The following is a 71245-nucleotide window of genomic DNA, read 5'->3' as shown; positions in this document are numbered from 1 at the left end:
TGTCTGCCTTTTAGTTTAAATATTAGAGGGTACTGTCAGGAATATCATGGGGGAGGTTTATACTTAATTAGCTAAGTGGAAACTGAAAAGGGACAGTACATGGGAGGGGACCTGATTGATTAACAGGCTGTTCAAATAGCCTGATTTGGAGCTATAAAAGGGGAGGGGATAAGATAAGAGAGAGGGAGGAAGATAGGGATACACCTTGAGAGAGATACACACAAAAGGGAAGCTGAAACCAAACAGAATCAGTTTCTAAGGGAGAAAGAGAGTTTGTTTTTTTTGGAAATCAGGAGGGGATTTAGAAAAGAAATTCTTGCTCGACTGGAAAACACTACTTTTTCTCATCCTTTCGTGTCTGAAGTCCAGTATCCAGTTTGTTTTGTTTCTATCAGATTTTAGGATTTTTCCTCTGAGTTTTGAAAAGATCAAATATTGATTATTGTACCATTGGTTTACTGCTTTGGTCTGTTGGTCTGGGATTGTCATTGTTGATGTATTGCTTTGTTTGTTACTACCATTCTTGTGCTGCTGCTGCTGACTCTTCTGCTTCCACTTCTTCTTTGCATTTCAGTATCCAGGTACACATTTCAAGTCCCATATTGGTGTAACCATAACAGTTTGAAAGCATGAAATGAAAGTTGGAGAAGTTTAAATGTCTGTTGTAATACTCATGGCATGTTGATTTCTTTCTATATATATGATTAGTTTGTAAATTTCAATAGCAGGAAAAGATCAGTTTGGTGCTTAGCTGAGTCCTAGTCTCTTGCGTCTTAGTTTATAGTTGCTTGTTAGTACGAGATGTAATGGTACAATACGTAGAATGCATGGATAATTGACATAGAATTTTTGACCGGATTCCTGTTTAACTATAATGACATGCATAGGATAGAATATTTCCACCTTACACAATGATGTTCTGTTTTACTTTAGTTCTTTTATCAGGACCCGCTAGGTAGTATATAGGAGCACGTTCGAATCCCCATTAGCAATAAAGCCTAGTGTTCAATTCCCTTAATCTAGCCTAAAATAAGTCTAGTTAAGTTCAATTCAAGAAATGTTTGGATACAAGTATAGCATTTGGTCAATTTCGCATGCCTCACAAGGTATGACGCCTCTTCACTTTGTAAATAATTAAGCAGAAATTGATAAGAATCCAGGTTAGGCCAAAGCATATAATTAAATTAGCATGTACCTTTCCTTCTAGTTTTAGAGACAAATGCATTAGAAATGTAGCCACTTTAGGATACCCTTTCTAAAATAGAGACGAGCCTCGCCAAATAAAAAATGCGAAATTGCGGGGCCCTCAACAAATAACCATAACAAATATTTAGAATTCAGGATAGGCCGTTTAGTGAATTTCATGGCCTTCTACAAAAATAATAACGCGCTAGGCTTCTTTAGGTGCGGCTTAATTAAGTTACATTCTTAAACTCGGGTGCACATTGATGTGACCCGAATCCAAATCTCAACGGAGTCGAAATGGTCAACAACTACGGGTGCATTGATTGCGACGTGGTTCAAGATACATTTTCGCGACGTTGCAATTCTATAAAACTAAATGATAATAATAAAAGCGGTTTAAACTTAATAAAGCACATAAGTCACAACATGTATTTAAATCAGATATTTAGCCATTATAACAATTTAAGCGACCGTGCTAGAACCACGGGATTCGAGGGTGCCTAACACCTTCCCTCGGGTCAACAGAATTCCTTACTTAGAATTTCTGGTTCGCAGACTTCATTTGGAAGTCGAAAATTTCCTCGATTTGGGATTCAAGATAAACCGGTGACTTGGGACACCAAAAGCCAAACCTTTCCCAAGTGGCGACTCTGAATTAAATAAATAATCCCATTTCGAATATTGTCACTTAAATTGGAAAAACTCCCTCGCGCATTTTTACCCTTCGGGGCGGGGCGCGTAAAAAGGAGGTGTGACAGCTCTGGCGACTCTGCTGGGGATGATTAACCCAGAACCACTGGTTCAGGGTTCAAGAATTCGAGCTTAGAATAATCTTTATATTTGGCTTTATTATCTGATATTTATTACATGTTTTGACATAACGTGCTAAATGTTGTTGTTTACCGCTTAGATATTATCTGAACTATATATAAATTGTGCCGAACCATTCTCTCTTCACCTCCGGGGAGAAGCTCGCTGGCCGAGCCTCCTTATTCTGTTAGTGTCGATACCTGAAATAAGAAAGAGGACGGATAAGTTACGAAGCCGGACGACCTTTTGGTTCCCGGTAAGTTGCCCCTTCTCGACCCGAGTTGTCCGCTCGGGTACACAGTCTAGAACATCTACCCAGGTTATAAACTTAGTATAACGAAACCTCATGCCGGATCCCTAGTAGGAACGCTTATCTGCATCATGTTGCATTTGACATAGGGGACTCAACACAGGGGTTGGGTCCGTCTAGGACAGGCAACCTGGAACGAAAAGACCATCCTGCTGCATCCCGTTTGTTTTGCGCATCTATTTGCTTCAGATCTGCGTGTTGACTGGTTTCCGAAAAATTTTCAAAAAATAGCAGGGTAGGAAAATAGCAGGGTAGGGAGATAATTACTTAGTCTTTTGAAAAAAAAAACCATGTCCGAGTAATGTCAAACCTAACCGGAATTTTCTGAAATAAAAAAATGAAAAAAAAAGCTTGCCTTTCAGTTTCGACTATTCCTTTTAATCACTTTCAAAATCCAAAAAAATATATAAATAAAAAACCAAAAAAAAAAATTTGTTTCATTTGTAGCACCTCTTTAAAAGATTTTCAAAATTTCAAAAAAAAGAGGAAGTTTAAAATGTGTAAATATTTCCTTGGTCTCTTTTCAAAAATAAATAATAAAATGAAAAACAAAACATATAACAAAATTTCAAAAAAAGAAGGGTTATTCTTCTTTTCTTTAAAGGATTTTATTTTCTTTCCCTATTTTGATCCGACCGAACTACGCCGGTTTGATTCTCGCACGGGGTGAGATACGTAGGCAACCCTCGGCGGGTCCAACCTCCCGTTTTTGCAAAAAAAAGAAAATCTAGATAATTTTAATTTTTGAGTCTAATAAAGCTTATCACCCTAAATAAATGTGCAGGATGAGCACGATACAAAATGAACCGTTTTCAATAATGACCAAGATCCCTTTTGAGTTGCGATTATGGTGGAATGACTTAGGCAAGGAGGGGCAAGGAAAAGTGAGGAAATATCTGAAAAATCTCCCGGATTTACTAGACATTCAACCTCGGGGCGATATTATCAGATCATTGGTCACTTACTGGGATTCGGCGCACAATGTATTTCATTTTTCAGACTTCGAACTCACCCCGACGTTGGAGGAAATAGCGGGATACATTGGGGGTGATGAAGCTCCATTAAGGTTCAAATACTTGATTGCACCTAGGGCCGTCACGGTACACCGGTTTCTGGATTTTCTGAAAATACCCCGAACATTTCACCACCCAGATCTTGCCAAAGGTTTTTGCAGTCTCCATCTCATGTATGCTAGATATGGTCATGAGGGCGGGTTCAATAAGCCGGATTTCAAACTGTGTAGTAAAGGCAACCGACAAAAGTGGGACGAACACAGGCAGTTAGCTTTTATGACAGCCTTCTTAGGTCTTATAGTGTTCCCAAGGAAGGACGGCAACATCAATCTAAAAGTAGTTGGGGTCGTCAGTACTTTGCTCACCCAAGATAAGAGTACTTTAGCGCCTATGATTATGGCTGACATTTTCCGGGCTCTCACTGCTTGTCGAGCCAGGGGCGACTTTTTCGAAGGATGTAACCTACTGTTGCAAATATGGATGACCGATCACTTATGCCGCCGCTCTCCGCTCTTGGGTTACGGTTCGCCTGAGAAGACTTGCATTGGAGAATTCTACACTAGAGTCAAAGGTTTCAATCTACCTGAGGGCGTCACATCATGGACCTCATTTTTCCGAACTCTCACTGCTAGCCAAATCCAGTGGACGCTCGGATGGTCGCCTGTTGAGGAAATCATATACATGCCAGCAACCAGGCCCCACTTTCTGTTGATGGGACTTAAAAGCATCCAACCCTACGCACCATATCGGGTTTTGAGGCAACTTGGGAGGTATCAAGTGGTGCTGAAAGATGAAGATCTGAGTACCCAAGTGATTGAGATCAGTCCAGATGGTCGTTTCCCCGAAGAAGAAGTTCGCCAAATCTGGAGTGAGTGCCAACATCTGACGGCAAGCACTTGTGTAATGGATATAGCAAAAGGGGAAGTTGCCCTAGGATATCACGCTTGGTTCAGGGGCGACCTGTCTTGTGAAAGACCGGCTAAGAGACCGCATCTCAAAGATTTTGTGGAATTATCCCAAGGGCAATGGAACTTGTTAGCAAAAGAAAAGGGGCATCGGGCCGAGATCGGTGATTTGAAGCTACAAATTGACAGTCTGAAATTCAGTAACAGCATGCAAATCGCGGCGGATCGAAGCGAAAAGAATAAATTGGTCCGAGAGAATGAAGAACTTAAGGCCCAAATCCAAAAATTGAGATTGACTCTTGATGAACAGCCCAGAAGTCGATCAGACCAACAGTTGATTAAGGGTTTGAGAAGAGAAGTCGCGGAATGGCGAGATGGTTTAGAAGAGTCGGGAAAGATTATGGCGAAGCTCAAGGCACAGTGGGGAGTAAAAGTAGAGAAGCATCGCCGATACTTGAACCAATCGAAACGCGACCACGAGAAAACTGTTGCCAAAATGAAGAGAGAGATGGCTATACTTGAGACCAAAGCAGTTAATCAGGCTAAGGATTTCCAAATTGAGAGCAGATACTGGTACGACTTATTGGCCCAGATGAAGTTAGAAGTACGACAACTGAAGAATCAACATACATAGGATGCTCAGGTATTCAAGACGTGTAGTGATCAGATAAAACGTCTACTCATAGAGAAAAAGCAAACCAGAGATAAGATCAGGGCCATTGCTCATGCCATCACCAGACGGTGTCTACGATGTGAGAACATGACCAGCGTTACCGTCCTCTCGGCAGTGATGAGTTATGTCAAATAGACCATGCATGAGCTGGAGCAACTTGAGAGGGATCTCACACCTAGGACCGCAGCGAGGCCGAACGATGCCCCGCGGACACCAATTTTCAAAACCATAATGCACTCATAAGTCAAGTCTGTATCTTAGCATCTTCTGCCTGTTTTCCCATCAGGGTGATTTTTAGTCTGGGTTTATTTTCAAAATTTGATCTTTCTTTTGCAAAATGTAGTTTTTAATAGACTATTTCAATAATAAAAGGTGTGTTTCTTTCATTTGTGTTTCGAACTACGTAATGATCTGATTCACGTAGGCAATCCTCATCGGATCCGGTCGCATTTCTTTTACTGCAAAATAAAAAAAAACATAAAAGAAAAACAAAAAAAAAGAAGAAGAAAAAGAAAAAAAAGAGGGAAAAATAATAATAAGAGGAAAAATGCCGGAACGACGCATGCTCTCGTAGCAAACATGTAGGAATCCACTTAACTGTATAGGTGCATCATGCCCAACGTGAGATTTCCTATTTGTTGTTTGCTACAAATTAACCCTGCGTTTGTCGTTGAGTACCTCCAGGGTTTTTGGAAAAGACGGTTGGTTTGGTGAAAGTCTGGCCTCGCACTCATACTTCACGAGGTCAAAGAGAAGTGTTCAACTACCTGTTGTTAGGACCAGAAGCAGTACTCACACTTACTTCACCAGGTCAAAAGGAAGTGTGGAAATGTCTTCAGAAATTCCGTTGCAAACAATCCCTGTTTCCGAGGAGAGCTCGATCTCAGCCGTCCTCACACCTGAATCCGCAACTGCGGAGGAAAATAGAATCCTACGGCTCCACATGTTGGAAATGCTGGACGACTGGAATAATGGGAAAGAGTCGCCAAGTGTCGTTCCCGGATTCCCTGAATTATTCTCCAGGTCAAGTGGGACTTCTAATGTCCCCATAAATTATCCTGCTACCCCATTCGGGTACCCAGCCACCTCAGCCTTCTCTGCTGGATCGCCTTCTGAGCCTCATCCCCGAATGTCAGCCACCGATGCAAGCATGAACATTTTTACTGCCCCGCCTTGCCCGATTACGGCACAGCCTGCCACTTACAAGCCGAGCTTTGACTCATCCTCTTTTACATTTCAAGCACCATCGTTCTCAATGGAACCAACTAGGTTCGCTACCAGCACTAATCCTCCACCGCCTCAGTGCGAGCTTGCACCCGAGCAGGATCAGAACCCCAGAATTGCAGAACAAAATGAGATTGCCAAGAGAATGAGAAGCCTTGAACAAAGTTTGAAGAATATGCAAGGATTGAGCGGGCAGAAGAGCGTCTCTTACGCAGACCTATGCATGTTCCCTCACGTGCACCTGCCAGCGGGTTTCAAGACCCCAAAGTTCGAGAAATACGATGGGCACGGTGACCCCATTGCACATCTTAAGAAATACTGCAACCAATTGCGGGGAGCCGGCGGAAAAGAAGAACTGCTAATGGCATATTTTGGGGAAAGTCTAGTAGGGATAGCCTCGGAATGGTATATGGACCAGGAAATGTCCCGATGGCATATATGGGATGATCTCGCCAGAGATTTTGTGAAACAATTCCAGTATAACATCGACATTGCGCCAGACCGAAATTCTCTGTCGAATTTGAAGAAGAAAGCTTCAGAGAATATGCTATTAAGTGGCGTGAGCAGGCGTCAAGGGTGAAGCCTCCCATGGATGAAGTGGAAATGGTCACTACCTTTCTCCAGGCTCAAGAGTCTGACTATTTCCAAAACATGATGTCAGCCATGGGAAAGCCATTTGCAGAAGCAATTAAGATTGGAGAGATGGTGGAGAATGGTCTGAAGACAGGTAGGATTCTGAGTCAAGCAGCCATAAGGGCAACCTCCCAAGCCGTCCAAAGCGGGTCCGGAGGAATGGCCAGAGGGAAGAAGAAGGAAGAAACGACCATGGCAGCCTCGGAAGCAAGGGAGTATCGTCATCCCAGGCCCCGTTTTCCGGAAAGGACCCCACAACACTACTACCCCCACTCAAATCTGGCATATGCTCATCAACCCTATATGGTCATGAACGCCCAGCCTTATGTCCATCCGCCGCAACAAGCCAACCGAGGCCCAGCTCCGCCTCCCAGAAATCAGCCTCCTTACCGCAACCACTATAATCCACAACCCCTGCAGAATAACTTCCGCCCTCAGGAGCCACCTCGAAGGCGGACTTTCACGCCCATCGGTGAACCATACTCTACTTTGTTCCCGAAGCTAGTCCAGTTGGGTTTCTTGCAACCAATCCCTCAAACAAGGCAAAACCCGACGTCACCTTCTTACAAAGTTGGAGTCATATACGCCTATCATTCAGGGGCCGAGGGACATGATACAAATGACTGCTGGTCATTGAAAAGAGTGGTCGAGAATTTGATAGAGCAAGGGAAAATAGTGCTAAGGGACGAGGAGATCCCGAATGTAACTAACAATCCATTGCCTGCTCACAATAATGGGCCGCTGATCGGAATTATTTGCGAAGACAAAGAATTCGACCCTGCTCTGAAAGCTATAATTGCCATTGTCGACACGGGGAAGAGGCCTGAGACAGACCAGAAACCAGAAAAGGGGGAGGAGGCCAAGGCTATAAAGAGCGAGCCTGAAGAGAAGGTGGAGAAGAAAGTGGTACCGGTAAAGGATGGAGTTCTTTACATACCACGAGGTCGAGCTGAGAAGACGCAGAACTTCGGGATCAAAAAGAAAAAACCTATGTACGTGCCAAAAGGGGCCTATGTGGCCCGGGGGACGATTCAACCACCTCGGCTGAATGAGCCAGTGGTTATCGGACGCGTGCCACAAAAGCCGATGACCAACTCATCCACAGTACCATGGAATTATCAGAAGACTTTGGTAATGTACAAAGGTAAAGAGGTCATGGGAGAACTTCCAGAAAATACTTTCATTGGAAGGTATTCAAATACCCAAGAGCTGAACAACGCCACACAAAGGCGCTTCCCACCAAAGAAGCCTGTAAGCGTTGAAGAAGCGGAAGTGTTCCTCCAACAAATGAAAATGCCGGATTACGAAGTGATAGATCAACTGCGCAAGTACCCCGAGCAAGTGTCCATGCTATCATTGTTGATGAGGTCGGCCGAGCATCAAAAGATCTTAGTGAAGACCCTGAATGAAGCACATGTGCCAGTTGAAACCTCGGTTGAATAACTAGAGCGGATGACGGAAAGATTCTTCGCCGTCAACCAAATCTCTTTCAGCAAAAACGATTTACCCCCAGAAGGAGCGGCACACAACAAGGCCTTGCATCTAACAGTTAAATGTGAGGACTACTATGTCAAGCGGGTAATGTTGGATGGGGGATCAGGTGTTGACATTTGCCCGCTCTCCACGCTACAAAGAATGGAAATTGGGACCGGAAGAATCCGACCCAACAATGTCTGCGTAAGGGCTTTCGACGGCATCAAGAGAGATACCATGGGGGCAATAGACCTGTTGTTGGTCATAGGACCAGTCGAGTTTGAAGTAACCTTTCAGGTGCTCGACATGGATACGTCCTACAATTTCCTCCTCGGCAGACCTTGGATCCATGCGGCAGGAGTTGTGCCTTCCACTCTTCACCAGATGGTGAAGTTCGAGTACGAAGACCGAGAGATCGTGGTCCATGGGGAAGACGAGCATGCTATCTATCGGGACTCATCCATCCCATATCTTGAACTGAGAGAAGGGAGCGAACATACGGTCTATCAAGCTTTCGAGATTGTACTGGCAGAGCAGCACGAAGAGGGAATACCCTACCCCCAGCCTTTCTTGTCTAACGCCTCGGTTATGGTGGCCAAAGAGATGATCCGGCACGGATTTAGGCCAGGGAAAGGGCTTGGACGAACCCTTCAGGGAATAACAGAACCCATTACCTTGCCAGTCACCAAGACACCTTTTGGACTAGGCTTCAAACCTACTCCAGCAGACAAAGAGTGGGCAAAGAAAAGGAGAAATGAGGGTTGGAAGTTACCTCAACCATTGCCGGATTTGTATGAAACCTTCATCAGGCCAAGATACACCGAAGAAGAGGACGACGAGGTCTTCACGGCTGAGGAAATCGAGGAGATATGTGGGGCAATGAGGGAAATGCTCTACGAGACTCACATGGTTCAACCAGGTGAAGGCACAAGCACTGCTGAGATGCTGTACGTGGGACCGAACGCCAAACTTCAAAACTGGGAGGCCACGCCATTCCCGACTAGACGGAAGTCCGGGTAGACCTGTCCTGCCACCTTTCCTGTGTCGCAAGTTATCTCCAGGACAAAACTTGAACGTTTTCTTCCTTTCAATTGTTGTTTTGAATTCCTAAGTTGTAAACATTGTTGTCTTCCAACTTTCCAAAGAAAATGAAAAAAAAAATCATCATTGCTTTCCCATTCTTTCTTTTGTTCTGATTTTTGTTATTTTTCCTTTTATCTTTCCTTTCAGTTATAATAATGCGGCTTTAAATATGACATGCTTGCGGACTTCACGCCCAGATCACAACGAGCTATTTAACTGCGAATTAATGAACCCAGAACCAGAATATGATGAGGAAGAAGCTTTTAGGGAAATAAACCGAGAGTTGGAACATTTTGAGAATAAACCTAAGCCAAATCTGAATGACACCGAACCGGTTAATTTAGGAACTCCTGAAGAAATTCGGGAGACCAAAATAAGCATTCACACGGACAAGAAAACGCGAGAGGCGATAATTCAACTTCTTTTTGAATTTAAAGACGTGTTTGCTTGGTCATATGATGACATGCCGGGTCTAGGTATTGATCTAGTGGTTCATAAATTGCCGATTCATCCTGATTGTCCTCCAGTTCAACAAAAGCAACGAAAGTTCAAAACTGAGGTCAGTGACAAGATTAAAGAGGAGATCACCAAACAATTGAAAACGGGAGTGATTCGGGTAGTCCAGTATACAACTTGGTTGGCAAATGTGGTTCTAGTACCGAAAAAGGACGGGAAAACTCGGGTATGTGTAGATTACCGAGATATGAATAGAGCAAGTCCTAAAGATAATTTCCCACTGCCCAACATCCACATCCTCGTTGATAATTGCGCCAAACACGAAATACAGTCTTTCGTAGATTGTTACGCTGGGTATCATCAGGTATTGATGGATGAAGAGGACGCCGAGAAAACTGCCTTCACCATGCCTTGGGGCACCTACTGTTATCGGGTCATGCCGTTTGGTCTGAAGAATGCCGGGGCTACTTACATGAGAGCCATGACTGCCATTTTTCATGACATGATGCATCAGGAAATAGAGGTGTACGTGGACGACGTGATAGTCAAGTCCAGGATGCAGGATAAACACATCCAAGACTTGAGGAAGTTTTTCGAGAGAGTAAGGAAATATGACTTGAAGCTGAACCCAGCCAAATGTGCTTTCGGAGTTCCGTCGGGCAAACTTTTAGGCTTCATCGTAAGCAGGAGAGGTATCGAACTAGATCCAACTAAGATAAAATCTATCAGAGATCTACCTCCCTCGAGAACGAAGAAAGACGTGATGAGTTTGTTGGGCAGGTTGAACTACATCAGTCGATTTATTGCCCAGCTGACAAGCACGTGTGAACCCATAGTCAAGCTGTTAAGGAAAGACGCGGCGAACAAATGGACAACTGAGTGTCAAGAAGCCTTTGATAAAGTCAAAGAATACCTTTCGAATCCCCCAGTTTTGGTCCCTCCAAAGCCAGGGAGACCCCTTTTCTTGTATCTGACAGTCTTGGAGAACTCTTTCGGTTGCGTCCTCGGGCAGCACGACATAACCGGAAAGAAGGAGCAAGCAATCTACTACTTGAGCAAGAAATTCACCGGCTACGAGGCCAAATACACTCTGCTGGAAAGGACATGTTGCGCTCTGACGTGGGTTGCTCAAAAGCTGAGACATTATCTCCAAGCCCACACTACTTTCCTCATAAGTAGGCTGGATCCTTTGAAGTATATATTTCAGAAACCGATGCCTACTGGGAGACTGGCCAAGTGGCAAATCTTGCTTACTGAATTCGACATAGTCTATGTCACTCGCACAGCAATGAAAGCCCAGGCGCTAGCAGATCATTTGGCCAAAAATCCGGTCGATGAGGAATACCAACCATTGAGTACCTACTTTCCAGACGAAGAAGTAAACACCGTAGAAGTGGTCTCGGAGGACGCTCATGTTTGGAAGATGTTCTTTGATGGAGCCGTGAATGCCAAAGGTGTAGGGATCGGGGCAATTTTGATCTCGCCTTCCGGTCAGCATTATCCCGCCACAGCTAGACTGCGTTTCTTTTGCACAAACAATACAGCTGAGTATGAAGCCTGTATCATGGGCATGCATATGGCGATCGATCAGGATGTCGAAGACTTACTAATTATGGGAGATTCTGACTTGATTATCCGGCAAGTCCAAGGTGAATGGGAAACTCGAGATGTCAAACTTATCCCTTACTAACAGCATGTGGAGGACCTCGGCAAGCGCTTTACATCAATAGAGTTCAGGTATATCCCGAGGTGTCACAATGAACTGGCAGATGCACTTGCTACTCTGGCTTCAATGCTACCCTACCCGGGCAACGCCCACGTCGATCCTTTGGAAATCCAAATCAAGGAAAGACACGGTTACTGCAATGTAATCGAGGCGGGACCAAATATGCAGCCTTGGTACCATGACATCAAGAGGTTCTTGAAGACGCAAGAATACCCCGAGCATGCTACTGGAGATCAAAAGAGAACCATTAGGCGACATGCAAGTGGTTTCTTTCTGAGCGGTGAATTGTTGTACAAGAGAACCCCGGACCTCAACCTATTAAGATGTGTCGACGCCGAGGAGGCGAGGAAGATCATGCACGAAGTACACGCAGGTGTGTGCGGACCTCATATGAACGGGTATGTCTTAGCGAAGAAAATCCTTCGAGCAGGTTATTACTGGATAACCATGGAAAAGGATTGCTTTAGCTTCGTTCGGAAGTGTCATCAGTGTCAGGTGCACGGTGATCTGATTCATGCACCTCCCACAGAACTGCATCCCATGTCTGCGCCTTGGCCATTTGTCGCCTGGGGCATGGAAGTCATTGGACCAATCGAACCAAAGGCTTCGAATGGACACAGGTTTATACTGGTTGCCATAGACTACTTCACAAAATGGGTAGAGGCTGTCACTCTCAAGTCTGTCACTAAAAAGCTGTAGTGGATTTTGTACACTCAAATCTTATCTGTCGTTTCGGTATTCCTGCGACTATCATTACAGATAACGCAGCCAACTTGAACAGTCACTTGATGGGAGATGTATGCGAGCAATTCAAAATAACGCATAGGAATTCTACTCCTTATCGGCCAAAGGCCAATGGCGCTGTAGAAGTGGCAAACAAAAACATCAAGAAGATTTTGAGGAAAACCATCCAAAGTTCCCGACAATGGCATGAGCAGTTACCATTTGCATTGTTGGGGTATCGCACTACGGTACGCACATCAGTAGGAGCGACTCCTTATCTTCTGGTTTATGGGACCGAGGCTGTAATACCGGTAGAGGTAGAAATTCCTTCGCTTCGAACCATTGTCGAAGCAGAAATCGAAGACAGCGAGTGGGTCAAGACTCGATTAGAGCAATTGACTTTGATTGATGAAAAGCGAATGGCCGCGGTTTGTCACGGACAGCTGTACCAACGAAGAATGGCCCGTGCTTACAACAAGAAAGTCCGACCCAGGAATTTCGAAGTAGGTCAGCTGGTACTGAGGCGTATTCTGCCGCATCATGAGGAAGCAAAAGGGAAGTTTGCTCCAAATTGGAAAGGCCCATACATCATAAGGAAGATATTGCCGAGAGGAGCATTGTATTTAGGTGATATCGAAGGAAATGACCCCGACACAGCAGTAAATGCGGATGCAGTCAAGAGATACTACGTCTGAATTATACTCCAGTAGTCTTGACACATTTGAAATTATGAAGGTTTTATTCTCCACTACTCCCCAAACACTGCCCAATTCTCTCTACAAACCTTTGAGCCGCTTACAAAAAAAAAAACATTGATTGAGGCCTGAACTACGTTTGACTTGATTCCGAAAGGATACATAGGCAGCCTCTCCCTGAAGTTCAGTCACACCAACAATAAAATCCCATTCACCCTGAAATTGAAACCGGGGCACGTCGAGCAGTTTAGAAGTTAGTATCATCTACCTCTCTTTACCAAGCACAAGCCTTCAAATCAATTACCAAAGAGAGTGGGAAACCAATAAGCGTCACAAATGGAGACCGGCACACTCTGAATTGAGAGAGATAAAATGAGAGAGTCTCGTCGGTGAAAACCTTCGGGCACCGCGAGGCGACGGGAGTAGAGAGACCAAAATGAGAGAGCTTGTTTAGCAAAAACTCACAAAGAGTGCTATCAAGCGATGACATGAAGAGAAATGAGAGAGGTCAGCCAGCGAAAACCCGCAAAGGGCGCTGTTGGCCGAAAGAATGACTCCACCCAAGGAGGTTTCGGCAAAGTTCCGCCAGGTTTGGAATCACAGATCCGTTCTGGTTCAGGGAAACGCAAGCTCATGGAAAGTCAGGCGTCCAGTCCAAAGAGCATGTCATGTCATTTAAAGCCAGCATTATCTTCCTCAGATAAGTTTTTCTCGTCCCGAAAGGGGCACTCCTTTTCTGAAATTCGTTTTATCTTTTCTTTGTTTTTCATCGAATCTCTTTCATGTTTAAGCCCAAGTTCTAGATGTACCGGAAAGGATAATTGGCAGGTTCGTTTTCACGGAGTTCCGTTTCATGAAGGAAAATACCCCGTTTCGTTGGTACGTCTGTCCAAACTTGATGAATCACGATGTTTGATGGCGTTCGAAGTAAAAAGGAAAAAGAGAAATTTTCCCCAGCAAGTCCGCCTTCGGACGAATCCCCACAGAGTCTCCCCTTGTACAATCCCCCACAGAGTCTCCCCGATATAAAAAATAAAAAATAAAAAAAAAATAATCCCCGTTGGAATTTCCCCAGGACATCCCCAGCGAGTCTCTTTGTAAAAATTCCCCAACAAGCTTACCCCAACAAATCCTAGAAAGACCGCTTCAAAACAAATCCCCAGCATGCCCCATTGTACAAAAATCCACACAAAGAATCCACTTTGTAAATATCCCCCACAGGGTTTCCTTTTGTACAAATCCCCACAGAATACCCCCAATAAAATCCCCGTTGAGAACCTCCAAGCAAAACGGGACAAAATGAGAGAAAAGAAAAAGAGCCTTACGAGGCAAATCATCACGGAATCTGGAAATACAAGCCTAAGTAGTCTAAAGGGTTTCGACATTTGAATCAAATCAATGGTGGGACTTCGCAACAGAAATGAAGACGCAACAAAGCAACCGGGAACGATCAAGGTCACCGAACCGACCGTCATTTCCGAACTAACAATTGTTCTTTGTCTGAAAAGTTGAAACAGGGATAATCCAAGACAATCGTGCAAGAAGCAGGTGTCACCCGAAGAAGAAGGTACATGGGTACAAGAAAATTTTGGCAATAAGGAATTCACTCGAAAGGTAAGTTCCACGAAACTCCCTTTTATCTTTTACTAAAACAAGAAAATTCAAAAAAAAAAAAGAGGTCAGTTGTTGTTCTCGAATTTTGTCCCCAGCCATCAGCATTAGGGTTTTAAGCCCTAAACTGAATTTTTCCTTTAGTCAGCATTAGGGTTTTAAACCCTAAACTGAACTTTTTTCCATTCAGTCAGCATTAGGGTTTTAAACCCTAAACTGAGCTTTTCCATGCAATCAGCATTAGGGTTTTAAACCCTAAACTGAATTTTTCCTTTAGTCAGCATTAGGGTTTTAAACCCTAAACTGAACTTTCTTCCTTTCAGCCAGCATTAGGGTTTTAAACCCTAAACTGAGCTTTTCCATGCAATCAGCATTAGGGTTTTAAACCCTAAACTGAATTTTTCCTTTAGTCAGCATTAGGGTTTTAAACCCTAAACTGAACTTTTTTCCATTCAGCCAGCATTAGGGTTTTAAACCCTAAACTGAGCTTTTCCATGCAATCAGCATTAGGGTTTTAAACCCTAAACTGAATTTTTCCTTTAGTCAGCATTAGGGTTTTAAACCCTAAACTGAACTTTCTTCCTTTCAGCCAGCATTAGGGTTTTAAACCCTAAACTGAGCTTTTCCATGCAATCAGCATTAGGGTTTTAAAACCCTAAACTGAATTTTTCCTTTAGTCAGCATTAGGGTTTTAAACCCTAAACTGAACTTTTTTCCATTCAGCCAGCATTAGGGTTTTAAAACCCTAAACTGAGCTTTTTCATACAATCAGCATTAGGGTTTTAAACCCTAAACTGAATTTTTCCTTTAGTCAGCATTAGGGTTTTAAACCCTAAACTGAACTTTTTTCCATTCAGCCAGCATTAGGGTTTTAAAACCCTAAACTGAGTTTTTCCATGCAATCGGCATTAGGGTTTTAAACCCTAAACTGAATTTTTCCTTTAGTCAGCATTAGGGTTTTAAAACCCTAAACTGAATTTTTCCTTTAGTCAGCATTAGGGTTTTAAACCCTAAACTGAACTTTCTTCCTTTCAGCCAGCATTAGGGTTTTAAACCCTAAACTGAGTTTTTCCACGAAATCAGCATTAGGGTTTTAAACCCTAAACTGAATTTTTCTTTTAGTCAGCATTAGGGTTTTAAACCCTAAACTGAATTTTTCCATTCAACCAGTATTAGGGTTTTAAACCCTAAACTGAATTTTTCCTTTAGTCAGCATTAGGGTTTTAAACCCTAAACTGAACTTTTTTCCATTCAGCCAGCATTAGGGTTTTAAACCATAAACTGAGCTTTTCCATGCAATCAGCATTAGGGTTTTAAACCCTAAACTGAATTTTTCCTTTAGTCAGCATTAGGGTTTTAAACCCTAAACTGAACTTTCTTCCTTTCAGCCAGCATTAGGGTTTTAAACCCTAAACTGAGCTTTTCCATGCATGTCAGCATTAGGGTTTTAAACCCTAAACTGAACTCTTTCCTTTAGTCAGCATTAGGGTTTTAAACCCTGAACTGAACTTTTTCCTTTAATCAGCCTTAGGGTTTTAAACCCTAAACTGAACTTTTTCCATTCAGCCAGCATTAGGGTTTTAAACCCTAAACTGAGCTTTTCCTTCCAGTTAGCATTAGGGTTTTGAACCCTAATTTGAACATTTCCTTTCAGTCAGCATTAGGGTCTTAAACCCTAAACTGAACTTTTCCCTTTCAGTCAGCATTAGGGTTTTAAACCTAAATTGAACCTTTCCCTTTCAGTCAGCATTAGAGTATTAAACCCTAAACTGAACTTTTCCTTTCAATCAGCATTAGGGTTTTAAACCCTAAACTGAACTTTTCCATTTAGTCAGCATTAGGGTTTTAAACCCTGAACTGAACTCTTTCATTTAGTCAACATTAGGGTTTTAAACCCTAAACTGAACTTTTTCTTTAGTCAGCATTAGGGTTTTAAACCCTAAACTGAACTCTTTCATTCAGCCAGCATTAGGGTTTTAAACCCTAAACTGAGCTTTTCCATGCAATCAGCGTTAGGGTTTTAAACCCTAAACTGAACTTTTTCCTTTTAGTCAGCATTAGGGTTTTAAACCCTAGACTGAACTTTTTCCTTTAATCAGCATTAGGGTTATAAACCCTAAACTGAACTTTTTCCTTTAATCAGCATTAGGGTTTTAAACCCTAAACTGAACATTTTCCTTTAATCAGCATTAGGGTTTTAAATCCTAAACTGAACTTTCCATTCAGCCAACATTAGGGTTTTAAACCCTAAACTAAACTTTTTCCATTCAGCCAGCATTAGGGTTTTAAACCCTAAACTAAGCTTTTCCATGCAGTCAGCATTAGGGTTTTAAACCTTAAACTGAATTTACCTTTTAATCAGCATTAGGGTTTTAAACCCTAAACTGAACTTTTTCTTTAGTCAGCATTAGGGTTTTAAACCCTAAACTGAACTCTTTCATTCAGCCAGCATTAGGGTTTTAAACCCTAAACTGAGCTTTTCCATGCAATCAGCGTTAGGGTTTTAAACCCTAAACTGAACTTTTTCCTTTTAGTCAGCATTAGGGTTTTAAACCCTAAACTGAACTTTTCCTTTCAGTCAGCATTAGGGTTTTAAACCCTAAATTGCACTTTTTCCTTTAATCAGCATTAGGGTTTTAAACCCTAAACTGAATTTTTCCTTCCAGTCAGCATTAGGGTTTTAAACCCTAAACTGAACTTTTTCTTTCAGTCAGCATTAGGGTTTTAAACCCTAAATTGAACTTTTCCCTTTCAGTCAGCATTAGGGTTTTAAACCCTATACTGAGCTTTTACTTGCAATCAGCATTAGGGTTTTAAACCCTAAACTAAATTTTTCCTTTTAGTCAGCATTAGGGTTTTAAACCCTAAACTGAATTTTTCCTTTGGTCAGCATTAGGGTTTTAAACCCTAAACTGAACTCTTTCATTCAGCCAGCATTAGGGTTTTAAACCCTAAACTGAACTTTTCCATGCAATCAGCGTTAGGGTTTTAAACCCTAAACTGAACTTTTTCTTTTAGTTAGCATTAGGGTTTTAAACCCTAAATTGAACTTTTCCTTTCAGTCAGCATTAGGGTTTAAACCCTAAACTGAGCTTTTCCTTCCAGTCAGCATTAGGGTTTTAAACCCTAAACTGAACTTTTCCTTCCAGTCAGCATTAGGGTTTTAAACCCTAAACTGAACTTTTCCTTTCAGTCAGCATTAGGGTTTTAAACCCTAAACTGAACTTTTCCCTTTCAGTCAGCATTAGGGTTTTAAACCCTAAACTGAACTTTTTCTTGCAATCAGCATTAGGGTTTTAAACCCTAAACTGAATTTTTCCTTTTAGTCAGCATTAGGGTTTTAAACCCTAAACTGAACTTTTTCTTTAGTCAGCATTAGGGTTTTAAACCCTAAACTGAACTCTTTCATTCAGCCAGCATTAGGGTTTTAAACCCTAAACTGAGCTTTTCCATGCAATCAGCGTTAGGGTTTTAAACCCTAAACTGAACTTTTTCCTTTTAGTCAGCATTAGGGTTTTAAACCCTAAACTGAACTTTTCCTTTCAGTCAGCATTAGGGTTTTAAACCCTAAATTGCACTTTTTCCTTTAATCAGCATTAGGGTTTTAAACCCTAAACTGAATTTTTCCTTCCAGTCAGCATTAGGGTTTTAAACCCTAAACTGAACTTTTCCTTTCAGTCAGCATTAGGGTTTTAAACCCTAAACTGAACTTTTCTCTTTTAGTTAGCATTAGGGTTTTAAACCCTATACTGAGCTTTTCCTTGCAATCAGCATTAGGATTTTAAACCCTAAACTGAATTTTTCCTTTTAGTCAGCATTAGGGTTTTAAACCCTAAACTGAACTTTTTCCTTTCAGTCAGTCTTAGGGTTTTAAACCCTAAACTGAACCTTTTTCCTTCAGTCAGCATTAGGGTTTTAAACCCTGAACTTAACTTTTCCTCTTAATCAGCATTAGGGTTTTAAAACCCTAAGCTGAACTTCTCCCCAGTTGGTCGGTATTAGAGTTTCAACTCTAAAACTGAACTTCTCCCCAGCTAGTCGGTATTAGGGCTCCAACCCTGAATTGAGCATTTTTATCTTCCTTCATCAATTTTATGAACTTCCTGGCGAATAATTCACGAAATTTTCCTAGTGAAACTGGGGCAGAAAATTTTGTTCGTCTATTTGTTTTCTCCCGCAGGTCTAACCTCGAGCCACATGGATCGAAACGACCCACGAAATGAGTCTCAACTCAGAATCAAAGAAGAAAAAGACAAAAAGAAGATGTCCCGAGATATCGGAGTAAATGGATGGCGGATAGACTCCAACATTTGATTAAGATCCAGAACTCGGCCAGTCACGCCTCGCTCAGCATCCCAGAGAATAAGCAAGCACCTACAACTCGCAAGCATCAAGGTTCGGATCGAAGTCTACAAGCAAAATCAGCTAAGACCCAAGATCAAGTCGCAAAAGAATCATAGATAGGGATCTTGTAACTAGCAGTTGACATGCATATAAGTATTTAGTTCAGTTTCAATTTTCCTTTGGTTGTAATAAGGCGGTCAGTAAAGCAACGGTGACAACAGCAACAGCAGTAACAGCAAGCATTGCAATCCTATGGTAGTCCCAGCTACCGAAGCTTCCCGAACTACATTGACCTGATTCCTGTTTAGCCCAGGATATGTAGGAAATCTTTGAAGCAAAGATTCGGTCAAATCTTTCAAAAACATGCTTCACACGGAGTAGTCCATAGGCAAAAATCGCTCATATCTGCTCACTTTATCTTTGCACGAAAACTCTTCGTGTTTCCGAACAAAGAGGGGCAGCTGTGAGCACGTAATTTTTGTCTTACGCGACAGTCGCTCCAAATAAGAAATGAAAAATAATAACAAATGGTCATGTTGTACAATTTTCGGATTTTACGTGGCGTTTTGTTAATTATTTATGATTTTTGCCCATTTATTAAAATAAAATACAAAATGTACGTGTCATGCGTAATTTGAACCGCAATCCGGTTGTTAAATAGAAAATCATAAATATGCGTCTTCGTCCGTGATTTTTGTTTTGTTTGATTTTACCTGTTTTAAATATTTTAATATGTGTGTGCAAATAATTGTATTAAGTGTTTATTTAATTTTAATTTGATTTACTTAGGTTTTGTTTTAAAATAAAAAATAAAATAAAATAATAATAAAAGAGAGTGCAAAATTGGGTTGAAAATCAGTTGGGCTTATTTTTCATTTTTAATTCGAGGCCCAAAACTCAAACCCAAAACCCCTGTGTAACCCGGTCCAGACCAGCTGATACCCAGAGCGTCCAAACGACGCCGTTTTAACCTGATCTAATCTGGGCCGTTGATCTCAGATTGATCAACGGCCTAGATCACATTCTCATACCCATGAACTAACCCGACCCATCTTACCCAAACCAACCCCTAAACCCTGAATGAGAAACGACACCGTTTCCTCATCAGATGAAAGATCTGAGCCTTCCATTTCGCCTCATCCAACGGCTGAGATCAACCCCACCCATCTCATATATAAGTTTCCAACCATACCCTGCCCCCCCCCCCTATCCAATACCCCAGCCTTCGTCCTCATCCCCTTCCCTACGAAACCCTAGCCGCCCCCTTATTCCTCGCCATTAATCCCGGCGGCATGAACGCCGGTGGCCTTCACCTTAACACCATAGGACCACCTTGACACCCTAAACATGAATCCACTAACCTTTTAGCTCGAATCCCATCCCACCGTCTTGAATCTTCATTTGAAGATTCGAGTCAAAACTCGATCTACACCGATCTGCCCTAAATTCTTACCAGACAGTCCCCGGACCCCCCTCGTGACCAAACCATGCTTGGTTTGGTCCGAATCTAACCAAGAAAGCCCAAGTCCCACATCTACCATCCACGAACCCTAGAAACCCCAAGCCTGGTCCGTGTCTGTTCAAGCCAAGAGATTAGGGTTTCATGAACCTTAATCGAAGTGTTTCTCATTTGAGAAGCACTTCGATTAAAGTCCGTTCAACCTTGAGGAGGATCTGTTCAAAACACAAGTGGATTTTTTCTGATTTTTTTTCTTTCAAAGCTTTAAGGTGAGTTAATTTTCTTTTCTTTATTTCAGTTCGTGTGTTTGTGTGTTGTTAAAGGTCCGTCCGTATGGCCAAACGTTTTGTTTTAGTTTGTGTTTTTGAACTGCTATTGTCCACCTTGACCGGACCTCTGTATTCGGTCAAGTATTTCTTCGTAATGTATGTGTGTAAATTGTATGTTCAATTGAATTCGTAATTGGTCATTCAATTAGCTCCCGAGGTCATTTCTGTGTTAACATTGCAATTTGAACCCCTTGTGTGATACTCTTAGATTTCTGATTTTTGGCTACGATTGTACGTGTTATGATTAGTATAGTCGAGTCGACATATGTCGTCAATTAGTTTCAGTTGTCCGAACAATAACCAATTGACCTGCTTCTGTAAGCATTGCCTGAATCAATTAGGGACTGGGTTTAGTAACTTATAGTTGCTAATTTGATTTCAGAAATCTAAGGTTTGGTCTGTTAGTTACAGCCTGAATTGGAGGGCATGTGCATTTAGTGCACAACAGGTGCATAAAAGCCATTCTGATTAAAATAATTTGACAGCATGTTTGTCAGATTATATTCTTGCTGCCCTGTCTGCCTTTTAGTTTAAATATTAGAGGGTACTGTCAGGAATATCATGGGGGAGGTTTATACTTAATTAGCTAAGTGGAAACTGAAAAGGGACATCACATGGGAGGGGACCTGATTGATTAACAGGCTGTTCAAATAGCCTGATTTGGAGCTATAAAAGGGGAGGGGATAAGATAAGAGAGAGGAGGAAGATAGGGATACACCTTGAGAGAGATACACACAAAAGGGAAGCTGAAACCAAACAGAATCAGTTTCTAAGGGAGAAAGAGAGTTTGTTTTTTTTGGAAATCAGGAGGGGGATTTAGAAAAGAAATTCTTGCTCGACTAGAAAACACTACTTTTTCTCATCCTTTCGTGTCTGAAGTCCAGTATCCAGTTTGTTTTGTTTCTATCAGATTTTAGGATTTTTCCTCTGAGTTTTGAAAAGATCAAATATTGATAATTGTACCATTGGTTTACTGCTTTGGTCTGTTGGTCTGGGATTGTCATTGCTGCTGTATTGCTTTGTTTGTTACTACCATTCTTGTGTTGCTGCTGCTGACTCTTCTGCTTCCACTTCTTCTTTGCATTTCAGTATCCAGGTACACATTTCAAGTCCCATATTGGTGTAACCATAACAGTTTGAAATCATGAAATGAAAGTTGGAGAAGTTTAAATGTCTGTTGTAATACTCATGGCATGTTGATTTCTTTCTATATATATGATTAGTTTGTAAATTTCAATAGCAGGAAAAGATCAGTTTGGTGCTTAGCTGAGTTCTAGTCTCTTGCGTCTTAGTTTATAGTTGTTTGTTAGTACGAGATGTAATGGTACAATATGTAGAATGCATGGATAATTGACATAGAATTTTTGACCGGATTCCTGTTTAACTATAATGACATGCATAGGATAGAATATTTCCACCTTACACAATGATGTTCTGTTTTACTTTAGTTCTTTTATCAGGACCCGCTAGGTAGTATATAGGAGCACGTTCGAATCCCCATTAGCAATAAAGCCTAGTGTTCAATTCCCTTAATCTAGCCTAAAATAAGTCTAGTTAAGTTCAATTCAAGAAATGTTTGGATACAAGTATAGCATTTGGTCAATCTCGCATGCCTCACAAGGTATGACGCCTCTTCACTTTGTAAATAATTAAGCAGAAATTGATAAGAATCCAGGTTAGGCCAAAGCATATAATTAAATTAGCATGTACCTTTCCTTCTAGTTTTAGAGACAAATGCATTAGAAATGTAGCCACTTTAGGATACCCTTTCTAAAATAGAGACGAGCCTCGCCAAATAAAAAATGCGAAATTGCGGGGCCCTCAACAAATAACCATAACAAATATTTAGAATTCAGGATAGGCCGTTTAGTGAATTTCATGGCCTTCTACAAAAATAATAACGCGCTAGGCTTCTTTAGGCGCGGCTTAATTAAGTTACATTCTTAAACTCGGGTGCACATTGATGTGACCCGAATCCAAATCTCAACGGAGTCGAAATGGTCAACAACTACGGGTGCATTGATTGCGACGTGGTTCGAGATACATTTTCGCGACGTTGCAATTCTATAAAACTAAATGATAATAATAAAAGCGGTTTAAACTTAATAAAGCACATAAGTCACAACATGTATTTAAATCAGATATTTAGCCATTATAACAATTTAAGCGACCGTGCTAGAACCACGGGATTCGAGGGTGCCTAACACCTTCCCTCGGGTCAACAGAATTCCTTACTTAAAATTTCTGGTTCGCAGACTTCATTTGGAAAGTCGAAAATTTCCTCGATTTGGGATTCAAGATAAACCGGTGACTTGGAACACCAAAAGTCAAACCTTTCCCAAGTGGCGACTCTGAATTAAATAAATAATCTCATTTCGAATATTGTCACTTAAATTGGAAAAACTCCCTCGCGCATTTTTACCCTTCGGGGCGGGGCGCGCAAAAAGGAGGTGTGACAATTGTTGTATCAGATCGCTATGAATCAACAAAAATCTTTGTGAATTTCATAAATTTTGAAACTCTGGAAGATCTGTATGACTTACCTATGGTTCACACTTGAAAAATATTATGGTACCATTAGTTTTGCATTTTAGTCAACATGTCACTTTTTATTGGTGGAACATAGTATGTTCCTCGTACAATTTGCGAGATAAATGATCAGAAAAATACTTCATCCTTTTTTTCCAAACAAATTGAAACCCGCATGTAGCGCACGGGGTGGCTAGGCTCGTGGAAAAGTAAAAGAAAGAGGAACTCAAAGGTGTAGCCTAGCAGTCAATGAAGTGGATGAGAAACCTTAGGAGACCAGAGTTCAAATTTGATAGGTTGTATTCATATTTGCTAAAGTCTTGGTGGGTATAATATATATCTAATGGAATAATCAAGGTAGCAGGTTTGATTCAAAACATACCAGTACGTGTGTTGGTAGCCATTTGCATCATTCTACAGATATTCTGCTTGCACCATAGTGTGCAACTCCATTAAGCAATTACTTCCATTGGTGAACTTATTTCAGAATATATTTTTTCTTAAAATTTAAATAAACACCTATCAAAGGGTATACTACATTACTCATCATTGTTTGCTAGCAAATGAATCTTAATACAGTAAGCAGAACATTTCAATAAGAAACTTGTATGCAGATAGTTAACACAAGAAGCGCGAATACTTCATTACATATCACTGGTTGCTAGCAAATGAATCTTAATACTTTGAATGCAGAACATTTCAAAAAGAAATTTGTATAAAGGGCAACTTGGTGCATTAAGCTCCCGCTATACGCGGGGTCTGGGGAAGAACCGGACCACAAGGGTCTATTGTATACCGTCTTACCCTGCATTTCTGCAAGAGATTGTTTACACGGCTCGAACCCGTGACCTCCTGGTCACATGGCAATAACTTTACTAGTTACGCCAAGGCTCCCCTTCCCTGCCAACCTACAGATAATCGACTCGAACCATAGTTTGTAAGACAAGAATGAACAAGCTCCTTTAAGCAATAACTTCCATTATACATATGTAAATTTGAACAAACACTTATCAAAGGAAATATACTTCATTACATATCATTGTTTCCTAGCAAAAGAGTCTAAAAACTATATCAAGAACACATCAAAAAACAACTTTTACACAAACAGTTACCAGAAGACAAGCCACCAGCCTCATCTGCAATGCTAGTTACCTCCTGGATTCCGATTCCACGACAAATAAGTTGGATCTCCAAGTTGTCTTGGCTTAACTAGATACACAATCATAAAAGCCAAAGCCAAAAAGAAACACAATCCACCAACTGTAAGATAAGCAATGCCAAGAAAATCATTCTTCCCACCAATCCAACTAGTTGTCGAAAGCACAAGCTTCTTCTTCCCATCAAAACTATACGTGTTGTAATTGTTCTGCAACGTCACGTTTATGATTTCACCTTCCATAAGATCCCTCTCAATTTTCCCATACAACTTTCTAAATGTTGGAAGTGCAGCAGTTCTCATCCAAACAATTAAATCTTCTTGCTCACTCAACGATACATTCTTTAGAAGACTCCCACCTCCGACTAAAGTCCCATTCTGAAAATTCGAAGGGAAAACATCTTTCCCATACTTATGATCCCTATCACTTTTCCAAGATATACCCTTTTTATTCACAACCAATTCTTGATTGTTACTAGCAAATGTATAAGTATCGTTAAATAAACTCCACGCTATTAATCCACAAGGCACAATTGGTTTGCCATTAGCAAAATCTTCAGGCTCGCAAGAACCTGTATCACCTACATTACTAGCACTTTTCAATTGTTGATCGCTTCGACTTTTCACATACCTACGATGATTTTGATAAAAATTCTCAAGCTGATAATACACATAAATTGGCTGTTCCATTTTTTTGGGCACTCTTAAAGTTCTAACACAAGTTTTATCTTGATTTTTATTTGTTATATAGCCAACTTTATCATTTGTTGAATTATTTGGTACACATTCAACATCATACCTATCAATAATTTCAACAACATCTCGAGAAGCTAAAAGGGAAACAATACCAATTGGAATAAAAACAACACCAATAAGTAAAAGAATAGAAATCACCCATTTTGGTGTTAGGATTGGTTTACATGCTGGAAGTTCTTGTTGTGAGAATTTTGAATACTTTGGTCGCTTTGAATTTCTTCTTATTGTTGTATGTTCATCCGATCCAAAAACTCCAGTGCTAGACGATGGATTGTTTGAACTCATAATTTGAGTTGACTTTTCAGTAACTACGTCCCAATCTCAAACAAGTTGGGGTCGACTATATGTTTGCGAATAATTCAAGAAAAATGAACGGAAGAGTTTAATTAGAGAGATGATTTAGAAGAGGAAGAGGGGATTTTTTTTTATGGGAATTATATGAATGAATGGTTTATAGCTGTAAGTTTACTCGTTTTGATTTGTTTAATTCAAGAATGCCTGCTTTGACTTTGAATAGTATTATTAGTATTTTCTTGATAAAAACGACGACGACTTGATCCACGTTTTTTGTTTTCTAGAAAGAAGGGGGCGAAGATTACAAGGAAGGTTCTATGCTGAAGAGTAGGTATGAATTTATTATGATAGCGTGGGGTGGGATGCTGAAGAGTAATTTCCTTTTTTTTTCTTCACATAACGTGGAGATATTTAATTCCTACTTAATTGTATTGAATTCCCAATTAATGTTATGCTTACTCCCTCCGGTCTATTTTAATTGATTTTTTTAATCTTTTTTGTGGTCCATAATATTTAATTTTTTTAACAATAATAATAACAAACTCGGTAGTTTCCCACAAGTGGGGTTTGGGGAGGGTAAGATGTACACAGCTTTATCCCTACCTTTGGAAGGGCGGAAAGACTGTTTCCGATGCAATATTTAATTTTTTCAAATATCAAAAAAGAATCAACTTTTTTTTTCAAAGCTGCCCTTGGAGTAAAGAGTCTAGAAGTATTTGTTGTATTTCCAATAAACAAATTAAGGTTAATATGTTCAATTATATTGTTAATTTAATGTTAAAAGGTGAATTCCTTTATATGTGTGAAAATAGCCAAACAATTACTTAAAGTGTACTGGAAGGAATATCAAAAATAGTTAGTTTAAAATATTTTATATTTTTCAAAATTACTCCCTCCCGACTCTTTTGCTTATATTTTTTTTTTTTTTTTTTTTTTTACTTTTTACTTGCCCACTACAACAAACAATAACATATTTAGTGTAGTTCCACAAGTAAAGTTTGGGAAAGATATAAGTACGCAACCTTACCTTATCTTAATGCAGGTAGAGAAACTTTTTTGAATAGACCCTCAACTCAACGCTAGCATGCTTATTCACAGTAGCATATAGGAAGACATGGAGAAAAACAACATATGTGTAGTTCAGTTTAGCAAATTAAGAGAGAGAAAAATATTATTTTTCAATTGTACCGTTAGTATTAAGTAATTATTTTTAAAGTAATTGAAGTATTAGTAGTCAATTTTAGATTTTCAAATATCATTAATATTTTATTAAGGGCGTGCAAAATACAATTTGGACAAGTAAAATAGAATAGAGGAAGTAAGAAAGAATTAATTTTCTTTCAATTTTAGCTTTAGCATTAGGTATTTTAGTCTTCTAGAAATGATAAAGAAGTGATTGCTTATTAATAAGTAGCATACATTTTTATGGTGACAATTTTTATGTGGTGCAAATTGACACCCATATTACGCGTCAGTAAGGAGAATATATATATACATATATATATATATATATACGGTCGAAAGTAAGGAGAATATCAATGTAGAAGACGGACATAAATCGACATTTTACTTGAACTTCACACACACTCTCCCAATCATCCCTTTCTACTTTTTCCAGTCATTTACCTCCTCCAACACCTTCACACACACTCTCCCAATCAATCATGGAGGAAAACATCGATAACGCTGAGACCATTATCAAAAAATGGGATCCCAAAGAATCCTCCTTTGAGAAATTCATTTCACTTTTTCAAGAAGACAGAAAAGAAGCCAAAGAATTCATTCAATGCGTCAAAGACTTAAAAAGAGCTATGCACTTTCTTGTTATGGAGCATTCAACTTCTAACAAGCTTGTGCTAGCACATAACTTGATGCAAACAGCCATGAAAAGACTTGAGAAAGAATTCTATCAAATTTTGTCAACAAATAAGGAGCATTTAGATCCAGAATCAGTATCTAAGTCTAGTCAATCCTCACACTTATCACAATCAATTTCAGTTGATTCACAAGAAGATGAAACTGGCTCTGAAAATGAGATTCAGGCAGCTGTTGAATCCATATCCGAGGTTGAACGGCTTTCTGTTCTAGCTATGTCTGATCTCAACCTGATCGCAGATTGTATGGTTGGTTCCGGTTATGCCAAAGAGTGTGTGAAGATCTACAAAATTATCAGAAAGTCAATCGTGGACGAAGGCCTCTATCGTCTTGGGATTGAATCACATAGCTCTGTCCATACTAACGGGAAGAATTCAGATGCTCTTGAGCATCAAACCAAGCACTGGATAAATTCAGTTAAAGCTGCAGTGAAAACATTCTTCTATGGAGAGAGGTTTCTGTGTGATCATGTGTTCTCAGCCTCCAACACAATCAGAGAAACATGTTTCACTGATATAGCAAAAGAAGGTGGAATCAATTTGTTTAGATTCCCAGAGGTTATTGCAAAATCCAAGAAATCACCTGAAAATATTTTCCTTTTAATGGACTTGCATGAAACAATCTCAGAGCTCTTGCCTGAGATTGAATCAATCTTTTCATATGAATCAATCTCAGCAGTCAAAGTGCAAGCCCTATCCACCCTTCACAAACTTAAGGCCTCAATCCAAACAACTCTCTCTGATTTTGAGTCGTCGATCCAGAAGAATTCCTTAAGAAAACCAATTCCTGGTGGTGGGATTCATCCATTGACCAATTCTGTTTTAGATTATGTATGTTCACTGGCCAACTACAGCGGAATCCTCTCTGATATAATTTGTGACTCTGCCCCTGCAGCACAATCGCCATTTCCTGAATCTTACTTCGACAGTCCATCAGCCAACGAGACGCCAACTTCAGCAGTATCTGCTAGACTTGCTTGGATCATCCTTGTCCTCCTTTGCAAGCTCGACAGCAAAGCTAAGCTTTATAATGACATCGCTTTATCCTATCTTTTCCTAGCTAACAATCTCCAATTCGTTATCGAGAAGGTTCGTACAAGTGTACTCAAGTGTCTTCTAGGAGATGATTGGATATCAAAGCTTGAGAGAAAGGTAAAACTATATGCAACAAACTATGAAAATGTGGCTTGGAATAAGGTGTTTTTGTGCCTGCCCGAAAGTTTGGATCCATCAGTTTCCCCTGATATAATAAAGGAACATTTCAGAAAATTCAACACAGCTTTTGACGAATCATACCAGAAACAAAAATCTTGGGTGGTTCCAGATGGAAAGCTACGAGACGAGATCAAAGTGTCAATAGCAAGAAAATTGGTACCTGCTTATCGGGATTTCTATAATTACTATATGATAGTATTGAGCGGGGAAAAGAATTTGGAGGTCTTAGTAAGATATTCTCCTGATAATATAGGGAATTACTTGTCAGATTTGTTTCATGAAACAATGGCTTTAGGGAGTTTATTGTCATCATCAACATTGCCAAACTCTTGTGTTTGGCAATGTCTTTCTTAATTTGCTCATGGTCATTGCTTTATTTTTTATTGTTCCTTGATTCGAGGGTCTATTAGAAACAACCTCTCTACCTTTATAGTCTAGGGGTAAGGTCTGCGTACATACTACCCTCCCCTACTTAATTGTATTGAATTCCCAATTAATGTTATGCTTACTCCCTCCGGTCTATTTTAATTGATTTTTTTAATCTTTTTTGTGGTCCATAATATTTAATTTTTTTAACAATAATAATAACAAACTCGGTAGTTTCCCACAAGTGGGGTTTGGGGAGGGTAAGATGTACACAGCTTTATCCCTACCTTTGGAAGGGCGGAAAGACTGTTTCCGATGCAATATTTAATTTTTTCAAATATCAAAAAAGAATCAACTTTTTTTTTCAAAGCTGCCCTTGGAGTAAAGAGTCTAGAAGTATTTGTTGTATTTCCAATAAACAAATTAAGGTTAATATGTTCAATTATATTGTTAATTTAATGTTAAAAGGTGAATTCCTTTATATGTGTGAAAATAGCCAAACAATTACTTAAAGTGTACTGGAAGGAATATCAAAAATAGTTAGTTTAAAATATTTTATATTTTTCAAAATTACTCCCTCCCGACTCTTTTGCTTATATTTTTTTTTTTTTTTTTTTTTTTACTTTTTACTTGCCCACTACAACAAACAATAACATATTTAGTGTAGTTCCACAAGTAAAGTTTGGGAAAGATATAAGTACGCAACCTTACCTTATCTTAATGCAGGTAGAGAAACTTTTTTGAATAGACCCTCAACTCAACGCTAGCATGCTTATTCACAGTAGCATATAGGAAGACATGGAGAAAAACAACATATGTGTAGTTCAGTTTAGCAAATTAAGAGAGAGAAAAATATTATTTTTCAATTGTACCGTTAGTATTAAGTAATTATTTTTAAAGTAATTGAAGTATTAGTAGTCAATTTTAGATTTTCAAATATCATTAATATTTTATTAAGGGCGTGCAAAATACAATTTGGACAAGTAAAATAGAATAGAGGAAGTAAGAAAGAATTAATTTTCTTTCAATTTTAGCTTTAGCATTAGGTATTTTAGTCTTCTAGAAATGATAAAGAAGTGATTGCTTATTAATAAGTAGCATACATTTTTATGGTGACAATTTTTATGTGGTGCAAATTGACACCCATATTACGCGTCAGTAAGGAGAATATATATATACATATATATATATATATATACGGTCGAAAGTAAGGAGAATATCAATGTAGAAGACGGACATAAATCGACATTTTACTTGAACTTAGGACCATAGGTGGTGTTTCTTTGAAATTCTAAAAAATTGATTATTAACTTTTTTTTGCAATAAGTACTTGCTTGAGCTATTTTTTTACGAAGACTGGATTTAAAAAATTAAGCTTAATAATCTTTAAGAAAAAACAGCCCTTCTTTTGTTGCAAAAATAGCTCAAACAAGAAAACTGGCAAAAATTATTGTAACCATTAGACTAAGGTTTTTCCCTTTTTTTTTTTTTTTTGCTAAAAGACTAAGGTTTCATTATATGTGAAAGAACGATGACCAAAAGTTCAAAATTTGGAATCTCATGTTTGATAAATTTGAGTGACTGAACATTAATCTGTTTGTGATGATTTCGACTTTTTAAAATTCTTTCCTTGTTCAACTTCGCGCTGCAAACCTACAAACCACAATCTTCATAAATGGTTAAACCAAATTCAACAAATGAAGTCTAGATGTTATGATTTTGTTGCTTTACTGATGCAAAATTGTCTACTATTCTATCTGTCCCATTTTAATCATCGTTTTAGTTTTGTTTACGCTACTAAGAAAAACAATATATACAATATAAAGTTTACTAAGTTACTCATATTAAATATTTTTTGAGAATTCAGTAGTATTAAAAAGATTACTAATTTTTTATATTAAGGATAGTTGGAAATAAATAACAAATTTACTCTTGAATTCCTAAAATGACAATTATTTTGGAATAATTTTTATGAGCTAAATCAATAATTAAAGATAATTATTTTGAGCTAAAGCAATAATTAAAATGGGACGGAAGGAGTATCTCGTAGAGAACGATTATTAAGTAATCTTTCTAATGTCATCTAAAAATTGGCATCTTTCTAGGAACCAATATTTTACTTTATGGAGAAAAGAACCTCGTGTGACACCAATACAATATCAATTCTATTGTTCCCAAATCTTATACTCTTTCCGTTCATTTTACTTGTTCACTTTCACTTTATATTTCCTTTAAAAAAAATAAAGTATATTTTTTATAATTTTATCGCTAATAATGATAGCATTTCCAAAAATCTTGAAAATGATTTAAGGAATGAGTAGTTAAGAATAAGGGTAAAACAGAAAGAAAAAAAGAAGATTTTTCTCTTGATTTAGTATAGTGGACAAGTAAAAGTAAAAATATAGTTTTAATATAATGGACAAGTAGATCTTATAGATAAAAGTTTTGAAAAGTTTTATAAAAACTTTCCAAAAGATTTTAGATTTTTTTATAAGGAAAAAACTACTCAAACTATCACTCCATAAACAATTTCAACCAAAACTAACCTAAAAATAAAATATTTACTAAAAAGGCCCAAATATTATTTTAATCCAAACAATTTCAATTAATGTTAGTTTTTAAAGCATACAGTAATTTAAAGTGAGTTTTAGAGAATCAAGTATCTTAATTCGATTTAGAAAACACTATTAAACGTTAGTTTGTTGGATTGGGTCGAGGGATTAAATTGAAAATGTCATGTACAACCATTGAAGTTTGTTTGAGCTTGAATTTAAAATTTTGGATTTTCGAAATTGAAATTTATTTCGAGCGGGTATTGTTGGAATAGATTGGGTAAATAGGAGTGTAAATCTCAATTTTTGGACGACTTGGTAGAGATTTTAGGTGGTTTGAATTAAAATTGAATGAAAGTTGAAGTACACAAGATGAACATGGAAGAAGATGATATATGTATCTCCCTATGTATCTCCCTATATCTTTTGTGTATCACTTTTGTATTAAATACGTATCTCCTGTATATTCATGTATACCCATATGTGAGACACATTTTGATTCATATGTCGTAGAGAAAGTTTTATTCTCGATTTTAACTACAAATTTTGACTCAAACTAATCCAAATCACCTCCAATCTCCCTCAAAGTTTTTATATTGACTCATCTATATGTTTTCAATGAATTTCAACAATATTCATTGAAAAGGGTCCCCTTTTGCTTAGGTTTTTATAGTCTTATATTTTTTTTCTTTGTGTTTCATCTTTGCTACCTCATAAATTCCTGTCTCTCTTGTATCTCCTGTTGATCACGGTTAAAAATATGGAAGGGGCTCTTTGCATATGATTCTTGGAGAAAAAAATCCTTATTTGTCTAGGTTTTAAATTTTTCTGTGCGTTTAACTAGTTTTGGTAAGTATGTAATTAATTGTTAGAGAGTGGTAAATTTGGACTTATTTTGAATATTTTTATAAGATTCCCTTTTGTAACCTTTCTATGGGCAAATGGGCAATATCTCCAGCGCTTACCCACAAGACAATTAATTTTAAGAGAGAAGACTAAGGTCTGAATTTGAACTTTATTTAAAATTCAGACATGATTCACGTTAATTTTCAACGTGATATTCGTGAATTTGATTCTAAAGCGGCTTAAATTAAAAAAAATATAAATTTAGACTATTCAGTAAATAATAGGGGTCCTAAAATGGCTATTCGCGCGACAACAGGGCCGTATGGGCTAACCCCAAAATTGAACTAAATGGGCTAATAAGTCTAAATAATAAACAAAAAAAAAATAACTCTATTAGGAAAATGAAACTGGACTTGGAAGTAGGGTTTCAGAATCTAGGAGCAGCCTCTGCACCAAAAACAGCTTCCAGTAGCAGCAATGGCAAGAATCAAGGTTCATGAGCTGAGGAACAAGACGAAGTCTGAGCTACTGGCTCAGTTGAAGGATCTGAAGGCCGAGCTTGCCCTACTTCGTGTCGCTAAGGTCACCGGTGGTGCTCCTAACAAGCTCTCCAAAATCAAGGTGGTAAGGTTGTCGATCGCACAGGTTCTGACTGTAATTTCGCAGAAGCAAAAAACTGCTCTTCGGGAAGCTTACAAGAACAAGAAATACCTGCCTCTTGACCTGCGCCCTAAGAAAACTAGGGCCATCCGCAAACGTTTGACCAAGCACCAGGCGTCATTGAAGACGGAGAGAGAGAAGAAGAAGGAGATGTACTTCCCCATCCGAAAGTATGCCATCAAGGTGTAGGATATGATCTATTTTGGCAGAGCTTTTTGTGTTTTGAATCAGAATATATTGGTGAAACTATTGAGCACGCAAATTTTGTTTAGCTTTGTTTCGTTTGGCGCTTATGACATTAGACACATGACTGATATGGAGCTTCATTTGTTCCAAGTTTCAAGTTTATTCCTATTTTATGTTGAGCACCCTGTTATCTTTGATCTTAAGGGTTTTAAAGCTTATTCACACTTAATTGGATAAGTGATTGCTTGATCACGTTGCTGTCCGCAAGTTGATGAAAAATATATTGTAATGTCCAAGCTGTGAAGAAACATGGTTTGAAGTGGGAAAAAAAAAAACTGGACTTGGAGAGCATGCAACATGCTCTTCATTTTGACCTGTCAAAAGTTACATTATGTCCTTAGATATTCATGTGAATCAAATATTTTCATCCGCTCGCAAAATGTTTCTTGTCTTACAAAATAGATAAGAAGGTAATTTCACAAAACAGTACGTAAACCATCGGGACATTTAACCAAAAGGTGCCAAGATTGTTCTCAAATTAACAGTCACAACTACAGTAATATTACTAACGGTATTTAAAACAAACATAGTTATACCACATGTTGATCCAGCCATGCAGTTGGTTCGCTCGGTCACATACAGTCAGGCACCGAGTGCCGTGTTACGCCCAGACCATGGTTCAGCGCGTGACAGATTACCCCATTAAAAATAATATTTTGGAAAAATATTACTTTATCTTTCTTTTCGAGGCGGAATAGATTGAAAGGAAGGACTTTTTGTTCAAAAAGAAAAAGGAAAATAGATTATAAGTTACTTGACTTTTTTTTTTTAACTCTTTGCTTTTGGTCCTTTTTTCTATTTGTTAGTATAACTTTCAAGTATCCCTATTGATAATCTTTAGTTTTCTTTTATACTATTTCCTCAATCACATCTTTATTTTTCGTCTACGCTGGTCCACTATTAATGGAACCAAGCATAGGCAAAAATAAAAAAAATTAAATAATAAACAAAAAAAAAATAACTCTATTAGGAAAATGAAACTGGACTTGGAAGTAGGGTTTCAGAATCTAGGAGCAGCCTCTGCACCAAAAACAGCTTCCAGTAGCAGCAATGGCAAGAATCAAGGTTCATGAGCTGAGGAACAAGACGAAGTCTGAGCTACTGGCTCAGTTGAAGGATCTGAAGGCCGAGCTTGCCCTACTTCGTGTCGCTAAGGTCACCGGTGGTGCTCCTAACAAGCTCTCCAAAATGTATGCACTCTGCCTTTCTTTTTTTATGCGGTTGATTCGAATATTTGTTCGGATTTAGTATGATTGTGCTTGAGATGTGTGTATTGCAAGTGATACATGTGATTGCATAAGCATACATTACATTGTAACTAAACTTCTAGTGCATTAATGTCTTATGTCGACCTTTATATGACACTTTCTGTTTAGGATCTGTTGCAATATATTACATTATCCACTATTTTGCTAGTCATATTGTTCTATATCATTTGATTCAAAAAATTATTTTTTTATGATTACTTTTCAAAAACTATGTTATGTATGTGTCACTAAAACCTACTTATACAAGTGTGAAGCAATTAGTATGCTATTAATGGCTTGCAATAAGGGAAGCTTGTCTTGTTCATATCGGACTGAGACTAAGTAGTGATATTTGTTGTCACGGCACCCAAGGAACACTTCGTTGGAGGTGTCTTAGTAGAATCTATGCTAAAAGAGAAAATGCAAGGGCCCGGAAGCATTACTAACTACTTTGCAATACAAAAGTGGAACAGTTAGTATGTTATCAATGGTTTGTGATATGGGAGAGGTATCTTGTTCATATATGAGTAAGACTTAGTATTGGCTTATTGTTGATTATCTTCACGGCACGCAAGAAAACCTTAGTTGGTGGTGTCTTTCTTAGTTTGGTGACCAAGCAATAGAATGAATCTTGAAAAGACAAATGCAAATGTGTCAGCTATTATGTGTTGTATGACTTTGTTTATACTTTTGATATTGACCTGATTATCTTAATGATTGTGTGGATGCAGCAAGGTGGTAAGGTTGTCAATCGCACAGGTTCTGACTGTAATTTCGCAGAAGCAAAAAACTGCTCTTCGGGAAGCTTACAAGAACAAGAAATACCTGCCTCTTGACCTGCGCCCTAAGAAAACTAGGGCCATCCGCAAACGTTTGACCAAGCACCAGGTATCCTTGATTTTATCCTTCATTTGGTGTTTATGCACTTTGCACTAGTGAGCTTGTGGGCTCCTAATTTGGCAAAGCAATATGCTACTCTTGGTTTTAAATACTACTCTCTTCTATTCCAAAAAGAATGACACTGTTACTAGTTGGCCAGTTAAGCAATTCTTCTTTGCTACTATTGCTTAAAACATTTTCAAATATTTCTAACTATAGATGTTTTGGAGTTGCTTATAAATGCGGATTACCAGAGGTTTTATTTTCTAACTCATTTAATGTAAGGGGGTTTTGATGTTAAATGATGTGGCAGTTTTCTTCAATCCTGTCGGCAATTTTTTTAGCTCTTTAACAACTAATGGTGTTAACTTGTGTTCTTTGTCCTTACAGGCGTCATTGAAGACGGAGAGAGAGAAGAAGAAGGAGATGTACTTCCCCATCCGAAAGTATGCCATCAAGGTGTAGGATAGGATCTATTTTGGCAGAGCCTTTTGTGTTTTGAATCAGAATATATTGGTGAAACTATTGAGCATGCAAATTTTGTTTAGCTTTGTTTCGTTTGGCGCTTATGACATTAGACACATGACTGATATGGAGCTTCATTTGTTCCAAGTTTCAAGTTTATTCCTATTTTATGTTGAGCACCCTGTTATCTTTGATCTTAAGGGTTTTAAAGCTTATTCACACTTAATTGGATAAGTGATTGCTTGATCACGTTGCAGTCCGCAAGTTGATGAAAAATATATTGTAATGTCCAAGCTATGAAGAAACATGGTTTGAAGTGGAATCTGCTATGATGTTATTGTTGGAAAAATTGTCTATTGTGCTATGAATTCGTCGTGCCTTTAAGTGCCTCGTTGATCAAACGGGAATTAGGGATAATACTATTTCATACAAGTTGAGATTGAATATTGGTTTATACACAGTGCAAAAGCTTCAACACATCAAATGTTTGTCATAGCTTAGTCGAAGACTTGAGCCGATTACTGAGAGGAAAAAAAAACTTTATTAGTACCATAAACGTAGTATCTTTCTCAAAGATAAGAAAACAGGTTGTGAGATCTGAGATTATGACAGATGCAGTCAACTGATTCTGCATTATACGTGCTGCCCTCACCTAAGATTTTCTTTTAAATTAATATTATTCAAACATTATCTGAATTGGTCAAAAACTCAATTAGTCTAACATACCTATTATATTACAGCAATAATAGGGATTAGATGTGAGCTACTTAGTGAACTAACTCGTTGCCATTTTTACTTAATAAATAGCACTAATTAGTTTGTTCAACCAAGTTGACGTAGACATCAAACTTTTGCACAAATACAAACTTTTCCATTTCGAAAAAAAAAAAAAATTCCCTGAAACTGTTATGCTTAATTAATCTTAAGGTTACCAATGCACGAGTAAGGTAGTGTCGCTCAAACATAAAAACCAAGTAATTTTGAGATTACCCACTAATTACTGAAATGGGAAAGAAAATGAACTTGTTAAATTCTGGAAGAAAAATATTCAACATTAACCTTTTCCTGGAAGAAAAACTTCTACATTTGAAATTATTGGCTAGCAAAATTCACCTCTAATAGAAGGAGCAATTTGACTGTAATTACCCATTGGAAGTCATTTTTATGAACTTTTTGATCGTTAAAGTTGCACTTGTACTTCATATAAACTGATTAGTCAACATATTCATTCAAACATGAATATGCTTTTAAAGAATAAAACAACACGATGGAGACTGAAAATAAGGAGAAAGACAATCCTATTTTCCAGAAGAGAAATATTTTTAACTTGAGAATAATAATATATTTAGGCCATAATGAAATGGTCCCAACTGAAAAAAATAAAAACAATTCTGCCAACTCCTTCAACACCTTCCAAGTTGTTTACTTTGTCAAACTAATATAAGATATTAAATATTCCTAGTTACTACATCATCTCTGAAAACAAGAATACAAAAAATTGGGGTATTACATATTTTCTTTTTAGTTTGTGAAGATAGGACTTGTACAAAAAAAATTATGAAGAAAAAGGAGAAGGAAATAGACTAAATTCTTGTAAATTACAAGGAAAATATCTCCTATCAAATTCAATTTACTAAATTCTTGTAAATTGCTTACTTTTACACTCCACCTACATAGACAAATAAAATAAGGATTAATACAACTGCTGAGAAATTATATCATTCAGTCCACTCTGCTCCTCGTTTTGGCAGTCAGTGTGAGCGTAACTGTGTTAAAACAAAAAATCAGAAAACTGTTAGAAGAATAAAGAAATATATAAAATAGTAAAGAATCAGAAATATTCCGAGTCCACAATTTTTCTTGTGCGTCCTTAAGGAATTTTAACCCCCTCACACGTTGCCAAGGTAATGGATTAAATCCTCCCAGGATAAAACGGAATAAACCTTCCTGCAACAGTGGCAATACAAACTGCAGGATACTAACGAACTCAAATTACGGAGCAAAATCACACTTACGAATTTGAGAGAGAGAGACTGCGAATTAGGATGCAGTATATTCAGAAAGAAAGAAGTTCTGGAGTGTTTTTCGTGTGTAGAAGATGCAGCCTTGCCTCAGAATTTATAGGCAAATATCAGAAGAGGTGTCTGGAAAAGTGCCTTTTCAGAAAATACGCGGCCTTCGCGGCAGAACCGCGGCCAGAGAGGCTCTCTGAATCTGACTGCCGCGATTCTACCGCGGCAGAACCACGGCCAGCAAGGCCCTCTGAACTTTCAGCAGGGTTCTGGTGTAGTTTCAGCAGTGATAAATTTTGTCCAAAAAATAATCTTATCGATCATTTGACAAATCCGAAGCCGAAGCCGAGCGAGCGACGACGGCGCGAGGGTTCATTCTCTTCAACTCCTTTTAAGAGCTTTAAGAAGTGAATATATATATAAGCACACAAATGTGATTGTCCCTCACCAATGAGGGACAAAGTGCAAGACAAAAGTTTACTTCTTCAAATTTTCATTTTCCCTCCATTTCCAATTCACACTTCTTCTACTTTAAAGCCCAATGGCTTGAAGTCCAACAGTCTGTAGGTACGTGATGATTGAAGATGATTTAGGGTGTGTTTGGTACGAAGGAAATATTTTTCGGAAAATATTTTCTAATTTTTCCATGTTTGGTTGGCTTAAATGTTTTGGAAAACATTTTCCTTACGAACTCATTTTCCTCCAATTGGAGGAAGATGTTTTCCTTATCAAGAGAAGGGAAAACATTTTCCAAAACTCCTTCTCAACCTTCCCTACCCTCACCAACTCACCCCACCCCACTTTCCAAAAAAAGGCTTTTTATTGCAATTTTAAATTTCTGTTTTTTCGCTTTTCTGCATCCCCCACACAAAAAAAATTTACTTTTATTTTTCAATTTTAGTTTTTTTATTTATCGGTTTAAAGGTTCAAAATTATACAAATTCCAAAGTTATGAGTTCAGAGGTTTATGTGTTTGAAAGTTTACATGTTTAGAAATTATAAAGTTTATGGGTTAGAAATTCCGTGGTTTCGAAAGTTTATGATAAATGTGGGTTCGGAAGGTTGTTAGTTTGAAAGTTTATGTTTATTATATCTAAATTATTTAAAAATACTCTTGAGAAGTCATTTTCCTTAATTTGCGTACCAAACACCGAAAAATGAATAAGATTACTACTTGTTTTCCAATAAAACATTTTTCGTTATACCAAACACACCCTTAGACCCTATTTGTTTGCATTTAACGGAAATTATATTCTGAATGGTTAAGACCTAACAGATTTAGATATCTTAATCTTAATAAAAATAAACATCCCTTTAGTGGTAAAGTGCCATTCAGTAGTTCTCCTCTGTGAAACGAGCGTTCGAATCACATTCGGAGTAAGTAGGAAACTCAACAATGAACTAAACTCCCTTGGCGCAATATTAAGAGTTGCCACTAGTGACCTTTTCAAGCTAATGGTTTTATTTTTTTATTTTTTTTGCAGAAATACAAAGAAAGATTACGTAAAATATATAATATGGTTTAATCCTTCCCAAATCTTGCACATACTGAAAGCTTTGTGCCTCAAGTTGCCTTCTCTTTATTCTATTTTAAGATGGATCATAAACTACATAATTAGTCTCTTTTTTTTTTTGGAAAATTGGTTTGTACATAACCATATATTGGGATGACCATAGACTACAGAATTGGTTTGTAACCATATATTGGGATGACCAGTCAAACCAATGCCAACACATCCCTCATCTCAAAGGTCTGACATTTATTTTAATATTTTTGGTGGAGTTTTGTCAACACAATCTCAGTTCAAACAAAAACTAAATACATCTCCTAAAAATATGCAATTGTCAACAAATTCAGCTATGGCCCTCTTTTACCTCAAAAGTTTCAAGAAATTCAGTCTCTATCAAGTCCAATGAGTGCACAAAGTCAACTTTCACCTTTGCTAAATTAGGAACTGCAGCTCCTCCCTTTCCTATTTAAACACACTTCTAACATAACTGTTATTCATAGCTCAAACATTCACATTTCCTCTCTTTGCTACATTCTGTGAAATCATCAAAATGGCAATTCTTGACATCTCTAAAAGAGAAGCATCATCACCATCGACGCCAAGGCGAGCCAAGAAAAGCCTCTTCTCTTTCTCCAAAACCAATTCATCCCTTTCTACTTTTTCCAGTCATTTACCTCCTCCAACACCTTCACACACACTCTCCCAATCAATCATGGAGGAAAACATCGATAACGCTGAGACCATTATCAAAAAATGGGATCCCAAAGAATCCTCCTTTGAGAAATTCATTTCACTTTTTCAAGAAGACAGAAAAGAAGCCAAAGAATTCATTCAATGCGTCAAAGACTTAAAAAGAGCTATGCACTTTCTTGTTATGGAGCATTCAACTTCTAACAAGCTTGTGCTAGCACATAACTTGATGCAAACAGCCATGAAAAGACTTGAGAAAGAATTCTATCAAATTTTGTCAACAAATAAGGAGCATTTAGATCCAGAATCAGTATCTAAGTCTAGTCAATCCTCACACTTATCACAATCAATTTCAGTTGATTCACAAGAAGATGAAACTGGCTCTGAAAATGAGATTCAGGCAGCTGTTGAATCCATATCCGAGGTTGAACGGCTTTCTGTTCTAGCTATGTCTGATCTCAACCTGATCGCAGATTGTATGGTTGGTTCCGGTTATGCCAAAGAGTGTGTGAAGATCTACAAAATTATCAGAAAGTCAATCGTGGACGAAGGCCTCTATCGTCTTGGGATTGAATCACATAGCTCTGTCCATACTAACGGGAAGAATTCAGATGCTCTTGAGCATCAAACCAAGCACTGGATAAATTCAGTTAAAGCTGCAGTGAAAACATTCTTCTATGGAGAGAGGTTTCTGTGTGATCATGTGTTCTCAGCCTCCAACACAATCAGAGAAACATGTTTCACTGATATAGCAAAAGAAGGTGGAATCAATTTGTTTAGATTCCCAGAGGTTATTGCAAAATCCAAGAAATCACCTGAAAATATTTTCCTTTTAATGGACTTGCATGAAACAATCTCAGAGCTCTTGCCTGAGATTGAATCAATCTTTTCATATGAATCAATCTCAGCAGTCAAAGTGCAAGCCCTATCCACCCTTCACAAACTTAAGGCCTCAATCCAAACAACTCTCTCTGATTTTGAGTCGTCGATCCAGAAGAATTCCTTAAGAAAACCAATTCCTGGTGGTGGGATTCATCCATTGACCAATTCTGTTTTAGATTATGTATGTTCACTGGCCAACTACAGCGGAATCCTCTCTGATATAATTTGTGACTCTGCCCCTGCAGCACAATCGCCATTTCCTGAATCTTACTTCGACAGTCCATCAGCCAACGAGACGCCAACTTCAGCAGTATCTGCTAGACTTGCTTGGATCATCCTTGTCCTCCTTTGCAAGCTCGACAGCAAAGCTAAGCTTTATAATGACATCGCTTTATCCTATCTTTTCCTAGCTAACAATCTCCAATTCGTTATCGAGAAGGTTCGTACAAGTGTACTCAAGTGTCTTCTAGGAGATGATTGGATATCAAAGCTTGAGAGAAAGGTAAAACTATATGCAACAAACTATGAAAATGTGGCTTGGAATAAGGTGTTTTTGTGCCTGCCCGAAAGTTTGGATCCATCAGTTTCCCCTGATATAATAAAGGAACATTTCAGAAAATTCAACACAGCTTTTGACGAATCATACCAGAAACAAAAATCTTGGGTGGTTCCAGATGGAAAGCTACGAGACGAGATCAAAGTGTCAATAGCAAGAAAATTGGTACCTGCTTATCGGGATTTCTATAATTACTATATGATAGTATTGAGCGGGGAAAAGAATTTGGAGGTCTTAGTAAGATATTCTCCTGATAATATAGGGAATTACTTGTCAGATTTGTTTCATGAAACAATGGCTTTAGGGAGTTTATTGTCATCATCAACATTGCCAAACTCTTGTGTTTGGCAATGTCTTTCTTAATTTGCTCATGGTCATTGCTTTATTTTTTATTGTTCCTTGATTCGAGGGTCTATTAGAAACAACCTCTCTACCTTTATAGTCTAGGGGTAAGGTCTGCGTACATACTACCCTCCCCAGACCCCACTTATGGGATTAAACTGGGTTTGTTGTTGTTGGCCATTGCCAAGATCTGGACATAACCATTTTGGTAAATAATGTATACTAAGTACTACAATTTCTTGATTTCAATACAAAATTTCTCTCCCTGGACCCCCCCCCCCCCCCCCACACACACACACACTAACTTTCCTCCCTACCCCATGCACAGTAGAACCCTTCAACTATAAGTAGTAGCGCTTGCTATGCGGATTTTGCAATATTAATCAGAATGCTAGATAATGATAAAAGCATGGAATAGCACCAAATTTTTTCTTAAGGGATACTATTTACTTTACCACCCAAGTCCATATGGTTACTTTGCATTCAGACTATATAAGCTGCCCAAGTTGCTATTTTGCCAAATTAAACTTTTTGGTGAAAATTTCGCCGGATATTGGTCAGATTTCAAAGGAAGCGTCGCTAGAAAGGGTATTGGATAAAAACTGGAAATTAGAGAACTAAGTTGAATGTTATTTAGCATTCCTAAAATGTCACTTGGCATAAGTACCAGAACTACTTGTTAGATACTGGTTATTGAAGCGAGTCATACGACCTATTAGGAAGATTGTAACGAGCACATAAACCTAATTCTATGTATATTAAGTTTTGAAATAACAAATTACTACAAGATAAAGCGTGGAAGGCGTGTGAATGAAATGTCATCCAGATGTAATACAAGAGCTCATATCATTAAACTTAAACCTTTACACCAGAGTTGAAATATGCATATTCAAATGCAACTTATCAGGATATAAGCTCTATGACATCCAATTTAGATCAAAATGGTCACCAGTTTGACTTTCGTTAGGTATGTTTGACTTTGAAGAATAATATACACTACAGATAGAAGATAAAAAACTTTTCAGCAAGTGTCATATGATACGCATACTCTTTTCCTGGCTGAGGAATATATTGGCATTTGCCAACATGTTCAAATGCAGAGAACAGGTACATTAGAGTTTCACTCGAACAAAAATCACATTCTTCACTAACACCTATTTGTTTTATTTAACAGTGGTGTTTGGGACAGTTTGCCTGCCTCGAATATTTCACCGGGTACCTACTACCTCCTACCTGTACAGATACCGTGTAACTAAGGCTTAGGCAGCTGAGAAGAATCCCTTAGTGTTTTTGCCTCAGCTGCGATCTGCACCATAGCCTTCCATGATTTTCATCCCATTTTATTCATCACTATACAACACCCTTATGTGCAATTGTTGCCTTGACTCTCTTTACATGTATTAATTGAAATATCAAGAAAAGATTGAGAAAAGACCATGCAGAATTTAAACCCAGACTTTTAGCAGAATGATTGTCTCACTGTGTTGGAGATATAACAAGCAGTGGTAAAATTATATTACCTCACTGCATACCGATTATATGGGGCGATTTCCATGTCACATTGTTTCTTAAACCAAACAATTCAAAAGGTCATTCTAACACATAGTGGGAATCCAATAACTTTTTATGTACAAGTAGGAACATAAATTTTAAGGATAAGAGGAGTTCAACAAGTTCGGAAATTTCTGGTTCATTGAAAATCAAAGGTCATTTCAATACAATGGGAATTCAACAACTTTTAAGCCCAAGTACAAACATAGATTTTAATGATAAGAGGAGTTCAACAAGTTTGCAATTTTCTGGTTCATTGAAAATTAGCTAGATCAGTAACACCTCAATTATGAACAAGAGTAATGTGAACATTAAAAGAAATAGTGAAACTTCAAGGTAAGACCTTGTTTAGGATTTCAGTATATGAGACAGCAGATCACGTCCAATCTCTAAATATAGTTTAGTATCTATATCAAGACTTTTAAATTATGAAAGTTACTTAAGATTGTCTTTAATTGTAACGGTCAAAGTTACCAGCCATGAATAAACATTACTTCTGTACAACTGAAAATCCCAGACCCCATTTATGGGTTTGTTGTTGCTGTTCTGATGGTAAGCACCCTCCACTTCCAACCAAGAGGTTGTGAGTTTGAGTCACACCAAGAGCAAAGGTGGGGAGTTCTTGGAGGGAAGGATGTCGGGGGTCTATTGGAAACAGCCTCTTTATCTCAGGGTAGGGGTAAGGTCTGCGTATATACTAACCTCCCCAGACCCCACTAGTGACATTATAAAGCTACCGAAGAGTTCATTTATTTCAACAGACTTTTAACTCTTTGTTTTTATAATCGAGAAATCCGTTGTTTCTAGTTTTAAAACGCGGTAGATAATGAACCAGTCACTCTACTTTTCTCCAGTTAAATACCAGGTCTCGAGTAGTTCCGTTGATTGCTGAACTAAAACTGTAAGGATAACAAACCTTTAACTCATTTGGCATCAAATCAACATTTTCCCATGATACATTCCCAAATTAGTTCTATTTCGGATAAGTACAAATTCTAGCAGATTATATGCCTGAAACAGGCTCATCTACTTCCCCTAATCTCAGTCTATATTCAAAATACAAAATTAATCTAATTGCTACCAATTTCTAAGCCTCAATACGAATTAAATTTACGAATCAAAGAAGAAAGAAACGTGAAAACAGGAGAGGGAGGAGGAACAAACCTGCTAATATTGTGCCTGAACTGAACCGATCGATAACCGGCTAAATCTAGCCAGAGCTCCCCAAAACCACTGGCGGTTGTGCATTTGCAGCGACCTATATATAAGTGATGAAAACTGTTTAATAATAGACTAATATAACCACTATTTTAACATCTCTCAAACTTAAGGGACCATTTTAGTTAAAAGTAATATATATTACTATCTTCTTTCCAGATTTTTACCACTATGCGGTTAGTTTAGTTGTTGCTGCCCATCTATTTTGACCAGAGTCAGACTTCTAAGCAAAATTTATAATTGTGCCCTCTAATTTCTCAAAATGTTAAAAAGAAACCCTCGTCACTTCCCACTTTGGTCCCATACTTTATGTTCATTGCTACGAGGATGATTTAGTAGTAAGCCTTTACTCCATTATCTTCCCAATACGAGTAAAGTGTTCGAGTCACATTTGAGAAGAAATAACGAAATTTTTTCCCCTCGATTATTGGTGAACTCGATTTTTATTGTTCGTGATATTCGCTAAGCATATTTAATACTGAATAAATTAAGATATGTATTTTTGATCCCTTTACATAGAAATATTGTTATATTTAGATTATTTTTACGATTATATTATCCTTAAATATGAAGTAACAATACACATGGGTAATTAACAACTTGTTTGGATGATTGTTACCCATTGTGTTGTATCGTATTGTTACTTTAAATACGGTGTTTGTTTTGATTGTTACTTAAATTTTATTATATCGTATCATTAAATTCGTCGTTACGGAACGACAAAATGTGTCACTTAATGTAACGATCGATTTGGTGTGGTCGCGCCGTTACCTTGTCTTTTTCTCTCCATCTCACCCTTCATTATTATTAAATAATTTTATTCTATCATTTACCCTACCTTTTTATATCGTATCAGAATTTTTCTTTATAATATTGCAAGTTTATTCTCCATATTGCTCGTGTGTGATATCATAAAACGACGGCAAACGACACAATCTATCCAAATATTGTATTCATCAAATAATATAGTACAATATAATACAGTACAATACGATACATTATGAAACGACATGTAACAACCATCCAAACAAGTTGTAAATAGCATAACATCAATGGAGGTGGAGATGATTCTGTCGTACAAGAACAAGGGTGACATTCAAAATAATAACAACTAATCGGGATAGCAAGCTACTAAGCCACACTATGAAAGTTAGAAGAGGGTGGTGGATATGAGGGTAAGTAGAGGTGCATCTATTTTCGAAAATCAGTTCGGATTCATGCTGGGGTAATCGAATACAGAAGCTATTTACCTTGTTAAGAGATTTGTGGAGCAGTATAGGAAGAAGAAGATGGACTCACATATGGTATTTATCGACCTAGAAAAATCTTACAGTAAAGTCTCAAGGGAGGTCATGTGAAGATGTTTGGACGCTAGGGGTTTACATGTTGCATATACCAAGGCGATTAAGGATATGTATGCTAGAGCCAAGACCCGAGTAAGGACAGTTGAATGATACTTCAGACACTTCCACGTCATGATGGGGTTCCACCAGGGTTCACCTCTCAACCTGTTCTTATTTGCCTTGGTAATAGATGAGTTTACGCGTTACATCTAAGGGGAGGTATATACCTTGGCGCATGTTATTTGTAAATGACATAGTATTGATTGAAGATACGTGATGCAGGGTTAATGTTAGGCTAGAGATGTAGAGGCAGAGACTGGAGTCTAAAGGTTTCAAGATGAGTAAGACTAAGATAGAATACTTGGAGTACAAGTTCAGTAATGTGACTCAGGAGACTGACGTAAAAGTGAGGCTGGATACACAAGTCATCTCCAAGAGAAGAAGTTTCAAGTATATTGGGTCTATAATCCAAGTCATGAAGAGATCACACATCATATTGGAGTGGAGCGAATAAAATGGAGGCACACATTTGGCATTTTATATGATAAGAATGTGCCACCAAAGCTTAAAGGTATGTTTTATATCGTGGTTATTAGACTGATTTATATTGTAAGGAACAGAGTTTTGGCCGATCAAGATCTCTCATATGTAGAAGATGAAAGTAGCGGAAATGAGAATATTGAAATGAATGTGTGAGCATACCATGAGAGATATGATTAAGAATGAGGATATTCTGGACAAGGTAGGAGTAGTCTTTGTAGTGAACAAGATGCGGGAAGAGGGGTTGAGATGGTTTAGGCATGTGAAGAGAAGATGCATTGTTGTCCTAGTGAGGAGGAATGAGAGGTTGGCATTGACGAGCCAGGTAGAGGTAGAGGTAGGCCAAAGAAGTATTGGAAGTAAGGTAATGAGGCACGACATGACATATTTTCAGCATATCAAGGATACGTCCCTTGATAGGAGGATATGAAGATAAGGTGTTAGGGTAGTAGATTAGTAAGTAGCCGAGCACAGTATAGTTTAATATTTCTTTTTCATATATGTATTGTTTTCACATACCTGTAATACTAGTATAATCTGGTATTTTCTATTCTTTGAGTTCTATTATTACTTTCTATTTCTTTTGCTTCAGTCATCTTAGTCATCTATCTGTGGCTATATCTTCTCTTTCCTATGACATCTTCACTTCCGTATCTCTTTCTTAAAACTGCAGAGATTTTGCTTTCCTTAATTTGGAGTCTATCGAAAACAATATCTCTAATAGTCATCGTATACATTACCTCCTTGGATCATAATTGTGGGATTACACTGAGTATATTATTGTTGTAGTTCATATTTCGTCAAATTTGTAAGAAATCCATTAATAAAAGAATCAAAAGTATACATTTCAATTAAGACCTAAAATCAGAATTTGTTGATAAATGAGGACTAAAAGCGCAAGTTTTCCTTTGAGATAAGTAGAGAACAATAATTGATTCTTTGAGAGGAAGAGAAAAAAAGATCATTTTCAATGAGCTAAGTTTCTCAGCACGTTCCTCAATTCTGTCTTCTAGTCCTGTTCTTTAATATTCTTTCTCAGCACCTTCCTTTACTCTTTCCTTTTCTATAAGCCAACAAAAGTTCCCACTTTACCTCAAATCTCAAACTCTAATTTCTTGATTCTCTTTACTCCAATTCAACTTCTCTGTGACTGATTCTCTTCTAAAAGATGGCTTCTCCTGTTGAAGAAGGTAACTCTAACCATATCTATATTCAATACAATTAAAAAAATTCATAATTGACTTGATCATCGAATTATCAGTAGCTAGCTCCTGTACTTCCAGTGCTTTCTGCTCGATTAGCTGAAGATATAGTTTTAAGTATATGGGTTATTCGCTGTAGAGAATTATATGTAGAAATATGGTTCTTACCAGTTAACCCCCCACCCCCCCACCCCACCCCCACCCCCCTAGATGGAGATGTATACAAATTTTACTTTGCGAAGTAAATTCAGGTAGCTAGGGCTTACACTGAACATAAAAGTGAAGATTGTGAGATGAAAAACTTAAATCTAGTTATGTTAGAGTAAAGTGTTGTACCTTATGTTTATTGAGTTGTACCTTGCTTTTATATAGAACACTTAACTTGTCCAACTTTACTTTGCATTTCAATAGACATAAGCTACAGCCTTTTTCAGTTATCTATCCTAACATACTATAAGCAATTAACTCAACACATGAGCAATTTACTTTAGTTAGTTTTGTGTATTTTGCGGATTATTAGATGACAATTAATCAATCAATTGTAAAGAAATTTGAAACTAATTTGGGTTCGCTATCAATCAATACTAAAGAATGGTTACTTAGATGACAATTTGAAGAAATTAGGAAAACTGAAGTTTGTCCGATGTATGGGAATAATTTTTGAAATATTCCTCTTTTATGCTTTGATACTTGGTAGTTTTCAGTTCTGAAGACTTTATGATGGAGTTACTTGTTTATTTATAAGTAGTCGCGCACCTGATTCTTGATTATCTAATGCTGAGTAGCTGCTCATTTTTGCTGACTGTTTTTGTATGTGCTTGTACTAGGTGACAGAGATATCGAGAAAGGGTTGATTACTCCAACACTCAGCCATAACCCTCTAGCTGAGCCATCACCGGCCCCATCTCCATCTTCAGCAACAGCACCAGCTCTCGTGCTTTCCAATTCCGGCAAGAGAATTGACCAAGCAGGGAAAAAGAAATATGTAAAACAGGTGACGGGAAGGCACAATGACACTGAGCTTCATTTAGCAGCTCAGAAAGGTGATCTAGCAGCAGTGAAGCAGATACTTAATGATATCGATACCCAAATGGTGGGGACTCTGAGCGGCGACGACTTTAATCAAGAGGTTGCAGAGATCAGAGCATCTGTAGTAAATGAAGTAAATGAATTAGGAGAGACAGCACTGTTTACAGCAGCAGCGAAGGGATATCTTGATGTGGTGAAAGAGTTGTTGAAGTACTGCAACAAGGAAACTCTTACTAAGAAGAATCGGTCAGGATTTGATCCTTTGCATATAGCTGCAAGTCAAGGACACCATGGTAAAGATCTTAGATTTCTTGATCATTTGATCTATTTATTCCTTTTTAGGCATCATTTATTTGTCGTTCTGGTAATGGGGTTTTAGCTTAAATTTGGCTTGTTAAGTTTCTCGTTTGGATAGATGAAGGATAGAGTCTAACAAGACGTTGGACAATGAAAAAATTGCTAACCAAGGGCAAGTTATATGTCTTGTCTGAATAGATATTAACACTATGAAATCGCAATGGTTTAGACTAACTTGACAAATAGTAAATATCAATAAAACTAAAGAATCAGTAATAAGGTGATAAATGAGTTAGTTAGCTTGCTAAACTAATTTTTATCAAAATTCTGACTTGAACTTGGACCCCAACTTCATGCCTCAGGGTTGGAGGTGGAGTTATCTTTTGATTATGCCTTGTCAAAGAGAATATAAAATTGAAGTGATTTTGTTTTAGAATATCATTCCATCAGTCTCGATATAGCTGATGCTGGTTGTACTAGAAGGTCCGCACTTTTATGATATTGACCTATTGCAACCTAGTGTGCTAAAAATATGTGTGGAGAATTATGCAGAAATCATTCTAAAAAAATGCTGTAGTTCAGTAAATTTTGAAAATGGATTTTAAAGATGCCATAAGATAATAGTTATTGGACAAAGACTGATGCTTGCTCTCTTATAACAGCAATCGTCCAATTGCTGTTAGAGCATGATCCTGGACTGAGTAAAACGTTTGGCCCTTCAAATGCAACCCCTCTTATAACTGCTGCCTCAAGAGGACATATTTCAGTGGTCAATGAACTGCTGTCGAAGGATTGCAGCTTACTAGAAATTTCTAGGTCCAATGGTAAAAATGCATTGCATTTAGCTGCAAGACAAGGGCACGTGGAAATTGTTAAGGCCTTGCTTGACAGAGATCCACAATTGGCAAGGAGGACTGATAAGAAAGGGCAAACTGCATTGCATATGGCTGTAAAGGGGATTAGCTGTGAGGTGGTGATATTGCTTCTCGAGGCTGATGCTGCTATAGTTATGCTGCCAGACAAGTTTGGCAACACAGCATTACACATAGCCACCCGGAAAAAGCGTGCAGAGGTAGGCAATCTGTTACTCAAACATGACGTTTTAATGTAATACTTCTTCCCCCAAATCCCCATCCCACCAAAAACGACATCACAATTTCTCTATGGTGTTTCTGTTCGTAATGCATGGTGTGCTGCAAAGCATGTCACAAAGTTACTATTGTATATGACAGGTGAGAAGAAAATTATTGTTAATCTGATGTTTTTTCTTTCCTGATCAAAAAATAACTTTTAATCTGCATCTTGTTCTTTAAATGGATTAGTGGCCTGACTTGGAATGTTCGAAGTGATTATAGAATCAGGAACTGCTTCTTACACACATGGCTACGTAAATCATATTAGCTTTGCTGGTCCATATTTGGGTATTAGAAGCTAAACCTTCAGTGCGGTGGCATTTCATAATCTGATACTAGCTTATTAAACCTTCAGTAACTTAGAATTCTGCATCCATGATGACATTTTCCCTTTATGTTCTCAGAGAAATGGTTTGACTTCTAGAACTGTCAGGCAATTGTACGAACCTCATTTTTGAATGGTCTTACAAACTGCTACTGCCTAAAATACCTTTTTATTTTTCTTTCTTTCTCAAATTTGTTGGTGCTCGTCTCTAGATTATACAAACTATGGATCACCATGGAATCCATTGTTACAATAATCATGGTCCTTGGCCGCATCATTTTATAGCAAAGTTTCTATTCAGCTACCTGAAGCATTTCTCTTCTTGCTTCTAACATTTCAGAACTTTGCCTTGCAGATAGTGAGGGAGTTGCTACGCCTGCCTGATAGTAATGTTAACGCACTGAACAGAGATCACAAGACAGCTCTTGACATAGCTGAAGATCTTCCCCTCTCTGAGGAATCTGCAGAAATAAAGGAGTGTTTATACAAATATGGAGCTGTTAGAGCTAATGAATTGAACCAACCAAGGGATGAGTTGAGGAAAACTGTTAGCCAAATCAAGAAAGATATTCACACACAGCTTGAACAAACTAAGAGGACCAATAAAAATGTCCATGGAATTGCTAAAGAGCTTAGAAAGCTCCATCGAGAAGGGATCAATAATGCAACGAATTCTGTGACTGTTGTTGCTGTTCTCTTTGCCACAGTTGCATTTGCAGCTATTTTTACTGTGCCTGGAGGTGATGATAATAATGGAGTGGCTGTGGTTGTGACCACTGCTTCTTTTAAAATCTTCTTCATCTTCAATGCCCTTGCACTTTTTACGTCTCTAGCTGTTGTCGTAGTTCAGATTACATTGGTTAGAGGAGAAACAAAGGCAGAAAGAAGAGTGGTAGAGGTAATTAACAAACTGATGTGGTTGGCTTCTGTCTGCACTTCAGTGGCATTTATGGCATCCTCTTATATAGTGGTTGGTCGCAAGTTTGAGTGGGCTGCAATATTGGTAACAGTAGTAGGGGGAGTAATAATGGCTGGGGTTCTTGGAACCATGACTTACTATGTGGTAAGATCAAGGAAGAAAAGATCGATAAGGAAGAAGGAAAAGCACGCGAGAAGTGGTTCCAACTCATGGTACCACTCTGAGTTCTCTAATTCAGATATTGACAGAATTTATGCCCTTTGAAGTGGAGAGTTGCTACATAATGAGGAAACTCCCAAGAGTTTTCAAACGAAAGGGTTGCAGTGTTGTATGTAGTGAAGGCATTGTTATTGAGTTGAGGACTGATGAACAACTCATATCCTTTCCTAAGAGCATTTAAACTTAATCCCTGCACTTGGAGGGAACTGCAAGTTCAAATGAAGAAGTTTGATCTGTTCATGTTTGGAGGGAGGTTCCATTTTACGCGAAGTTTCCTGGCAACAAGGAAGGTTTCTGTCTGAACCAGAATATGATGCAAAGATGTATAATTTCTAAGCTACACTCATGGAACTGTAGATTTTAATTTGTGGCGCGGGATCTGAATATTCCTGTATAATCTAGCATCAGGAAAGACATCGTAAAAACAATTCATTAAGCTCCCACTTTATGTTGTAAAGTAGCTACCATTATGGAAGAATTCTATGTAACCTACATGATGTTAGTTGTATGTGCCTGTTTGGTCTATTGCATCTAAATGTTATGCACTTATGCCATGACAGGCTGAGAGTTCCAGTTGTCGTATAATCAATGTATAATCTGTAACAATCCCTAAGTTTTTTCTTTGAGTAGTTTACCAAAACTGAAACTTATGGCAGTTTGGTGTAATTTCTGATTGTCCAACTTATAGTACTTTTGGGGTAATTTTTGAATATCTAAAACTTAGTTAAAAACGTGATCTCATATAGTCCAATTTAGCTTTAAAATTGATTAGATCGACTCTTCATAAGCAAAAGGCGCTTAACAAAGGATCATCTTGTCCACTTAAACCCGGACTATTTTTTTTTTTTTTTTTAAATTTAACTGTTTTATTTTATATAATTACATTTTATTAGACACGCAATTTAAAATAGTAATTTGACTTATTATATATGCTATATTAGTGACATTAGGAAAAACAATTAAAGAAATAGTTGCAAGGTTAATTTTAAAAAGAATCATATCAAAGCTCAAAGTTGAATTAGTTAATGATTCGTTTTCCAATTTAAAAACAGTTCCAAAGGAAAATTGAGCATACAAATCACTTGCCAAGGGCTTCGAGATGGTTCGCGTACACGTGAAGTACGGCGACGGCGACGGCGACGGCGAGTTCCTCTACGACACTGAAACGACTTCAACAGTTGATGAAATCGCCAAAGACATTACAGAAATCGCGAATCTCCAATTGAAGATTCAATACCTCGCCCTCAAATTCCAGCCTTATCTCTCCAAGCTTCAAGGCGATCCTAAAGGTTTTTTACAATCATAAATAAATTCTACAAAATATCATACATAATCATGATTATGAGTTGAAATTGTTATTAGTTTCACTTAAACGGTTTATAAAATTGTCAATGCAGTGATGCCTCTTGTCAGAGCTCTCTCAGAAGCTACTTCGTACGCCTCCAAGGTTTGTTTCTGTATGCTTTTTTTTTTTCATTATTGCTTTAATATTTGCTCTAAAATGCTTATTTATGTTGTTAGTATAGTGATATCATGATGTTTAGTGAGTAAGTAATTACTTACATTGTTAGAGTGGGCGGCGCAGTTGTTATTCCTTTATTTATTTGGCACATTTTGTATTTTTGGAATGTTCAAAAGTATATGATTATCCCATTTATAATTTTCTTATTATTATAGTGCTCATATGCACCTCGACTAATTCCTTAGGTAAAAAAGCAAAAACAGTCTTGGTGGACAGAATTACATGATACCTGTGCTGGGGGAGGTACTAGGTACCCCATGAAATTTGTCGAAGTGTGTGCAAGCTATCTCGGACACCATGCACGTCTATTTGTAAAAAATCCACTAGGTACCTACAATCTCCTACTAGCTATTGGGTGACTCTGCTCACCAAGGTGTCCATTCCAGTGATAGTATTTTTATAGAAGGTTCAAACTAGTTAAAATTGTCTCTCTATCTTTTTTTTTTTTTGGTTGTTGTTGTCAAACTAGTTAAAAATCCAAATTCATTTAATTATTCAAAATATACTTAGATGTGGTGTTTTCTCTGTTAAAACAAAGTTTCCAACCATTACTTTAATAATCTTTTTCTATGATCACTGATATAATAAATGTCTAGTCAAACACTGTCGTATTATGGAGCAATAGGAGTATTTTGCAGTGAGATGAGTTTGTTCCTATACACATCATATCTAGTGGTCTATTTCATTTTATTTGTCATGCTCTATCATTTGAAGGCCGTAACCCTGCTTTTAACATACGAAGCAGAGATTGATGGATTAGGAAAAAGGAAAGAAATCAAGCAATCAAAAAAGTGAGGCTGAAGATCAAGATGGTTGAGCATCTTAAACAATTCCGTGCATATCAAATTAGTTTTGTGCTTACACAATGTCTATAGAATAAAAACGTTGTAAAGCTTGAAGATTTAACTTGAAATGTTGCAAAAGATAATTTTGCATCGTTGCATTTGGTGGTTCAATTGGTGATGATAGGTTCTGTTGATCTCTGTTTTCTGAAGGAAAGTTTTTGTAAAGATGATGAAATGGATTGCAGGACCAGGTTATACATAACAAGCCTCTATCATTGTGTGTACTAAGAGATCACACAAGAAGCATTGAGAAGGAATTCTTGGTAACATGCAGAGTAATCGGATTATCAAGTTCCGATTTGCAGCAGTTCTTGTCAGGTATGTTCATAATTACTTATTTCAGCCTCTTGTGCCATATATGCTTTCAACTGCATGTTATTGTTGATAGCCAAGTCCATTGTTCTTCATACTTCTAGATAGAGACATTTGAGGCTGCAAATATGCTTTTAACAATCAGTTTAGAAAGAGATGCGGTTGCTTGTTTAGTTCCCCGTGCTATTATAACCTGATTTGATCATGTTACTTTGGTGATTGAATGGCTTTCACTTTTTTATAGATCGTGGCTTGTACAATATTTTAAGCTATTGGTGAAAAGTTTTGTTTTTGAAAACTTCATGGTCTTCAGGGGTGTTCAGAAAAGCTATTGCAGATGAATAACATTTATCTTATGCATTTGAAAATGCAGTATGCTATGTTCAAAGTTATGGCGCAAGAAAGTGAATTTACAGTAAGCGTGCTCCCTGGGGATGTCATGTCCCGCTTCCTTGGCATCTTTTTTGTGACATGAAAAGTGATGTTACGCCACAAATATATAAAAAGGTGTAATCTAATTGACTGTGACACTAATATACTAATGTAGTTCACTTATTATAAAATTAAAACTAATATATTAATAAAGTTCTTATTTTTGCTCCTCTTTCTTTTGGGTTTTACCAACTAGATCAGCTTGGTGTGCTCACTTCTTCGGATTTTCCATAATCAGACCCATCCTATGTATGGAACGTTGTTAGTTCGCTGCGTAAAGCACTTTCAACAATACTTGCTTTGATCTACTTTTTAAATTATTTCTAATATTTCTGGATTTTTGCATAAAATCACTTTTCTGTTGGTTGACGTCTAATAACATGTACATTGTTTACTTATCACGGGTATGGAGTTGCTCTGTCAAAGGCTTAATATGAACTAAAAATTGTCTGTTTCCCCTGAAGATCGTGAAGTTCTTGAAATCTAAGTTTCTCACCAAAAGCTTCAAATATTGTACAAGCCACAATCTATAGAAATAATGAAAATTAATCACCAACGTAATTTGATCAATCATGTTATAATAGCTATTCTGATTCTCATCACCTGCTAAATGACAAATATATAAGCTTAATGCTATGAATTACCCCAACCTATATAATCAGGCCCACAGTTCCACTTCATTCGTGTTATAGGTTAACACTTCTGAACCACTTGATGAGAACATAGTTCAGTCTCTGGGCAAATGAAAGTGAAACCTTCAAATGTTGAGTGAACAAGAGAATGTTGCTATTCTTTATTTTTTCCCCATTCGTTATTCGGTCTGCACGCTTTCTAGAATGAAGCTCAAAGAAATCAGCAATCATGGATGACTATTTGATTCGCAGGCTTACATCTCCATGAAGAAAATACATTGCAACTTTTGTGGGCAGGAAAAGAGCTCACCAGAGGGAAAAAGTTGTGCGACTTTATAGGAAGAAATGAGAAGACAAAGGTACATAAATTTTTTTCTCCACCTGTCGCAAGGATATATCAGTACACTAACATTATACCTACTGGTGGCAGATTCTAATTAAGCTGCAGCCACATGTTCCACCTCCTGCATCACTTTCTGGTACTTCTTTTTCTCACGGGAGTGGGATTTTTTTTTGGGAGGGGGTGGAGGCCAATTGCAATAATTTGAGAGATATCTTACTGTCATTTTTGTTTTCTGCACTCTATATCTTTTCTTTTCTTGCCACATCAAAATAAAACTTGATGCATTTTTATTTTATTCTGAAGGTGGAGAAAATTCTTGAAATAAAATGTCCTCTGGTCCGTGAATGACTTTCAAATTGAGGAACACACTCCTCTTGAATGCCTTTCTTGTTTATTGGCGTGTATTCCTTCCTTCTGAGCTGCAAAGGTTTGTGACTTACCAAGACATTTAACTGCCTGCTAGTTGACAGGATGTTGCAAATACTGCACGCCTGAATTATTTATGTACTCCTTGCATCTCAACTATGACGACTGTCCTGAACATTCTAATGCTTAATGCCACAAGTCAAACTCAGTGAATCATGTCATCAGATTCCTATAATTTGTAAGCTAATGGAAATATTTATTTATTTTTATGGATTTTTGTCTTCCAAAAGGTGTCGTATTTTGGCTAGTTGTGTCTGATCCCTTTTCTTTTTACTGTTGTGGTTCATGTTCTTCATCTTGCTCAGTTTGTTGTGTTTACAAAGATGCAAAGAAGATGATTCGATCTCGTAGTTCTTTCCTTCATCTAATGGTCCTAAACGTACAATGGAGATGATTCGATCTCGTAGTTCTTTTTTTCAGCTAATGGTCCTACTTCTTGAGACAATAAGGAAAAATACAGATATGCAGACAAACAAATTGTACTAATGCTTGATGAACTAGAGAAGACAGAAATATCATAGCATTGCTTTAATATTTTCTAGAGACGCGAACCAAAAATAAAATTTCTTTGATATTTGTGAAAGTATACAGGCTTTGGCTCTCATCTTTGTTTGTTTCCATTAATTTTATGGGAATATTAAACATATGGAGTTCCATAATATAACAATCCAGTCCCGTTTTTTCTGTTCACGATTAAGAAAATAGTGTTATTTCAATCTCAAGCTAGTTGCGGCCAGCTATATAATCTTATAAATTCATTGTCCGATTTAGGTCCATTTCAAAATTATTCTGAGTACTGCTCATAGATAGATTATATTTACAATGGTTGGCAACCTACCATCGTCCTCTTTTATCCGCAATGGAGTCGGGAAAAATTCATATATCCAGTGTTCACACCAGACCAATGTTGTTCTTTTAATGCATCTTTATTACTAGCAATAGTTATTTAAAGTAAAATGTATTTTCACTTTAAAGTATAACTTTCTGGTTAACTAATGCATTTGATATAAACACTTGATGTCGGTAAAGATTTTTCTGTATTGGTTATGCTTTGTGAGACTCATGTAAATATGTAATTGAAGTTTTACCCGAGAACAGAAATAAATGCTTTCTCTGAGTTCTTTCGTAGGAAAATTACCCTGCATTTTTCATCCTCTGGTAAATGGAAGGATCATATAAATATCCTTTGATCTTACTTTGCTTTTATGAGTATCTTGAAAACTAGAAATCAGTGGTGATCCTTGATCTTATAACATTGACTAAAGAAAAGATTCAGAAATTAGGAGCTTAGTCGACAACTTTTGGTATGCTTTTTGGTATTTGATTCTCTAGACGTTTGGGGAAATTGGTGGGGAGAAAGTGTTTCTTGTAATATGCTTATCAGTATCCCCAAGTGCTGGACAACATCAATTAATCTTTACAACAATGTTATTTTGGGTCTAATTTTTGTCAAAAATCTGGCTGACATCTTCACTTAGTTTACGTTTTGGTACACCCACTTGAAATCCAAAAGGTGGTTCTTCTTTTTTCTAAAAGCAACCTTTTCTTTTTGCCAGACCAAAATAAATGAAAATGAAAGTATGTTCTATTTTGGGGTTTTCTTTGCTTTTTCCTAATAGTGAAAGGAAAGCTGTTTACGAAAATCTAGCCTTCTTTGGTCCACTGGAGAAAGATAGAGTAAGTGCCATTTTAACCGTCGTCAAAAGACGGGATGTCGTAAGAGCTTAGAGCCTCATGTATGGATTAGGCGCACGTCATGATTCGTAATCATGTTGTAGTCAAAAGATTGATATTTTAGTGGAGAAGGATAAAGGGGTATAGTCATTATTCACCTAGTACAGAACCGTGTATCACTGGTTCCTAGCGATTTCTTAGTTAAAACTGTTGAATTTGTCAAGATTAATATGAATTAGTGTGAACATTTGAAGCCTCTTTTTTGGAAGAAATTGGTAGATGCATTTTTCATGCATTTACATTGCATGTTATTAATGTGTCATGCATGACATTATTAGGGTAATTTCCCTTCTATAAATAACAAGGGCTTTGTTCATTTGAAAATATCTCTCACTTGCCTTCTTATCTTTTAAGGCATTTGAATTTTCTTTCCCTCCTGTAGTATTTCACTTATATTTTTGGAGTGAAATAAAGTTTGAGTTGATTGTGTCCGAGGACTAGGCAAAAATCAAATTTTGCCGAACCTCGTTAATTTCTGATATTTTTTTTATTATTGTCTCATTTACTATTTATTAGCTACCTTTAGATGTAGTAGTTGTGATTTAATCACTCTCTATATATTCGGCTTCCGCAACAATTGGTATCAGAGCCAAGGTTCTATCTTAGTATGCTCTTTGGTTGCAGCATAGTCTGAACTTCCACATCAGAAAAGAATTACTTTGGTGTTCTGTACTGTTAGCAAATAAATAGTATCTGTAGCGAAAATGGGAGATAATAAAAAAGAAGAATCTACATCAAGTGTCAATAATACGTCATCGTTGACATCTTCGCTTATGACAAGAATTGTGTCAAATGCGAAATTTGCGGTAAAATTTTGACGGGTCAGGACACTTTGGGATGTGGCAAGCCGAGGTTCTAGATGTCCTTTTTTCAACAAGGGCTAGATCTTGCCATTGAAGAAAGGAAACCAGATGTTATTGGAGAAGAAGATTGGAAAATTATCAACCGTGTTGCTTGCGGTACCATTCGATCCTACCTTGCTAGAGAGCAGAAATATCCATACACAAAGGAAACTTCTGCAAGTAAATTATGGAAAGCACTGGAAGATAAATTTTTGAATAGTCAAAATAAATTGTACATGAAAAAAAGACTGTTTCGCTTCACCTATGTTACTAGTACCACAATGAATGGACATATCACCAGTTTCAATAAGTTGGTCACAGATTTGCGAAATATGGATGCAACTTTTGATGGTGGTGACTTGGCCTTGATGTTGTTGGCATCACTTCCTGATGAGTACGAGCACCATGAAACTACTCTACTCCATGGAAATGACGAAGTTTCTCTCAGAGAAGTTTGTTCGGCTTTGTACAACTATGAACAAAGAAATAGAGAAAAACAAAAGGGCGGAGAAGGAGAAGCACTGATTGTGAGGGGTCGTCCTCAAAATCAAACGAGGATAAAGAAGGGAAGATCCAAGTCAAGATCTAGACCCAGCAAAGATGAATGTGCTTTTTGTCGAGAAAAGGGGCACTGGAAGAAAGACTATCCGAAGTTGAAGAATAAGGCCAAACATAACAATGGAAAGGCCATTATGGATTCAAATGTAGCTGATTGTGATGATTCAGACTTCTCATTAGTTACAACAGAGTCATCAACATCATCAGACATATGACTGATGGACTCAGCTTGTAGCTATAATATGTGTCCCAACAGGGACTGGTTCGTAGATTTTCAAGAAGGAGAATATGGAGTTGTCCACACAGCGGATAACAACCCTCTTACCTCATATGACATTGGTTCAATACGATTAAGGAACCATGATGGAATGATCAGAACATTAACAGATGTTCGATATATACAAGGTTTGAAGAAGAATCTCATCTCTGTGGGAGCCCTAGAATCAAAAGGGTTCAAAATCATTACAGAAAATGGAGTGATGAGAATATGCTCCGGTGCACTAGTGGTAATGAAGGCCAATCGGAAGAACAATAACATGTACCACTATCACGGTAGTACAGTTATTGGGGCAGCGACAGTGATATCCAGTGACGATAAAGAGGCAGAAGCAACCAGGCTATGACATATGCGCTTGGGACATGCTGGAGGAAAATCCTTGAAAACTCTATCAGATCAAGGATTGTTGAAATGAGTAAAGACTTGCAACTTGGAGTTTTGCGAGCATTGTGTCAAAGGGAAACAAAAAAGGGTTAAATTTGGTACAACGTTCCATAATACTAAATGCATTTTGGATTATGTACACTCTGATGTTTGGGATCCTTTCAAAACACCTTCATTGGATAGGAAGCACTATTTTATAACATTTGTTGATGATTTTTCTCGAAGAGTGTGGGTGTATACAATGAAGAGGAAAGATGAAGTATTGGGAATTTTTCTCAAATGGAAGACGATGGTGGAGAATCAAACAAGCAGGAGGATCAAATTTATTCGCACAGACAACGGAGGTAAATACAAAAATGATCATTTCAATAAGGTCTGTGAAAATAATGGCATCGTCTGACACTTCACTGTCAGACATACACCACAACAGAATGGAGTGGCAGAACGTATAAACCGGACCTTGTTAGAGAAGGTTCGGTGTATGTTGTCCAATGCTGGATTGGGCAAAGAATTTTGGGCTGAGGCAATTATATATGCATGCCACCTCCTTAATCGTCTACCATATGCTGCTATTGATGGCAAGACACCATTTGAAAAATGGTATGGAAAGTCTGCTGTAGATTATGACTCTTTGCGCGTGTTTGGCTCAACTGCATATTATCTCTAAGGGCAAAGAAGGCTATTTTTATGGGGATTATTTCTGGAGTCAAAGGATATCGCTTATGGTGTCCTATGACAAAGAAAGTAATATTCAACAGGGGTGTTACCTTTGATGAATCTGCTATGGTAAATAAGGTAACAGATGAAGATACCAAACAAGATGAGGGTGCTTCTAAGCAGGTGGGGTTTGAGGGAAAATTTATTTTTCCTACATAAGAAGTAGTGGATGAAACAAATGAAGATTATCCTCCGGAAGAAGAGCCAGTAGAGGGGGAAATTCCAACATAGGAACCCCAATAACAACTTGAATCAATAGCAACCAGCATGCCAAAAAGAACAATGAAGAAACCTGTTCGTCTCATAGAGACGGTGGCTTGTGCGGCCTCAATTGTAGCTGATGGTGTTCCTATCACTTATAAAGACGCAGTCCAAAGTTCAGAAGAAGATAAGTGGAGGATTGCTATGAATGAAGAAATGCAGTCCCTTCATTAGAATCGCACATGGAAATTGGCCAATCTCCCGAAGGGAAAGAAAGCAATTGAGTGCAAATGGGTATTTGCAATGAAAGAAGGATTTCCTAACCAGGAAGATGTTCGCTACAAAGCAAGATTTGTGGCCAAAGGATACGCTCAAAATGAGGGAATTGATTATAATGAGGTGTTTTCTCCAGTCGTGAAACACTCATCCATTAGAGTTTATTGGCTTTGGTAGCACAGTTGAATTTGGAACTAGTTCAGTTAGATGTAAAAACTGCATTTTTACATGGAGACTTGGAAGAGGAAATCTATATGACTTAGCCAGAAGGATTCAAAGTTGCTGGAAAAGAAAATATGGCGTGCAAACTTGAAAAATCGTTGTATGGATTGAAACAATCTTCTAGACAATGGTACAAATGATTTGATAAGTTTATGTTGCGGCAGAAGTACAGAAGAAGCAAATACGATCATTGTGTGTATTTGTGCAAGCTTGAAGATGGATCCTCCATATATCTTCTCATATACGTTGATGATATGTTGATAGCTTCCAAAAGTCAAGAGGAAGTTGAGAAGTTGAAGATTCAACTAAGAAAGGAGTTTGAGATGAAAGATTTATGTGAGGCGAAAAAAATTCTTGGCATGGAGATAAAAAGAAATAGACATTCAAAGAAACTCTATCTATCTCAGAAAGAATACTTGATGAGAGTAATCGATCGATTTGGCATGAATGACAACACGAAGTCGGTTAGCACTCCACTTGCTCCTCACTTTAAGCTTAGTGCTGCTATGTCGCCGAAGAATGAAGCTGAACGAGAGTATATGTCAAGGGTGCCATATGAGAATGTCGTTGGTAGCTTGATGTATGCAATGGTTTGCACAAGACCTGATATTTCACATGCTATCGGAGTTGTAAGCAGGTATATGCATGATCCAGGAAAGGAGCATTGGCAAGCTGTAAAATGGATTCTACGGTATATTCGTAATACTGTAGATATTGGATTGATTTTTGAGCAGGAAGATAGTTAGTATCTGGTTGGATATTGTGACTCAGATTATGCTGGTGATTTGGACAAGTGTAGATCAACTACTGGTTATGTTTTCACTTTTGCAAATGCACCAGTTAGTTGGAAGTCTACTTTGCAGTCAACAATTGCTTTGTCTACTACTAAGGTAAAGTACATAGCAATTACAAAGGCTGTAAAGGAGGCAATTTGGCTTCAAGGATTGCTTAGAGAGCTTGGTATTGGTCAAGAAAACATCACACTATTTTGTGATAGTCAGAGTGCTATCTAATTAGCAAAGAACCAAGTTTATCATGCAAGGACGAAGCACATTGATGTTCGATATCACTTTGTACGAGATATTATAGAAGAAAGTGGAGTCATGGTGCAAAAAATTCGAACTACAGACAACCCTGCCGATATACTAACAAAAGTAGTGACTGCGATCAAGTTTCAACATTGTTTGAACTTGATCAACATTGTTGAACTTTGAAAATTGAATTTGAAGACACAATCAAGATTTATCAGTGAAAGAAAATTGAAAAAGTGGAATCTTGCCAAGGTGGATATTTGTTTAATTTGTCAAGATTAATATGAACTAGTGTGAACATTTGGAGCCTCTTTTTTGGAAGAAATTGGTAGATGCCTTTTTCATGCATTTACATTGCATGTTCATACTTAATATGATGTCATGCATGACATTATTAGGGTAATTTCCCTTCTATAAATAGCAAGGGTTTTGTTCATTTGAAGATATCTCTCACTTGCCTTCTTATCTCCTAAGGCATTTGAATCTTCTTTCTCTCTTGTAGTATTTCACTTGTATTTTTGGAGTGAAATAAAGTTTGAGTTGATTGTGTCCGAGGACTAGGCAAAAATCAAATTTTGTCGAACCTCGTTAATTTCTGGTGTTCCTTTTATTATCATCTCATTTACTATTTATTAGTTACCTTTAGATATAGTAGTTGTGATTTAACTATCTATATATTCGACTTCCGCAACAATTGGTATCAGAGCCAAGGTTTTATCTTAGTATGCTCTGTGGTTGCAGCATAATCTGAACTTTCACATCAGAAAAGAATTACTTTGGTGTGATTTGATGGTTGATGCTTCTAGAACTAGTTTTTCTTGGCAAAGATAGATACGAAGTCACTCGACTAAAGGAGATGGACAATCACAATATTACACTCCAAAACTATATAACCTTCCAAATGATGTACGCGGAATGTCTTGGAAGGGACAATAAGAAAACGAGACTTAAACAACAGGTTCCTAGAAAAGTTCTGTTTTAGAATTCCACAAGTTTCATGGTTCGTAATTCTATTGCAGTCAAAAGGTTGGCATACCAGTGGAGAAAGATAAAGGGGCGGATTCATTATCCACCTAGTTTAGAACCGTGAATCACTAGTCGACTTCGCAGTTATAAAAAAGAAATCTAGCCTTCCTTACTTCCCATCAAAAGTTTCCCGCACAGTATAGACGGATTCGACTACCACTATTCCCTAATCTCTCATTCTCATTTCTCTTTCCGTTGCCCTTCTCTGGTCCCTCAATATTATGCAATTAAAAAGAAGTCCTCATTAAACCTTTTCCTATTGGAAACATTTATTTTGCTTTTAGCTTAAAATGAATTAATAATAAAAGAGTCAGATGCCTAAGCTATTCTCGAGTGCCAAACAAGTGGGCTTTGCAATCGAAATTGATGATTATTTTCGGTATTTCCTTTGATTAGAGTGACCTCACAATAATACTTTATTTAATCATGATTCGGACATTTCCCATCACTAATAAAAAGATATTTGCTATCATCAGCCTGTGATAGTATTAGATAATATAGATTAAACAAAAAGTTAATCTTTTTACTCGAGAAATAAAGAGCAGTAGACTAGCAGTATTCAATATTGATAGAAAAGAAAATTCAATACTAAGTTGAGACAATTACAAATCAATTTCTAAAACACAATTCGCTCATTCAACTTTTTTCTTATATGAAGAAATATATATAATTTTATTGATAAATAATATGGGTATAAATTCTGTTAGTACTCATCATTCTTCTCTCCTGATGAATTGGGTTACATGAGAAAGGTGAAAGCGCAAAGTGAGTCATTATAAATGAAGTTATGTATGATTTTTGCAATAATTATTGATGTACTTTGAGGACCATTAGACCACTTTCTTTCTGCAGCCTCCACAGATTCTTATTCTTAATAAAAACATCATTAGCTTTAATAAATTACCCACTAAACTAATAGCATTAACAATTTATTACTAAAACTTAAGGTTGAAGCCTTCTAACATCAATCTGTAGCAGTCAAAAGACAAATTCATCCAACAGGGATACCATATTTTATTTCTGCATTATGCTCAAAATAGCTCTTTATTAGTCACATTCTTTACCTTTATATTGAGGGTTCAAATTCCCCTCTCCATCTAATGGAAGGAAGACTAGTTCTTTATAGTACTATTTTTTTTTTTTTTTTTTAATTTTACCCAAAAGGAAGTGCTCCTTTCTCTATTCGAATCCAAGACTGAGAACATTACATCGAGTCCATAGTCTTTCTTAGTGACAATTAAGTAGGCGTTTGGGCATAAAATTTTAAAATTTTAAAATTTTGGTTTTTGAAAAACTCATTTTCGATTTTTTTTTCAAAAAATTGCAAAACTTCATGGACAAATACATTTTTGAATTTTTTTCTTTTGAAAAAAAGAATTTTTTAATGGACAAACGGGGCCTAAGACTCATAATGAAATGATTCATCAAGACTAGCTTTCAAGGCCTCCAAGTATAGTTCAAGTGACAAAGGTTGAGGGACTAGTGACTCAGGTCACAGGTTCAACACTGCACCATGCGAACTAAGCCTGGTATTTAATTGAAGAAAGGTACCGATTATTTCCGAGTTTCGACAGCTGCGGTTATCCTAAGGGTTGTCCCTAGACGAATTTCTCGGTCATAAGAAAAAAAAATACATTTGGAAATCTTTGAGAATTATGTCATTTTGAACCTTGTAGTCCCCTTGTACTTTCATCATAATTATGCACTAAAAAGCCTTAATTTGACATTTTTCACTAATTGCAAGAATGAGTTGTGCTTTTAAAATACTAGCCATTTATGCCACATTTTGAGAATTGCTAAACTATATGAAGGCTTATTACACAAAATTTGTGAAGGAAAAAACCACATGTAATAAGATAACTTTGTTCATTGTCTACTTCTGCCACTAAACTTCCCAGTAAATGAGGAAATAACCACACACACAAAAAAAAAAAAAAAAAAAAGGAAAAGTTTATCCCCTACAGAGTCCAGGCCTTTCTTGTTCTTCACTAATTACCTTAGAAGCTGACAATGAACAAACTCCAATATCACTTATTGTCTTTCTTGAATGAAACTGCTGTTGAGAATTTTTGCAATGAGCAATTGCTGCTTGAATTGAATTCTCTATTTCTGAATATGCACTACTGCTTCTCTTAAAGAAATGCATATCTTGAAATTCATTTGAATTGTTTGAACTTGAAGCTGAGGAGGAACCAGAAGACGACGTAAATGAAGAAGAAGATTTAGCTGTTGAAAATCTTTTAATAGCTCCTGAAAATGATCTTCTATGTCTACCTCTGTGATCTTGATCAACAACATTTTCTTTGTTCATTCCTTTTGAATATGCACTTCTCTGAATTTGCCCAAATGGCTCTTTTTTTGCTTCTTTAGCCATTGGTACAGACCCTTTGTCAAAGTTTGCTGAGTACTCATTTGAACAACCAGATTTGGAAAAGAAGGACTTGACATAAGCGCGAGAGGATTTAAGTTTTGAACCAAACGAGGAATTTTTAATCAGCTTGAGTTTTCGCGTCCAGGACCTTTTTGAACTTTCATCTACTGGATTGAAGCTAGTAGCTTGATCTTCTGTTGAGTATTCGAACATGTATTCGTCCGGATTGAGTTCCCGACTAACTTGACAGGAATCAGAGGGAGAAATATTGCAAGATTCAAATGGTGTATTATTTGTAGGAGTATTAGTAGTAGTTGTGAATAAAGGTGTACTAAATGAAGACTCTTGAAAAATATCATTTTTTCTAGTTAAATGAACTGATTTATTGGGATTTTGAAGAAGTTTTTCAACCATTTGTTGTGTACCAAAAGGGAGATGAAGAGGGAGAAGTTTACCATTGTGGAATAGTTCATCAGCTGGTGAAGTTGTTGTGTCTTTATCTATTGAATTTGGTAACATTTGGAACTCAAATTCTCTAGCTTGAGATGGGGAGTTTTTGAATTGTGAAAATATATTGGAATGTGAACTTAATTCCATATCTATGTAATCTTCTTCTGCATTGTCACATGAATGACGAATTTCTGCATATTCCATAGTTTTTTTTTCCTTCTTTTTCTGTGAGTTGGAAGTGTAAGTTGAGCTTTGAGAGCAAATGCTAAGGAAGAAGACCATTTTAAAGAGGATAGAGGTACAACTTTTTCTTTAAAAAAATGGCTGCAAATATTAGGCATATATTTTAAACAAAGTTTAGGACATAAAAGGGGAAAATCGTATTTTGGTCATGTTTGTGTTGTTTAAAATTTTTCTTAAAATTTCCTCTGATGGCTGATGTAATTTATTGTGAGATGTGTAATTTTGAAATTAAAATCCCTCAAAATATGGGATATGTAATCTTGAAAATAAGATGACTTACCAGAAAAAGTAACATTATGGTGTAAGATTCTTTATATTGACGGTGTATATTACTTAAACTCGTCAAATGTCTTTCTCCTTCTCCAAAAGGTAATTAGGTATCATTAATTAAACAAGAAAGTTTTAGTTACGGCCGTCGTTTACTAGGGCTTTGGTCGCTAGCTCCCCTGTCATCAGGTCACCAACTTCCATGACCTTTTGGCACGAGCATACGCTCAATGTAGGGGTGTACATAGGTCAGGTTGGTTCGAATTTTATAATTTTCAAACCAAACCAATTGTGTCGGGTTATTAAATCTAAAGACCAAACCAAACCAATAAAACTCAGGTTTTTCAATCTCGGTTTTTTCTGGATTTTTTTCGCTAAAATCTTCGTAAAACAAAACATATAACTTGTGCTCAAAATATTTCGTTAATCCTAGTAAGATGCAACTATATAAAGTATTTTCCAAGAAAATAATATAAAATATGAGATGTGTCATGGCATTATCCTAAAATATTCAACAATAAAGACAATAAAATTATGTAATATAAATATTGCTAATTAAAAAGCCATAATAAAAATAACATAATCTAAAAGTACTAAGTCATGTTAAAATAAGTGGACTAATAAGGGAGTATTAATTACATGACTAAACACTAAAGAAAAAAGAAAAATAGGTTATGCATTTTTATCCAAAATTATTGAAAACAAAAAATAGATATTCAATACATTCCCGTTCGTAGTATTGAATTGAATGTCTTTTGTTAGCATTAGTATTGATTTGATTTTGGTTTGGGCTTTTGTTAGTATTATTTAATTTACTAATATTAATGGCTATAAAACTTATTGGAACATTCAAAAGTTTTAAGTCCAACATTGAAATAATACCTTAAAAGATAAAATTATGAAAAAATTTAAGAAATATTTATAAATTACATCACAATAAATATATTTATATATTAAATATATCTAAAATTTATATATATGTAATGTTGGGTTGGTTTGGTTTCGGTTTGACTTTCTTTGGTTAAAACCAAACCAAACCAATTATGGTCGGATTTTTTTTCCAATACCAAACCAAGCCAAATCAAACCAAACCATAGTCGAGTTTTTTTCTTGATTTGACTCGGATTATCAGGTTGGTGCGGTTTGTCGGTTTCCTTTGTACACCCCTCAATGAATCATTGATCATATATATTACTAGTGCATCACCAAATCATTGACATCTTCTTCTTTTTTTCGTTCTTAATTAGAACCAAGTCTATCCTTTACACTACAAAAAATATTTTAATTAGTTAGGAACTTCGTCGCTAATCTATCGCAAATCATTTGTAAGTAACAAAATTTCTTGATAATCTATTGCTAATCTGTCCCTATCATTAGCGGCGGATTTTAATTAGCGATGAATTTTTTTGTTTAACTACAAAATTTATCCGTCGCTAATTCATGTTTTTGAATAGTGTTATTTTCTTGGAGTGTAAAAATATTTAAATAGTTTCATTTCTCAAAACTTTTTCTATATTATATCATGATTTTCCCCTATAAATTAACAAGAATGTGCATGAATGTGTGCATGGCACTTTAACTAACACAGTAATTTACTTTAGAAAAAGTACACAAAATGATAAATATAATAATACTTGGAGCTTACGAAGCACTATGCTTTGCCTAGTTTCCTACTTTTACTGGATTCCAGGAGCTTTAATTTAACTTTATCTTGTTGTTTTTTTCAAGTAAAAAACAATGTCACTTCTCCTTGGCATATTGTCCCTTCACCTAAATATTTTCACTTATTGTGCATCTTTTCCAATAAAACTAGTAATTTATGCATATAAAAATGGCATAAAATTAAGAAAAGAACAATAAATAGAATTGTTGACCTTGAACTAATAAAGAAAACAGAACAAAAAAAATACACACGATCCGACAGTTTATGGTGGAGGAGAGAAAGGTTGGAGAGGAATGGGGAACTCGAAACACTTTCTTCATTTCTTTTTAACTTGAAACTTCACCACTCTTTTTTTTTTTGGCCTTCTAATATGAGTTCAAATTACATATATTAAACTTTAATTTTATCATTCCAATCAGGAGCATGATTTTCACTAAAGGAATTCAAAAGATAAATAAATTAATTAAATACGCAAAGAAGTTAATAGGATTCAACATGACCTAATATATATGCATGAATTTTTTTTAACCTTATATATTCAGTATAATTTTTGGCGAAGGGAGTTTGGCTTCGCTTTAGTCTTATTCTTTTGGTTTCTTATTTGGTGTTTCGTATTTGCAGTGGGGCACGAACTAATTACATTGTGTGTGATCCATTAAAGGAGAAAATGTTCCCTAGCAGAAATTTTTTCTTTCTCAGAGCTCGAACTCAATGTATTTGATTAAAGGTGGAAGAATCCTATTTGTTCTATTACAATCCTTAATGATCATTTTTATTTAGTCATTGTAACAGCTTATTATCTCTTTTTCGTGCTATCATTCGTGTTTACTATCGATAGCTATTCTCTAACTCGTTTAATTGCTTGGTATATAGGATGAAGATCGAATCATAAAATCTTTAAGAAAAAGTTTAATAAAGTAACTATTTGCTTTAAAATGAAAATGGACTTAATACAATTCAATAAAATCTAAGAAATGATCAAACTATAAATAATTTTCGAACTTGAATTTATTTTTAGGTTTCAAGAATAAAGTTAGGAGATACAACGTATAACTCTTATAAGTTTATAGTTTACGTACTCAAAAGTAATGAATAAATCGGTCGATTGGAATTGTTGGATATATAAATATTATAGATGATGTCTCAAATTTCTTTTATGTCTGTCACTTTATTTTGGTTAACGTTATTTACGTATAATGATAAATGAATCAAATACTTTTATTCAACTTATTCTTTCAATTGATATTGAGATTTTTGTCTATCCTTCGTTCTTCTTTTTTCTTTTTAATTAAAACTTAGCTAAGTGCTTCTATACATATGAATTTGAATTTTTGAAAGTTTATGATCTTGGGGATTGTACATTTGCTGCCAACCTTCATCTAAACAATGAATGTTAGAACATTGAGAATATGGTCTCAAGAAACAACAAGAACTTGCTCCAGGTAATGAAGTGAGACTTTTAGACGATTAATCAGTTCCCAACTTTCAAAGTGGATATAGAAAGCCAAATTAAAAAACAAGAAATTCTTTAACTCCAATTTAAATCAATTCGAGTAGGTGTTTATGTCGTTGCTAATTGCGTAATATAGAGCATTCTTGCCCACAAATTGCACATTAGTTGCCTCTGAGAACAACCAAAGGGCACAACTTTTTTTTAGAGAGACAGAAAAGGAAATAAAAGAGCAATTAGAGGCAGAGTGGATGATATATGACCCACCAATTGCAGAAAATGTGGAAGTTGTTGTTCTAATTGTTCATCTCAAATTAGATAACTTTTCTTAGTTCGAACAATGAGGGCCTTCACTGCCTGATATCCCCCTGCACTTTGACCAAATTTGATATGCTTAATTAACTACCTCAAAATCTGCACGTTTGGCTCTCAGTTTTTACTAAAATGGTCAAAATATAACGAAGTAAACCCACGAAAAATCAAAGGAGTGTCAATAAATAGTACATATACATAAAAAAATATTTTTTTTTTACCTAGCTACATAGCGTAATTTTCTGACAAAGGTTTGGTAGGGACATTGATGATGTCCATCTCATTGAAGAAGTATTAGGCATGTGCCTAATAAGAGTTTTCTTTGGTTTGGTAGCCAACCTTGTTGACTTGGTTTGGTTGGTAGCCAACCTTGTTGAATTTCTTTGGTTTGGTAGCCAACTTTGTTGAATTGTGAAAAATGTGTGTAAATTGTCAAATATTGTAGGCTTTAGAGGGTGAAGCTTTGGCTATAAAAGGAGAGCTTCAACTCTCATTTCTTCACACCAACAAAGAGAGAAAGAAAGAGTGAGGTTTCACAGACAAGGTATAAGAAAATAGTCTGTGAGGAAAATAGAGAGTGAGCGATATTGTAGTGAGGTGGGAATATCAAAAGAGGGTTATTTCTTTTGAGTGTTGTAGTGGTCTTTGGAGTATTTACCTCCGACCTACAAAGTGTAAAATTCCTTACTATAGTGATATCAGTTGCTCCTCTCGGGGTCGTGGTTTTTTTTCCCTTATTCAGAAGGGTTTTCCACGTAAAAATCTTGGTGTCATTGTTACTCTTTTATTCTTGTTAATTACCGTATCTCGGTGCTACATTATTATTCCGCTTTATTACCGTGAATATTATTTTGGTAAGGGGTTTATTCCCAACAACTGGTATCAGAGCACAGGTTCTGCTCGTTCACTGAAATACTATTCACTGTCGGTAGTACTATACTTGGTGAAAAATAAAAATGTCCGGAGTAAAGTACGAGGTAGCAAAATTCAATGGAGATAACGGTTTCTCAACATGGCAAAGAAGGATGAGAGATCTGCTCATCCAACAAGGATTACACAAGGTTCTAGATGTTGATTCCAAAAAGCCTGATACCATGAAAGCTGAGGATTGGGCTGACTTGGATGAAAGAGCTGCTAGTGCAATCAGGTTGCACTTATCAGATGATGTGGTAAATAACATCATTGATGAAGACACTGCACGTG

At 37.1% G+C, this 71245-nt stretch overlaps 8 protein-coding genes across 8 annotated transcripts; 6 read left to right on the top strand and 2 right to left on the bottom strand.

Moving 5' to 3' along the window:
• Positions 1-24130: 24130 nt before the first annotated feature.
• On the bottom strand, positions 24131-25518 carry LOC107826496 (ALA-interacting subunit 1). Its single transcript, XM_016653487.2, has one exon. It carries the CDS (start codon positions 25376-25378, stop codon positions 24326-24328), a length of 1053 nt encoding a protein of 350 aa, XP_016508973.1. The 5' UTR covers positions 25379-25518; the 3' UTR covers positions 24131-24325.
• Positions 25519-26911: 1393 nt separating this feature from the next.
• LOC142166403 (exocyst complex component EXO70H1-like) lies at positions 26912-29002 on the top strand. Its single transcript, XM_075225602.1, has one exon. The coding sequence runs from the start codon at positions 27052-27054 to the stop codon at positions 28828-28830; it is 1779 nt and encodes a 592-aa protein (XP_075081703.1). The 5' UTR covers positions 26912-27051; the 3' UTR covers positions 28831-29002.
• Positions 29003-32717: 3715 nt separating this feature from the next.
• Positions 32718-33089, top strand: LOC142166078 (large ribosomal subunit protein uL29). Its single transcript, XM_075224494.1, has one exon. It carries the CDS (start codon positions 32718-32720, stop codon positions 33087-33089), a length of 372 nt encoding a protein of 123 aa, XP_075080595.1.
• A 1026-nt stretch (positions 33090-34115) lies between these two features.
• On the top strand, positions 34116-35931 carry LOC107759229 (large ribosomal subunit protein uL29). The gene is made up of 3 exons (XM_075225603.1): positions 34116-34336; positions 35125-35281; positions 35663-35931. The coding sequence occupies exons 1-3, from the start codon at positions 34197-34199 to the stop codon at positions 35735-35737; spliced, it is 372 nt and encodes a 123-aa protein (XP_075081704.1). The 5' UTR covers positions 34116-34196; the 3' UTR covers positions 35738-35931.
• Positions 35932-38571: 2640 nt separating this feature from the next.
• On the top strand, positions 38572-41827 carry LOC107763658 (exocyst complex component EXO70H1-like). The gene has a single exon (XM_016582146.2). The coding sequence runs from the start codon at positions 39811-39813 to the stop codon at positions 41749-41751; it is 1941 nt and encodes a 646-aa protein (XP_016437632.1). The 5' UTR covers positions 38572-39810; the 3' UTR covers positions 41752-41827.
• Positions 41828-47292: 5465 nt separating this feature from the next.
• LOC107763657 (ankyrin repeat-containing protein ITN1) lies at positions 47293-52060 on the top strand. The gene is made up of 4 exons (XM_016582145.2): positions 47293-47572; positions 48412-48906; positions 49573-49982; positions 50724-52060. Exons 1-4 carry the CDS (start codon positions 47551-47553, stop codon positions 51549-51551), a joined length of 1755 nt encoding a protein of 584 aa, XP_016437631.1. The 5' UTR covers positions 47293-47550; the 3' UTR covers positions 51552-52060.
• A 441-nt stretch (positions 52061-52501) lies between these two features.
• Positions 52502-56247, top strand: LOC107763656 (uncharacterized). Its single transcript, XM_016582144.2, has 6 exons — positions 52502-52795; positions 52904-52953; positions 54059-54191; positions 55502-55608; positions 55680-55728; positions 55896-56247. Exons 1-6 carry the CDS (start codon positions 52606-52608, stop codon positions 55910-55912), a joined length of 546 nt encoding a protein of 181 aa, XP_016437630.1. The 5' UTR covers positions 52502-52605; the 3' UTR covers positions 55913-56247.
• An 8883-nt stretch (positions 56248-65130) lies between these two features.
• LOC107763662 (putative membrane-associated kinase regulator 4) lies at positions 65131-66363 on the bottom strand. The gene has a single exon (XM_016582149.2). It carries the CDS (start codon positions 66309-66311, stop codon positions 65238-65240), a length of 1074 nt encoding a protein of 357 aa, XP_016437635.1. The 5' UTR covers positions 66312-66363; the 3' UTR covers positions 65131-65237.
• Between the last annotated feature and the right edge of the window lie 4882 nt (positions 66364-71245).

This window comes from Nicotiana tabacum, chromosome 11 (genome assembly GCF_000715075.1).
Source record: "Nicotiana tabacum cultivar K326 chromosome 11, ASM71507v2, whole genome shotgun sequence".
In the NCBI taxonomy this organism is placed as follows: domain Eukaryota; kingdom Viridiplantae; phylum Streptophyta; class Magnoliopsida; order Solanales; family Solanaceae; genus Nicotiana; species Nicotiana tabacum.
The sequence above is the reverse complement of the archived record's forward strand: the minus strand, read 5'-3'. Positions and strand labels throughout refer to the sequence as shown.

Coding starts and splice junctions, on each gene's coding strand:
- LOC107763662 (XM_016582149.2), bottom strand. CDS start 66,311: ATGGAATATGCAGAAATTCGTCATTCATGTGACAATGCAGAAGAAGAT.
- LOC107763658 (XM_016582146.2), top strand. CDS start 39,811: ATGGCAATTCTTGACATCTCTAAAAGAGAAGCATCATCACCATCGACG.
- LOC107763656 (XM_016582144.2), top strand. CDS start 52,606: ATGGTTCGCGTACACGTGAAGTACGGCGACGGCGACGGCGACGGCGAG. Junction 52,796..52,903: donor GCTTCAAGGCGATCCTAAAG/GTTTTTTACAAT, acceptor TTGTCAATGCAG/TGATGCCTCTTGTCAGAGCT. Junction 54,192..55,501: donor TTTGCAGCAGTTCTTGTCAG/GTATGTTCATAA, acceptor TTTGATTCGCAG/GCTTACATCTCCATGAAGAA.
- LOC142166078 (XM_075224494.1), top strand. CDS start 32,718: ATGGCAAGAATCAAGGTTCATGAGCTGAGGAACAAGACGAAGTCTGAG.
- LOC107826496 (XM_016653487.2), bottom strand. CDS start 25,378: ATGAGTTCAAACAATCCATCGTCTAGCACTGGAGTTTTTGGATCGGAT.
- LOC142166403 (XM_075225602.1), top strand. CDS start 27,052: ATGGAGGAAAACATCGATAACGCTGAGACCATTATCAAAAAATGGGAT.
- LOC107759229 (XM_075225603.1), top strand. CDS start 34,197: ATGGCAAGAATCAAGGTTCATGAGCTGAGGAACAAGACGAAGTCTGAG. Junction 34,337..35,124: donor CCTAACAAGCTCTCCAAAAT/GTATGCACTCTG, acceptor GTGTGGATGCAG/CAAGGTGGTAAGGTTGTCAA. Junction 35,282..35,662: donor AACGTTTGACCAAGCACCAG/GTATCCTTGATT, acceptor TTGTCCTTACAG/GCGTCATTGAAGACGGAGAG.
- LOC107763657 (XM_016582145.2), top strand. CDS start 47,551: ATGGCTTCTCCTGTTGAAGAAG. Junction 47,573..48,411: donor GGCTTCTCCTGTTGAAGAAG/GTAACTCTAACC, acceptor TGCTTGTACTAG/GTGACAGAGATATCGAGAAA. Junction 49,983..50,723: donor CCCGGAAAAAGCGTGCAGAG/GTAGGCAATCTG, acceptor TTTGCCTTGCAG/ATAGTGAGGGAGTTGCTACG.